Source organism: Pinus tabuliformis, chromosome 2_1, assembly GCF_031772625.1.
Source record: "Pinus tabuliformis cultivar Carrire ecotype Pingquan chromosome 2_1, CPIR1, whole genome shotgun sequence".
In the NCBI taxonomy this organism is placed as follows: Eukaryota; Viridiplantae; Streptophyta; class Pinopsida; order Pinales; family Pinaceae; genus Pinus; species Pinus tabuliformis.
This window is the reverse complement of record NC_142299.1, coordinates 665,612,552-665,684,640: the sequence shown is the minus strand read 5'-3', so window position 1 is coordinate 665,684,640 and position 72,089 is coordinate 665,612,552. Positions and strand designations below refer to the sequence as shown.

At 32.9% G+C, this 72,089-nt stretch overlaps 2 pseudogenes; both read left to right on the top strand.

Moving 5' to 3' along the window:
* Positions 1-51,407: 51,407 nt before the first annotated feature.
* Positions 51,408-51,934, top strand: LOC149202354 (uncharacterized; annotated as a pseudogene).
* Positions 51,935-52,987: 1,053 nt separating this feature from the next.
* On the top strand, positions 52,988-55,543 carry LOC149202353 (uncharacterized; annotated as a pseudogene).
* The last annotated feature ends 16,546 nt before the right edge of the window (positions 55,544-72,089 follow it).

The window sequence follows — 72,089 nt, the reverse complement described above, 5'->3', positions numbered from 1 at the left end:
CATAATTATTTAAATTATATTTTCAAATATATATAATGATGATGATGGAAAAAAACTCTTATTTGAAACTCTTTCAAACTCATTTATTTTATATAGATGTGATACTTGGGGTTGTAGTGCTAGAGAACCATGGAATTGCAATATATCCATATAGAAATGCAATTTACAACTTACAAATTCAATATTAAAGGAAATACTCCCTACACTATGCTCTTGATTGAAGCTAGCATTTCCCCTATTGAAAGCATGACTATGCCCACGTATAAGATGTATAAGAATAAGTTATACAATGTGAAAATCAAGAGGTTTCCTAAAATTTCTTTTAACTCGAGTCTAAATCCCCACCTTCCACTCAAGTGGGCATGGTATAAGGATGCCCTATTTTGACTTAACCATTGAGGGATAAAGGAGAAGATCATTTTGTGGAATAAGGATAATATTAAAAATATTATTAATTTCAAGTTTAAGGAGAAGTTGTGTGATTATAAATAGTTAGAGGGAATAAGGAAACTATGATATTATAAGGAGGTGATCAACCTTGTTGTCGCTGCTATAAGACCTTCCAAAATTTTGCCCTACATCCAAATTTTGTATTCTACTTTGACTTCACATGTTGTCGATGCAAACATTAAGAGTCATCATATATAGTTTCTTTAAGTTTTTTAGTCTTGTTTGTGAGAAAATCAAACTTTCATCTTTTAGCATTTTATGTGTCACACAATGTACAAAAGCTAGTTTTGGTCTGTTTAGGGAGTCACTCACGTTCAAATGAGTTGTTCTTATAATGAAAACATCTATCACAATAATTTCAAATGTTTCAATCATTGTTGTACAAGTTTCATCAGGATCATTGCAAAGTGTATCTTCAGTGTCGCACTTGCTGTTCGTTGTTGCAAAGTTGTCAGATTGAAGAAAGTGTATTATTCATGTGCTCTAAGTGTTCCTTATTGTGTATTCAAGTGATATAAGTATGATATCACACTCAAAGTCTTTTTTTGTTCATATTCATTGCACTTATCCAACATTTAGTCAAAATTCAAAAAAATCTCCAACTGGGCCACTCATCCTCTTTCTGCTAGCCTAAATGGCACACTGCATAGTCTCAAACCTCAAGGAACAACCTCATCTCTTGCCACTACACAATGTATAGTTTCTTTTTTCCATAACTGTGCACTACGCAGTCTTAGTGCTCAAGCCTAGCCCCTGAGCTCCAAAACTACACAATATTTCCCTCCAACCATGCCTGAACGACACATTGCACAGTCTTTGTCCCCAAACCTCAAACTTGAGCTCCTAATCTATTCAATTGTGCAATCACTTGGCCTCCATGTCCTTCTAGAAATGTGTAGTGGAAAAACTGAGTGCTCAAGCCCTCAGCCTGGCTCCTTGAATCCCTCAATTTTGCAATCATGAAGTCCATTCTAGCCTGAACTGCATATTGCACAGTCTCAAGGTTTAGTCCTCACCCTTGACTGCATGAGCTGTGAAATTTCACAGTCCGTGAGCGTATCTATCACCCTGCCACCCAGTTCTAGATCAGTCGATGGATCATTATGTAATCTCTTAGACTAGAGGTTTATCAAACTAATTTCATATTGTCATCAACGAATTTCAAATGTAGGTACTCTATCATGCTATGATAGGATGATAAAGAAGGATGTGGAGGAGGAGACCATGCCATAAGACACCTATGTATCCAAAGATACAAGTTGATCAATCAGGAGAAAGCAAAGGGACATCAGTTTTCGACAACAATTCAAGATCTAATAACATTGAAGAATCCTCATCTTTAAGCCATATGGAGGTGGAAGAAGAAATCATCTTCAAGAAGACACAAAGCAAGCGACAACAAATAAAGGTTTGACATGGCCATGTCATCATGCAATCGAATTCGTGAGTGGCATGTTATGTCATGTCATGAGTCATCATGTGCCACATCATATTATGGATTATTGTAAATTCTTACTCGAAAATGTATTGTGAAGTGAAAGTCCAAAGGAGATGTAGATAATGTAAAGTGTCATGTGAAAGTTGAAAAAGTCATAGGAAGTCAAACAATCATGAGGGTAGTCCAAGGGTCAGAAAGGAGGTGAAGGAACACCTCATTTGTTATATATACACCCTCACTGTACAAGGGAAATACTTTTCACCTTGGCTTCTTCCATAAGGCATCAATGAGATAAGTTAGTACTTTTGGGGAGAAGGTAGTGGCTCCAACGCTCCACTATTGGAGCAAGTCATGTTTGTTGTATTCATGCATCTTAGGACTTTTACTTAATATTTGAAGCCTAGTGGATAACTCAATTTCCATGCATGGATTATGAATATTTGTAAGACTGTTATGTAAATGTTTCTTCTTCATCTTTTCTTTGACTATTACTAAAGTAGTTGAACTATTTTGGTTATTTTAGTTCTTATCATGTTGAGAATATATTGTAATGGTTATAATGATCATCGTGTTCCTGTGGAATATTTCACTGGATGTTAGACAAAACATTCATGTGTATGTGTGTCTCTTCTAGGGTGGTACTATTACCTGTCTCTTGATGCACCTACAAGTAAACATTGACTAGGCACACCTACTTTCTTTTTGAAGGCACATATGTGATTCTCTCTCTTACTGGTAGCTAAGGCCAAGGAAAATGTTTAAGTAGATGGAAACCGAGCTATATTATGGATGGGGCTCCTATAAAAAATAATGTGAGATCTGATTAGGATTGCATATCGGGGAAACCCCTTCGAATGTTGGCAGGTTGAGCACCGTCAACAAACCCCAATATTGAAAACTCAAATTATTTCTTTCTTTACTATCGCCAAGAAGAAAATGAATATTGCTAAGATAATAAATAATTCTCATGAGCTTCATATTGAAATTATGGGTAGGCCTATTTCCAAATTTCCATACACGGAAAGAGTCTTGACCTGTACTATTCTAAGAGGGATGAAGATGAAAATTAGTTTTTCTTAATTAATTAATCTTTTACAATATTATAGTTTCATAAACCATATCTACCTTAGTCAAAGTTAATTTATTATGTTTTCATGTGTGGTTCATGGCCCCATAGAATCCTATCAGCTTAATGATGGAGCCTGACCCCAAGAGTGTTGAGAGATTTGAACTAGTGACCTACCGACAGCAAAGGTGTTTTAACAAAGAGGACTCAACCAATTGAGATAACCTTCTAAGATTAAAATTCTTGGAATTAGCTACAAACCAAAGGAGAAATTCAACCTCCCTTTATGGTAAGAGAGAGGAGAAGTCACTTGTAATAGGCCAACCCTCAGTATACACTCATTTAAGAGTCCAAGAGAGTTACTCTATTCCAGAGCATCAACATGTCATCTTATGAGGCCTCCAAGAATGGCATAAATTTGACGGTCACCCCTTCTCGTAGAGAAATTTTTTTAGGACGGGTTTCCTTTTAAAATTTTCCTTTGCATGACATTTGATTTTTATTTTTACCCATCATTTAAATATCATATATTACGTGTTTTTTTTATTTTTGTTGTGATTATGAGAATACTTTAAACGTAATATAAGTTTTTTGTTTTGTCTTAGTGATTTTTTAACTATGGTTTGGCCATAGAATAAACTTCAACCAAGTAATATCATAGATCTTTATGCTTTATATTATTTCAAAAAAAATTAAACATCTTATTTTTATGGTAGAAAGATATTTTTTATTATATATTTAACTTCTTGAATTGTGAAGAGCTCAATGTGAGAAGTGTCCCAGGTTGGAGCTCTTCAAATAGCCTAATTGTTTTCTGGATGGTCACTCTCAACATGTTTAAGGCTTCATTAGCCTTTGGATTCATCCTCTTGTGAAAAAAGAAAACTAGGGGAAAACTTATCCTAACTTGGATCGTATATGTAAAACCTAATCTATTATTAATATACCTAAAACTATTGGTTAATAAATAATGAAATACAATATATAGGTAAACTAATATAATACATATAATGAGTATAATGTACTAGTTACTATCAGTTAAAGAAATACATTACAAAAATAAAATTATCATTAGTAATAACAATACAATGAATTTTGTACAAGTAATAACAAGCTCATAGTACAACAAATGGAAAGAGTAGAACATAATGTAACTCATTCAAATAATGGACTATAGTTATTTATGTTAGAACATTACAAGATGAAATGCAATTTTAATTTATATATGTAATTATAAATTAAAATTTAAAATAATTCTTAATGTGAATAATAAAGCATAGGTAACTATGAAAATGAAAGTTCCTTATCCTTTCAAACCAACACATAATGATCTTTGTTTGTTTTAAGAATTGTCATCAAGAAGAAATGCACAAAAACCTAACTAATGTATCCTAATTCCTATTTCTTGGTTGAGGCATACATAAAGGATAAATCTTAACAATCTCTTTTAACTTAACAAATTTCAATTATTAGTTTATGAATCAAACTAATAAACTAATAACCAAAATAATGCTACAAATGAGAAATAGTTAAGGAAGAAACATTAATTCAATTTGCATATAAAAAATGACATTTCCCCATAACCTAAAGATTTGGAACAAAATCACAACCATCTAGATTAGATGAACATCCAAATTAAATATCAATCTCACGGTACAAGTCACTTGAGAGTGATATTGATTGAATGTAAACAAATACAAATTGAGCTAATGTAAAGCAAATAAGAAAGACAATAAACATCGTTAGTTGTTGATAGAATCAAATCTCAAAACAAGTAACATTTTCCTTCTAAATATTGAGAAGTCAAATTACACAAAACCCAGAAGACAATAAAAACAAACAACTATGGAAGACTGAAGTAGAATAAGTCACTAGTAGAAAATGATGAAATTAGTAACTAGGTGACTAAAAACGTTAGTCACCGTAGCTTTTCCAAGTGAAATACTACCAAAATTGAGAAATCTCAATTGACCGAACTAAAACAGGCTAACATAAACCACTAATTTTGTCCTGAGTTAAAATACATGACTAGCTAATAAGTAATACATATAAAAATGGCTAACATGAATGAATAATTTAGCCTATGAACAAAAATATGACTACCTAGAAAGTACTACAATAATATAAGTTAGCCATCTATGTTAGTAATTTTATTGTTTAACTTCTTCAATTAAAACCTAAAAGTGATAGGGGATTCAAAGTTTGTCATAGATTTGTTGAAAGGTTGTACTTTCATAAACACTTATTTATTGGATGAGTGGTTTATTACCATTAGGGAGTTAATTAGAATATTCAAGGTTATATATTTTGATAACATTCACATTGAATTAAATTCAGATCGTTTGTCAAGTGTTCGTGCACATAACATACTTTTGAACTCTCAACTTTAACAAAAACCTCACACTTCTACACATTGTCTAGTAATACTGATGAACAGATACAAAAATTCCAACATACAACAAAAATCAAGATAATGAAGAGGAAACACTAGTAAACATGTGCCAAATCCTTGATCCTTAGTTCTAAATATTACACAAGCCATGATGCTCAAATCAACCAAGAAAAATTTAGACTACGAATTATTAATATGGTAATATGAATAAGAAGGGAAAAAACATTAGCAAATCACCAAATCCAACTTCACTCTCACCACACATAAATATCATTTTATAGGACCACTAATTACATACTATTTGGCCCACATTATGGTAAATTCTATGCATTTAAACAAAATCATGGTTTCCCCATGTTATGGTAAATTCTATGCATTTAAACCAAATCATAGTTGCCCCATGTTATGTAAAATTGTCTTCATTTAAACGAAACAAAATTCTTTCGACACAATTTTGGCACAATAATGTTATGGTAAATTCTTCATGTTTAAACCAAAACAAATAATTTCAACAAAATTTTCGTACCACAATTTGTTGGACCTTAATTATTTTTTCATCTCATAATATGGGGTAGCTTGAGGCACCTCCAAAATATTCAAGGCTTTTAGTCCCCAAATTTAATTTATGGATCATCCCATCCCATCCTCCTCATTCTACAATACTCCCATATGATGGTCATTCATCTCTTCAGACATAGAGTCCACCAACAACTTGTAAAGGTATGGAGCTTTATCTCAGTTATTCCTTTGATATTTTTGCACTATAATGGTATAGATGATGGGCCCAAAGCAATTTGATTTGTTCTTTTTGCTATTGAATTAATTGTTTCAAATCATCTACTACTGAAAATATGCATCTGAGATTGAATTATATGGCTTCATCCTATCTCGAGCTCACCTCTTTGTTTTTTCTAGGGCTTCTCGTCTAGGGTTTGTGCTATAATCCTGCTAAGCTATTTTAGCGTGGGCTTTTGTTTTAATATTTTCTCATCTTACTGCTTCATTTGGTGCTACAAATAATTAGTAGATCATCAATATCATTTGACTTAAATTTGATTCTAGTGTTACTACAAACAAGACAGTTAAACTATATATGTTGCTTATCTTTAATATTGTCTTGGTTACACATATTACATATGGATTCTTACTAGTGTTACTAGCATAACCCTTCTTCTATGACTTACAATGGAAATAATATCTGTTGGTTCTTTTTTTTCTTATGTTCATTATCTTCTTCAAAGCTCGACATTTTATCTAGATGTTATGGTAACCATAGATCTGAATTTAACCTTTTTCTACATGATATCTTAATTTTCCTTTTCGTAGTAGATTTCTATCATCTTCTCCAATATATATTTCAATTACACTTGTCACACTAGCGAATTTTCTAGTATTTTGTGTCTTAGATCTCATAAGGATATACATATTTCCTAAAAATTTACATTGTGCCTAAGATCTGTATAACCAACACTGATCTAAAAATTACAAGATCTCAAAAATGAATGGAGTAATCAGATTATAAAGGTTTCTTCACCCCAGCTCTTGCGTAAGGAGATTTGTATCATTATGATTGCATCTTGATCTAATACACTCTTTCTTTCTTATTTGGCCAATCATTTATCTTAAAATGGGGCTCCCTTTCTACAAAGAATGATAATAGAATGAGTCCTATAATCAACAACAACTCATTATGGAACACCTCTAGCAACCTTGCAATTTCATATAAAGTTCTTAACTCTCTCTGGTTTTATTTATTTATTTATTATTTTTGTTAATGAGTTACCATGTGGACTGTCCAAAAAGACAGTTTGGCCATGCTTATTTCATAGGTCTCTGAATAATATTTCTTCTACATCAATGTCTCTATGAGGGTTTTGTTTTTCACACTTGAGTTGAAGTAGATTTGTGTGAGGCTAAAGAGAATTTTGTTAAAATTTTGAATGTATTTCCACTATGCCAACTCTAGCTTTAATCCATCCATGTTTAGGTTTATATATGTATATATGTATATATGTATATATGTATATATATATATATATGTATATATGTATATATATATATATATATATATATATATATATATATATATATATATATATATATGTATATGTATATGTATATGTATATGTATATGTATATATATATATATATATATATATATATATATATATATATATATATGTATATGTATATGTATATGTATATGTATATGTATATGTATATGTATATATATATATATATATATATATATATATATATATATATATATATATATACACCTCCACAAATTGTTTTATCTGTGCTCTTTATAAGAAGTAAAAACATGTGTGAAGTTTAAGGAGAACAATTATTGGATAAATTGAATGGTGCTTGTAAAGTGTAGGTCCCTTCATAACTTAAAGGATTAACATGGAAGCGGAAATGAGACAAAGTTAAGTTACCCACTTGATGATTGATGGTGAATATCTCCTTTTTGTTTTTGACGAGGCTTCTCCGATAGCATAAAGAAAGATGAAAAGGTTGAAGAGAGCATGGAAATCCCTTGTTAGTGATAGAAGGCAAGTTCCTCTCACTTATAAAAAATATAATTGTTCTTGAAAGTGATTTCATGGAATATGTGAATTCTAGAGAGTTCATGAGAAATGGTCATGGTTCAGTACTAGTTTGGAGCAATTACAACAAGAAGAGGAACAATCCATTTCCCAAAACAAGTTTTTCAATCTACTAGGTGAATCATACAAAGCAGATGATAAAAAAGATCATCAAGTTGATAATGTCCATACTGGAACTGACATTCTTGAAACCATAAACACGTCCATGGATAACGCTTCTCCTAAAAGCAACAAAGATTATGAAAACTTGAAATTCCATGCTTGTATAAATGGGGATACCATGGGGATTACCCTATCATCTAAAGTCAAATGATTTCTTTCCAACCAAATTCCCCATGCCACAATTACAAGAAAAATCTTGGAAGCCCTTTTTATTTTTATTCTTGTGCCATTTTTTGAGGCCTTCTTCAATTGAATCTCTTGACCAAAAAAACTCCATCCTATGATTCCATCCATCTGTTTCCACACCTGTTGAGAGAAAGGAAATGACATGATGATATGAAAATTAGATTGACGATTTGCTTTCCAAAGACTACGATACCCAAGACTATGAGCATTTATCTTTTCTAGGATGTTCAATCCTAGTACCTCATTATTTAGGAGTAACCACATGAAAAAATGGGGTTTTGGAGATAGTCGAATCTCCAGACCTTGGAACACCACCACTTTTTGAGGATCCAAGTCTCCCTAAGTAACCAAGGAATTATAGATTTTATTTAATGTGTAATATACAATGGGGATTCAGAGAAAAAACCAAAGTGTCATATTCATCTTTCAATCAAAAAATGCTAGACTTGATCTTTTCTACATATTTGTCTAAGATAACATAATCCTCCACATTTATGTTCCAAGTCTGTATGAGAGTTGCTTCTTATGGAAAATAAAAAATATTGTCATAATTTTATCTACAACCTATGATAAGGTGACTTTTCTATGGTATTTTACTTAATCTTGTGCTCATTTCCACTCCCAACCTATCAATTGTGCCAAAATTCAAGATATTTGAACCATAAACATTTTCAAACATATGGAGGGAAACATAAACAAAGAATAGAATTTGAATGTTAAAATTAAGCTATTTATATGATTCTTTATAATGAATCATTTGTGTACGATTTGTATCTATTAGTAATATCTACTTGAAAATAATGATTTCATATTGGTACACCATTTGTGATTTCATCAAAGTTTCCCATTTCCCGTTGCCTGCATTTGAGGATAGGGGCCATGGGGGAATTTTTTGTTTCCTTTCTACTCTACAGAGTCTGATTAGCCTTGGATTTTAGGAGAGTTTCATTAATTTGTAACCTTTTAAATAGATTGTGAAACAACCACATCTTTACAAGATACCTATTATCTAAAGGATCACATAGCCCCATCAAACTCACATCTAAGCGAACTAGAGAGTTGCAACATGTTGGGATATAGATCATGTAACCTTAAAAAGTATCATTATATCCAAGAAATAAGATATTATCATAGCACCTTGAACTTACCCCTAGCCAAGGGCTTGATCATTTTAGAATTTGAAGGAAAACAACCTTATTTCATTAGAAACCCCTCCTTAAATCTACCATCTCTCAAGTCAATTTTACAAGTCCAATATTTAGAAACCACATAATGAACTATTCAGGACTCTTGCAAATATTTTATACATGAACAAGACAAGTGGGTCAAATATCTAAAAATTATAAAGATCAAAATATCTACAAATCTCACCCATATTGAAATACCAAGTTCATAATGCAAGCAACTTCCAAGATAATAATTTGAAAAAAAATTGTAAATGTGATTATCTTTCGCATGCACCTAGAAACATTCAATGATTAAATCAACATGCTCAAAAAGGTTTGCTACCTCTTTTCAATAAAATATTCTATTAATTGGAGCAAGAATATTACCAAAGTCAATTCCCTCTTTTGAGAGAAACCAACAATGCTTTCTTGTTACATGTCAACACTCACATCAATGTAAAGCTTCGGAATTAATGATTGATATCACAATAGATTTTGAAACTATATTTATGGCATGTCTTCATATATGCTTTACATAATCATCATCAAGGCCAATCTAGTTCTGTTGGGTTGTGTTATATTATTTCCACAACTAGCCCATGTAGTTAACTGGGGAGTTATAATGGGGGTGGAGCCCCCCTTCATTGCGTTGATTGCGTAGCGGGAGGAGTCACAGGGGTTTGAGTAGTGCAGGTAACCCTGCTCTATGGGGTCTGGGGTAGCACCCTAGAAAATTTTGGTTTTGGACCCTATATTAGGTTGGGCGGACCTACCTATAGTTTTGTGCATGTTTTTCGCACATGGTTTTAGATGCGATGGTTTTCGGTCCATGGTTTTGGACGCGATTGTTTTCGGTCCATGGTTTTGGACGCGATTGTTTTCGGTCCATGGTATTGGATGCTTTGGCATATATAAATGTGTATTTTAACATAGAGAGGAACATAATGAAAAATCAAGCTGGTAGTCTCGGTTTTGGGATCCAGGGGAAAATCTCTATGTATATGTGTTTTATGTGTTATGCTCTCAGATTGTTTATTTTCTGTGTTTTAGAATTTGTATGCGTGTAATTTCTGTATGGGGCTAAAACCTACATTTGGTACTAGAGTTGCTTTGGCTTCAAGGGGATGCCTTTGCTACTAAGGGGTTTTTCGCGAGTCTATGGTAGACCCTGTTCAGTGGGAGATCTCCGGGATCGATTCTGGTGGTGAAAGAAGATGGCGAGTAGTGGAAAGATAGAGATCGAGACATTTAATGGTCAGAGTTTTGAGTTATGGAAACTCAAGATGGAGGATCTGTTGGTGGATAAAGATTAGTGGATCACAGTAGATCCAGGTACTAAACCAATGGGAGTGTCTAATGAAGAATGGAAGAAGTTGGATTGGAAGGAAAAGAGCACAATATGATTGTGTGTATCAGATTCAGTATTGATGAATGTATTAAGGGAAGCTACGACGAAGGTTTTGTGGGACAAGTTAGGACTTTGTACCAATCTAAGTCTCTGGTAAATAAACTGTTCCTACAGAAAAATTTGTATAACCTGAGGATAAAAGAAGGAGACTAGGTGAAAGAGAATCTAAATGCATTTAATACTATGGTAAGTCAGTTATCATCTATTGATATCAAAATTTCAGATGAAGATAAGTGCATTAGTTTGTTGTGTTCTCTACCAGATTCATGGGATAGTCTGGTTATTGCAATAGGTAGCAATGCAACTGCCTTGCAGTTTGATGAAATAGTCTCATCCTTGCTAATAGAGGAGATGAGATGGAAAGATATGGAGAGCCAGAATGGTGATGCCTTGTTTGTACGAGGACGATCCCATAATAGAAACAAAAATAAGTCATTGAGTGGGAGGTCTAAATCTAGAGGGATATCTAAATCTCCAGGAAAACCTGTAAAGGTGGTGTGCTGGAAATACGGAAAGGAAGGGCACTACAAAAGGGACTATAAAGCTAAAGCTCCTAATAAAGGAAAGGGATCTGATGATGCTCCTTCTGCAGAGGCGAAAACCACCTCAGATGAAGGCGGGGATGTGTACTTGGCTTCTTCAAGTACACATGTAGATCACGAGGCATGGTTGAATGACTCATGTGCATCCTTTCACTTCAATCCCAATAGAGAGTGGTTCCGTGAGTATGAGAAATATGATGGTGGTGATGTCTTCTTGGGGGATGACAAGAAGGCTAGAATGGTTGGTCATGGGAAGGTAAAGTTGAAGTTGCAAGGTGGAAGGGTTAGAACACTTCCGGGTGTTCTGCATATTCCTACATTAGCAAGAAATCTTATTTCTGTAAGCAAGCTAGATGATGCAAGTGTAAAAACAATGTTAGAGAAGGATACCTGCAAGATGGTTCAGGGGGCACTAGTATTGATGCAGGGAGTTTGAATTGGATCTCTGTACAAGCTTCAAGGTAGCACTATTGTTGATGGGTGCAACTGTTCAGTGGTTCTTGAAAGTGGAGCAGAAAATCTAGTGGTCTCTGGAGAGAAGACCATGTTGTGGCATCAAAGGCTTGGACATATTGGAGAGAAGGGCCTTCAAATACTTCATGGTGAAGGTATGGTAGAAGGTATGAGTAATAGCTCTGTAGATTTTGATTTTTGTGAAAATTGTGTATATGCGAAGCATAATCGGGTGAGTTTCCCCTCTTGTGGTAAGAGGGCGAAACAGATATTAGAGTTTGTGCACAGTGATGTGTTTGGACCTATGAAGGTTCCATCACTGGGTAAGTCTATGTACTATGTATTATTTATAGATGACTTCTCAAGGAATACATGGATATATTTCCTTAACAATAAATTTGAAGTCTTTGACAGGTTTAAAGAATTTAAGGCTCTAGTGGAAAACCAAACAGAGAAGAAGATAAAGGTGTTGAGGACAGATAATGGTGGAGAGTTTTGCAGTAAGGAATTTGAAGAATTCTGTAAGAAGTGTGGTATAGCATGATAGAAGACTACTCCATACACACCTAAGAAAAATGGAGTTGCAGAAAGAATGAACAAGACATTGATGGAAAGGGCAAGAAGCATGCTCAGTGGTGCTGGGTTACGACAGGAATTCTTGGCAGAGGTGGTGGAGATAGCATGTTACCTGGTCAACAGATCACCTTCATCAGTGTTGGAGGATAAAACTCCACAAGAGATATGAGCTAGTAAGAAACCTTCTCTTTCACATCTAAGGGTATTTGGATGTGATGCATATGTACATTTTCCAAAGGAGAAACAAACCAAGCTAGATAGTAAATCTGAAAAGTGCATCTTTATTGGGTATAAGGATGGTTTAAAGGGTTATAAGCTTTGGAACCTAGTAACAAGGAAGGCTGTGTACAGCTGAGATGTGGTGTTCAAAGAGGTAAAAGATGTTATTAAACATGAACTCCAACCAAAGGAACCTGAGAGGATAGAGTTTGAGCTAAAGGAGGAAGAATCAAACTCTACAGCAGAGGAGGAATCAAAAGATGAAGAGCCACAAACTCCGGGTGTGAGGAGATCAGTTCGGGAAAGAAATCAGCCAGAATGGTATAGTCCTTTTGCTTTCTGTTCAAATTTTGCTTTATCTATTACTGATGATGATCCCAAAACTGTGAAGGAGGCAGTGGATTTAGAGGATGAAAAACTCTGGAAAGAGGTCATGGTTGATGAAATGACATCTTTACACAAAAATGAGGCTTGGGATCTGGTGGAGTTGCCAACTAGAAGGAAACCCATTGGCAGCAAATGGGTGTTCTAGAGGAAGACAAATGCAGAAGGAAAGGTGGAGAAATACAAAGCTCAGTTGGTAGCAAAAGGTTATTCACAGGTGTCGGGAATTGATTTTGGTGATATTTTTTCTCCTGTTGCCAAGGTAACTTCTATTAGATTACTTTTATCTGTTGTTGTTGCTTTTGATTTTGAGGTAGAATAGATGGATATGAAGACATCATTTCTTCACGGGGATCTGGAAGAGGAGATCTACATGAAGCAACTGGAAGGCTTTGTGGTGAAGGGTAAGAAAGAACTTGTATGCAAGTTAAAGAAGTCTCTGTATGGGTTAAAACAGTCACCAAGGATGTGGTATCAGAAATTTGATACATTTATATGGGGACTTGGCCTCACCAGAAGTAAAGTAGATCACTGTGTGTATTTTAAATTAATTGGTGACTGTGTTATTTATCTAGTCTTGTATGTGGATGATATGTTGCTAGTTGTAAATGACAAAGAAATTATCCAGGATTTGAAGACCCACTAGTCCTCCAAATTTGACATCAAAAATCTTGGTGCTGCAAACTATATTTTGGGCATGGAATTTAAAAGAGATTGAAAAAAGAGGAAGCTCTGGTTAAACCGAAAGGAAGTATGTCAAGACAATATTGCAGAGGTTTAATATGTAGGAGAGTAAACCGGTGAAGGTTCCTATTCCTGTAGGTGTAAAGTTATCTGCTGAACAGTGTCCCAAGACATAAGAAGAGGAAGAGGACATGTCCCATGTTCCATATGCAAGTGCAGTCGATAGCCTGATGTATTGGATGGTCTATATTAGACCAGACATTACACATGGAGTGGGAGTATTGAGCAGGTTTATGTTAAAAGAAAGGAAGGAGCACTGGACAACAGTGAAGCGATTTTTTAGGTATTTGCATGGCAATAGTGATTATGGTTTGTGCTACCAAGGAAGGCCATGATTGGATAGAGTGTTGGATATTCGTGGCTTTGTTGATGCAGACTGGGCTGGAGATCTGGATTAGAGAAGATCTACAAGTGGGTATGTGTTTAACCTAATTGGAGGTGCAGTCAGTTGGATGAGTAAGAAACAATCTGTAGTGGCACTGTAAACTACAGAGGCAGAATACACGACAGCCACTCATGTAAGCAAGGAAGTAGTTTGGTTGCAGAGATTGTGTTCAAGTATGGGGTTAGTATATGGAGCTATAAGGATAGACTGTGATAGCCAAAGTGCAATATTCTTGGCAAAGACCCCTGCATATCATTCAAATACAAAGAACATTGATGTTCAACATCACTTTGTCAGGGATATGATCGAAGATAAAAAGGTGTTGCTGGTAAAGGTGGACACTTTGAAGAATACTACATATCCATTGATAAAATCTGTGAGCTCTAAGAAGTTCTCTTGGTGTAGAGAAACAATGGGCATTGCAGGGCTGGATAAATGACTAAGCTCTATTGTGGCCCCTTATGGAAAGAAAACAAGAAGTGGGAGAATGTTGGGTTGTGTTATATTCTTTCCACAACTAGCCCATGTAGTTAACCGGGGGCTTAGAAGGGGGCAGAGCCCCCCCTTCATTGTGCCAATTGTGTACTAGGGGGAGTCATAAGGGGTTTGAGGGATGCACGTAACCCCACTCTATGGGGTCTGGGGCAGCGCCCTGGAAAATTATGGTTTTGAACCCTATATTAGGTTGGGCAGACCTACCTATGGTTTTGTGCATGTTTTTCGCACATGGTTTTGGATGTGATGGTTTTCGGTCCATGGTGTTGATGCTTCAGCATGTATAAATATGTCTTGTAACATTGAAAGGAACATAATGAAAAATCAAGCTAGTAGTTCCAGTTTTGGAATCTAGGGGAAATCTCTATGTATATGTGTTTTATGTGTTATGCTCTCTCATTATTTATTTTCTGTGTTTTAGAATTTGTATGCAGGTAATTTCTATATGGGGTTAAAACCTACAAGTTCCTCTTTGTACATAGAAGCAACATAGGATCAACAAGTACCTTGTAAAGGCCACCATCATGCACGCCTCTGGCTAAATTTCTTACAATTTCTAGACTACAATCACTGATAATACATATTTTCCTTAAAATGCAACTCTATACTAAAAATATGTAACAAACCTCCATGGCCTATCCAGAAAATAAGCCCAAATCCCCTATAAAATTTAAAATTTCCTTATACATAGTTAAGATTCCATGTTCCTTTCCCCTACTTGGACTGCTATATCACTTTCAGGAAGGAGCTTTATACGATAGACACATTATCTCATCTTCATCGAATGATTTCTATAACACAACTACAGTTGGAAGGGAAGAAGGAGCTATAACATGCAGCCATCAAACCTCTGGTGACATGCATGGTAACGAAATCCTCATCTATTGGATTATATAGAACTTACCTCCTAACAGTTCTGCATGCATCTATATCTCATGCCTAATTACAATATGCATGCATAAACTATATAAAATCTATTAAATCAGTCAACCACATAAATAGTAATCTTCCATCAGTTCCATAATAAGATAACTTCTAAGCAACAGACAAAATGCAATCTAGACTCATTGAGTATCTGTGCAATAGATAATCCAACCATCATAGACTATTTCGTTACTTACATTATATCATAATGATCTGCAAGCATCTACCACTATTTTCCATGTTAACTAGAGGCTTTATATAACATTAAAGGTTCCTTCACTAATGTAAAGAAGACCGCCATTAGATTCATTTGATATCCTAATCATTCACGGGCATAAGAATAGAATCCATCACATATATATAGATAGCATCATACTAACACATAAACCAAAATGGGGCAACATATCCAATACTGAATGAAATAAAATAATCACATGAAGGGTAAGAGACTGAGATACAGCATTCCACACATGTGAATCCATATAAAACCATCACTTGGAGGGAAGAACACCATCACCCAACCATGAATCACCTCTGATTCCCCCTCAACCGAAGTTCTTACCAAGGATCAACTGTTGTCAATTGATCAATGCATTGGGTATTTAATACCCTCTTTCATGATTTAGTTTCCATTAGCGACATCCTACTTTTATGGTTTTTTTCCATTTTCCTTTGTCTTTTTTGGAAAAGCTCGCCTTTATCTCCCATGAGGATTTTCCTCATAAACGCTTTCCTATATCTCCTGTTAGGTCCCTATACTACTAGTGTAACTCCTTATTGTTATTAGTACAACCCCCTTATTATATTGTTGTCCCCATGTAGTCCCCATATTGTTATTATTGTGCCCCATAGAAGCCCACTATTGTTATTATTGTGCCCTTACATTATTATTGTTATGTCGGCTCTGATTATATTATGACCCCTTAGACTCCTATATATAGAAAGGAGGTCTTGTCATTTGTATCATCTAATAATTGCTCATTTGTTTAATGTAAAGGAGGTTGCCCCCTCGAAGAGGCTTATTTCTAAGGCATTCATCTACCTTTTCTATCTTTTTGTGAGTTGGTTTCATAAAATTTGGCATCAGAGCTTTGGATTCTAGGGTTTTGCTACTCCAAACACACCATCGTGGAATTTTTGCTATAACATTTTTTCTACGGCATTTCAGAAGTGAAAAAAAAACTCATTTGGGATGATATCGTGCTGAACCTTGGGTCTGAATTTCAAAACTTGTCTCGCTATATTTTTGTATATATGACCTGAGACATTTAGTGTTTCGGTAGGCTCCCAAATTAAATCCTAAATAGGTGACCTTGGGAAAATCATCATAACTTTCTCTCTAAACATCAGATTGAAATTTCATAAGAAGTTACAGAAATAAGACGGACTGTAATTTCCTGTGTATATTTTTTAGATCCGAAGGTCAAAACAATGACACGTGACACTTCTACAAGTTCGCTCTTTTGAAAAGGTATATAATCAGGTCATGTTGGGAGATTGTTCGTAGCTCTTTCTTAGAGAATCCAATTTTGATCAGACTGGTAGCATTGGAAAGAGGACACAGAGGGATACTGCAAGTTGTAATTTCAAAACTAGAAGATCTAGAATTATAGAGTTATATTCGTTTCAAGATCGAGCTCCTAAAATCAAGAAAAGGTGATATGAGGAAGTTTGATGGCAAGGATCCAGTAAATTGGATACCACAAATGGAAAAATATTTTGATCTACAGGGGGTACCACTATTATAAAAGGTATGTATTGCATCTAAGTAGAACCAAATCAATTTTTATGGTATAAAGGGCTTTGTTCTTGTAAATCACTTGTCACATGGTCAATTTTCACAGAGGAAATGATAACACATTATGAGGATACCAAGAGAAATGCCTTCTTTAACCAATTGATAAATCTCAAACAAAAGGGTTCAATGGAAAAGCACATTGAGGACTTTCAAAAATTGAATATAAGGTTAAATGATATTATAGAGAAGCAAAAGATAAATAATATTATCTATGCCATGGAAGCTGATATCAATGGTATGAAAGCATATTAGAAGAAAGGCGTGAAAGATTTGAAGAAATACATGGAAGGTTTGAAGGAAGGTGGGACAAAGCTGCTACAAGAAAGGCCTCCTAATGATGAAAAGGATCAAAAAACGTCAAGAGAAGAGGATATACACTGGGAACCAACCTAGAGAAAGAACAAATGAATCTGACCATATCTTGTATTGCAATGGCAGGAATTACCACTCCTTAAGCTCTCAAGATAAAAGGAAATATCAAGAAGAAGAAGGTTACAGCCATGAAATATTAGGAAGAAAAGTATCAAGAAACATCAGAAGAAAAGGACACTCACCAACAGCTAGCCTCGGAGAAAGAAGAAATGAATTCAACCATATCTTGTAATGCATTGGTCGGAATTATCACTCCTCAAACTATAAAGACATAAGGACACATCAAGAAGAAAGAGATAATAATGTTGATTGATTCGGATAGTACAATAATTTTATTAATCGTAAGACAGCCAAGGAATTGAATTACCTCCTATATGTAGCACCAGAGTGTCAAGTGACGGTAGTAAGTGGAGGAACCATAAATTGCTCTGGAAAGTGCCATAATATCAAGTTATCCATGGGAGAATATGTATTGAATAGTCCAGTGCTTTCTGTTCCAATGGGTGGTATTGATGTTGTACTAGGAGTCCAATGGGTACAATCCTTGGGTACAATAGCTTTTAATTTTCAAGAACTTTTCATGAAATTTTCTTCAGAAGGAAAGGAAGTTGAATTAAGGGGTATCACAGGGAAACCAAGAAAGATATTCAGCTTTGACGAAATGAAAAATCTTCTAAAGAAAGAACAATGAGGTGTAATTGCACAATTATGTTTGCTAATGGTTCCCACATTGAAATCATGTATTTTTCCAGATCTCCAAAAAGCCTTGGACAATCATTCCAAGGTATTTGAGACTCCCAAAGGTCTCCCACGTATTTGTGATCATGATCATGCTATTAATTTTATTATAGGAAGTGCTCCTCCAAACTTCAGGCCTTATAGATATCCATATGCCCAAAGGTGTGAAACTGAACATATGGTTGCAGATATGGTAGAGGGTGGTATAATTATCCAACCAAATGTGATAAACAAAGTAAGGGATGAATGGAAGAATGGTGAACTAGGGTGGGAACTCATTCAAAAATTGTCAAAGATCCCAGTTCCAACAATATTGCCAGAACTTGACAAGGAAGGAAAAATCATATTTGAACCTGAAGCATTCATAGAACTGAGAAGTCGACAGCTACAAAATTGATCAATTTCAGAGCATCTCATCAAGTGGAAGAACTTACCCACTAAAGATTCCACATGGAAGGATGAGAATTTTATACAGAAGCATCAAGAACTACTCAAGCATTGAGGACAACATTTTTTGAAGGAGAGGGGCATGTTAGGTCCATATACTATGAGTGTAACCCCTTATTGTTATTAGTACCACCCCATTATTATATCGTTGTGCCCATGTAGTCCTCATATTGTTATTATTGTGCCCCATAGAATCCCACTATTGTTATTATTATGCCCTTACGTTATTATTGTTAGGTCGGCTCTGATTATATTATGACCCCTTATACTCCTATATATAGAAAGAAGGTCTTGTCATTTGTATCATCCAGGAATTGTTCGTTTGTGTAATGTAAAGGATGTTGCCACCTCGAAGAGGCCTATTTCTAAGGCATTTATATATCTTTTCTATCTTTTTGTGAGTTGGTTTCATAACATATCCCTCAAAGCTTTTATGTCCTATGGTTCTTTATCTGACATCCATTCGATGGATCTCCAATCCATCCAAGCTTATCTAGAATCACATCTAGAATCTTTATCATGAAAGAATCTTCTCTATCCCATTACTCAATGGAATTTGGCAATAATATCCTCTCTCTTGGTGCTCCACCCTCCAAGTGATTTATTTTATTAATTTATTTAATAACACATTTTCTTTTCATATTACATATCACCCAGATTTTTCTCAAGTTAGGTTTAGACTAGTTTAACCCACAAAGGAGGGTATGATGCCTAGCTTTCCTCAGCTTAGGTTTACATTCATTTAACACACAAGGGAGAATATCACACATAGATTTAACTCAGCTTAGGTTTACAATAATTTAACACACAAGGGAGGGGTGTTACATACTCCCCCCTTAAATTTTACATCATCCTCAATGTATCACTGCATCATGTCCTCGTTCACAGGTAGCTGGTTTTTGAATCAACAACTCTCATGGCTCTGCCATCTGATGCAATTTTTCTAATGTACATTAGTCACAAGGAGTGCTCCTCTTCCATAGCTACATTGGTCACCAAGAGTGCTCCTCTTCCATAGCTACATTGGTCACAAAGAGTGCTCCTCTTCCATAGCTACATTGGTCTCAAGGAGTGTTCTCCTTTCATAGCTACCTGTAACATTGTTTTCAAACCATTTGTGAGAATTTATAGATGTAGAATTTTAACTATGATACATATCATAATCTGTTACTTAATATTACTAAAGCAACTATTTCTCATTTTTCATTTTATCTAAAGAATGCATGTTCACTTCTGGCATTCTTCCAAGCCTTTGTGTTCTTTGTTGAACACCTGCTTCTTGCAGTTTCTCTGCATACAACACATCTGTTAGCATATTTTCCACATCAATATGTCTGCAATGTCATAACATATTAGTTCACATAACAATATATATATTCATTATATATGTTCATCATATATATTCTTCGTAATCGTATGTATGCCAAACTTAACCATGGTTACTTATCCTTGAACCACTTCTTACTTTCCTTCTTCTATGCAACCACCCAGTCGGTTGTCCTGCTAGACATCTACCCAATGTCTTCATGCATACCTACACACAATGTGTATTATACACATTGATATACATATCATATTTCAAATAGGTAACATATGTAGTCATACGGGTACCGTATGTACTACTGTACACATCACCATCTGTGCTACATCCCATCATACCATTCCCATGGTATCACCTGCATGAAAAAAACTTTGTCCACATATCCGTCTACCATGTTAGTATCATCCCAAACATTCATTTATCATTTTCTAGCAATTTAAAACAATGGTGCCCAGTTCACAAGGAATTTGTATGAGCATGGTTCATTTATGTAATGAGAGAAAGTTTTGTCCAGTGTAAATCATTTTTAGATTTCATGTGGTTGTAACACAATATCAATAATATAGTATGTATTCATGCATATTTCCATATTTTCATCTTAAGTAGACTATTAACTCATATTTTAATAATCGTTAGATCAATACTTCCTTCTTAAATCATTTATCTTGGGTGATTTATTATTTCCCTTTTTATTTTTCAACAAGTTAACCACTCTGCACTATACTTTACCAATTTGATCATTACGTCAATCATGTTCTTTTATTCTACAGATTATTCCCCTTTTGTAGGCATTGGGGTAACTACATCTTTTAAGGTTGTGGTACAATGATTTCTATATAAATTCCCTAACAAACCAAGACCAATACCAGAATTCATCATGAGTTGCAAAATAATTCCAACCATCCATTAAACTCAAGACTCTTTCATGTCATGGATGCTTGACATCTTTCATCAACCAAATGATAACTGCAATATTTTTATAATGCTATAATATTGTACACCCATTTGTTTACATTTAAAATTCGTATGCCTCATTATTATGTGTAGATTTTAGCATGATTCTTTCCACAACAAGTTTATCTTGATGACCCCTTAACAAGGCTTATGATAACAATATACCAAACAATCCATGACAATGCATGAGTATATGTATCATACAAGAATAAAACAATGATGCAAACATGGACTTCCTCTATTAAAACCAACGATAATGTTAATACCATGATGACATATGTCAATTACAAAAATCCTCACAAGCTTCCTCAGTCAACATTCTCCATATAACCATCTCTTAATACATAACACATTCAAAACCATCTACTAGCCATATCCTACCAATAGCCCATATTTGTTACAAAGGTTCATGGTTAGTACCTAACAAGGTAAGCCCTCTTCCATAACCATCTTTACATTAGATGTTATGATAAAAACATAGTAGAAAACTACAATTTGTGCATAACCTTTGACATGATAGTAATTATTAACCATTATACCTTGTTAATTGCACTGTATCCACAATTTCTTATGCTATAAAACATTCGAGAGTGGATGATTACCATACCATCATCACACCTCTCTCACCACAAGTATAATATCCTATGGCATTGATCTTCCCAATCTATCATCTTCCTTTTTCGCCACTTGTTTAGGGAAGATAGTTATGTAGGCCTTAATGATTTAGTTATAAGGATTTTCATATAGTAGTATGAATTAATACCTACTTAGTTAATCCTCCAATCTAACTATAACTCTTTCAAGGTGTGATTAATCCATTGTTTAAAATATGAGAATTTCTCATAGTTTGCATCTCATTGTTTCTTATCATAACCACTTAATAATTCATTTATGCTAAAAATGTTTCATTGCTTAACTATGGTGGCATATTTATTATAACATAAACCAAGCAATATCCACATCTTAAACGTAGGCCACACCTACCAATTATGCCAATGTTAATAAGAAACATCACAATACTCACAAGCTCTCTTGGTGTAATCATATCATATTCATGAGTGGTACACTTTGCTTGCTTATCATTTGCACATGATAATTTACGCTAAATATTAACTCAGCTATAACTCAAGCAACTGAAAATGGATTTAAAAGTCAATTTTTGCATACTTGTATGACATTCCACAACAAAGATAATTTCTTCCACACTTCAAGGTGTACATAAACACCCACCTTTAATTATCTACAAGTACTAACTTGTGAATAATTCTACATCATAATCATTGTTGCTTGTTAATTAGAATCATATCCAAATGAGAAGTTTAATAGTGAGTCCTTCTCGTTAAGTATTAACCCCAACACCTTATCAGTATCTACATAGATAATTTCATATTGTTTAAGAGTGACTTATAAGCTTAACACAATCCATTTTTTTTTATTATCAATCAAGAAGCATTAGAACTTGCTTCTTATTAATTATCATGGTTTACATATTATTGTGTCAAGGATGCTTATAGGTACCAGTATGCCCTTCCAATGCATAGGTCATGGTGTATATATATGTATATATATATATATATATATATATATATATATAGTAAATTGTTATTATTTAATCACTTTTCTGAACAATTCCAACTCCAAAAATGCATTGTATAAAGGACTAAATTAAAATAATTTATATCATTACCTGCTCTTTATTTCTTAACATTGTTCATGAGAACCTTTTTTTATTGCATAACACCCTACTAGGGTTTAACATTTCCATTTTTTATACCATCATCTTTTCATTTAGCCAAGTTAGTACATCGTACTTGTACTAGTGTCAATTTTCTTTATTTGTAATTGAAGTAACGTGATGACTATATCCTTGACTTCATCAATTGCTATTAACCTCTTATAATAATTTATATCATTCCCAGCTTTAGTTTTCCACAAGGACAAGAATATCCCAGGTGACTTCAATAAGATTAAAATTTTTCAATCAACATGATCCTCCCTTACATCTATTCTTATTATAACATGAAATAGAGGTTTCTAGCTTCAAAAGAAAAAATCAAGGCGATTAAATTCACAAATTTTCACTCAATGGACTTGCATGTAGCCCTAACCATTATTGTGAATATCAGTAAACAACAAACATGAGCACAAGCACAACCATATCCTTAATGAAAATTGAACGAGTATAAGCAAGAGCATTTCCTCGATGAAACTTGAATGTAAGGAGGAATTGAAGAGTGCCCCACGTTAAAATTTCTTTGTAGGTCAACTTTAATTTCCATATTATCCGATCTTTAATGGATGATATAATATTATATTAAGATCATTTCTGGAGGCAACTAGTGCACTACAAATGCTTGATATTTTGTTACTTCCAATGCAGTTACTACTATACTCTGCACACCAATGGTCATTGCACGAAATGCATTTGAATGGATGTGAGGTATTATCATATTAGTTTGAATGAGAAATTCTCTACAGGTTATCTTGGGTTAGAGACATATACCTCTACATAGTTTTGAGAAACAGTGAACCAAAGGAAGCTTTAAATTTACATGTTATTTCATGATTACCTAGCATATTTAATTGATTCAAAACTTTACTAAATCTAAGTATCTTATATGATTTGTGAAAATTTAGAAACAATCTCTGAATGCATTGAACAGTCAATTTCATTACAGCATTAAGCGACTATCTAGTCTCTCTCAGATAAAAGTCCACAATTTTAAATGCTTTACAAAATTTTCTCAAGGGAATTTCAAGACTTAGAAATCAATTTTTATGAGCTATTACATTTGACCTCGGCATAATTACAGTGGAATCAAGATAAGTTACTCCCATATATATATATATATATATATGGGATGTGCACTTTTAATATATATATATATATATATATTAAAAGTGCACATCCCATAATTTTTGCATGGGTGAAAGTTATTTGATTTCATGTCGGTGTTGAATATTCTGGCAAAGGAATTGTGTAATTAACTAGAATGAATGACTTACTTGATTTGGAGTGGAAACTTCCAGAGAAATTATTTTCTATATCGGCTTGCCACAATTATCTCAGAGAAAACACTGTGGATGCCAAACAACTCCCATACAGTTTAGCCAACGGCCATCGACGATCTCATTGAGACCCCTCATGGTGTGTGATTTCTTTAGCACAACTCAAAGCAATATGATTTCGATGGCCTACTGGCCTCCTTTTCATGCAACACAATAACTATTCCAATATGCTTTAAAATCTATTCAAAGAGTATTCCATCTATTTTTCATACGTTTTATTTATGCATATATATAATCTATAATTGTACATCAAATTTGTATGCAGTTAGAAAACACAAAAACCACTTCTATGATATTAAAGGATAACGTTCACGAGGATCTCATTTATTATTGTGTTTTATTACATATACATGATCATGTAAGTGATAAGAATTCAATATTGATTTTCATATATAACCTTTTCCCTGATGAATTTATAAGTTACCTTTCATATATTAAGCTCCTCCCGTCGTTGTTGTAGATATTCTAATACTCCACCCTATTGTAGTTTGGGACTTCTAACTTCATTAACCCTCTACAAGGATATGCAATGTTCAACACCTTCTAACGCTTCGCTCTCCACACATTGGAAGTGATGGCACAAGCTTCCTTATCTCACATTCATGGTGGTCGGTAAGCCTTCTTATTCCTGCAACCTCATACTTATGCTCGACTCTCACAGCTTGAGATCGAGATAGCTTGTCCAAGACTGAGCTGGCTTATTTATGCATATAGGAATGTAAAATCCTTGTTGGACATTGAGGATAAGCATTATGCTTTCACGACACAAGGGTCAATGTATTGACAACAATGATAATTATCATTATCTCAACCTTATCACATTCAATCCATTAGTTCGGTACTTCCAAACACCCAAGGAAATAGCTACTTTGGTTGTTTTAGTGATATTTGCTGGAACAATATCATTGGCTTTGTGGCCAACTACCATCCCTCATTTATCCCTCCGAAACGATGGTGAAATAGGCCAAAAATAAATATAAAGCAACAATAGTCTTACCAAGGAAACAACATGAGTAAACTACAGATTATCAAAAGCAACAAAAAGCTCTGATTTTTTCCTCAATCATTTCAAGGAAACATCGCTGCTACTTCTGGAACCTTACCGTCGACCAACTCGCATACTTCTTGTTTAGATAAATCATACATGGAAGGAAGTATTTTAAAAGGGAAACATCGGTCTAGAGATTTTCTAAAGATGTTTCTAAACAAAGACAAATTCATTAAGCATTATTTTATTAACGCAGCATGCTCGAAGATGATGTTTCTATGTTCAAAGTTAGATGGATGGATTTTTGGGATCAAGGCTTCCGAATACCCATATGCTTCCAAGCCATGGATAAGGTTGGGTATATCTCGCCTTGTTCCATCGTCATTTTCACCTTCTAATTTTGTTCATGGGACTAGTGGATAACCCTTATCCATTTATTTCATTTATAGTCAATTCGATCAATAATCAATAGTCCGAAAGGCAGCACTAGAATACACAATCCCTCACTTGCTTCACCATTAGAAAACCCTATACTCCAATATATATTAGAGAACTAACATAGACTCGAGATGGCCCTATCTTGACACACTTGGAATATAGCAGATAATATCACCGTTCATAGAAGAATGTGGAACTGAGTGCTGGAAACGTGTCTTCATCTAGTCGACTTGTGAAGTTTCTAGTCCTGAGTGGAAGCCTATAGGCTCAACTCACCTTTGCCCAAAAGGTTGAATCTTGCACAAAATCCTCCTGTGTAGTTCAGGTTATAATCAGCTGATGATTCTAGCTTTGGCTCAGGGAATTTCCCAACAGTAACCATAACACCACAATACATAGAAATGGATGGGAGCTTTCTTGAACGTCAAAGGAAGAGGGGAAGGCAGAGATTCATTAGCGATTAGTAAAAGCAATGTTATAACAGAGTAGTTCTGATTTCAGAAAGAGTTTCACCCTTCCATAGCTATAGAGAAAAATGTATATGAAGGGAGGGAAAGAACTGTAGTGCGGAGGGAGTGGGTTGGTTACCCTGTAACAACCTCCTTCCCTCTTTGTCATTGAATAAGCATTAATGAATTGTAATCATGTGTTGTTACCACACTTTACAGTGATCAGTCTATGAATTTTGCTTTAATTTAAAAATTCTATGTATACCTGTCTTGATATCTTTTAATATGAAATTGGTCACACACACAGAGATATATATATATATATATATATTATTATGACCACATATCCTTAGGACGTCATATAACCCTATTTTTTTTTTTAATTATTAGCTTCGTATGAGGAACATTTCAAGCAGCTTTATATGGTCATATTATTTTATATGGTGTGGATACGAATGTCTGCGCTTCCTCAAATTATTTCAATCCATCCTTAAATGGACCTCATTTGCATAATTTATTATGCATAATTATTCCATAAATTAAACAATTAAGTTCTTATTTTATAAAGGTCATAACATTATATATTTAAATGAAATTTGATCCCTCAATAACCATGTGAATATTCATTCTCAAGAATCCTAATTTTCCTTTAACACTAAGGACCATATTCTAAGTTTAAACTTCACCTCTATGAAATATCTAGTTTTCATAATTGCAAATATTTTAATGAGAATGCTATGAAGGTGGATTGGTCCATAGGCCTCAGTGTTTGAGCCTATGCTCTGATACCATTTGTAACGAACCTCCATCGCCTATCTAGATAATAAGCCGAAATACCCTAAAATTTTTAAAAGTTCATTAGACATAGTTAAGGTTCCATGTTCCTTTCCCCTAGTCAGATTACTATATCACTTTTAGAAAGGATTTTATTCCACAGACACATTATCTCATCTTCATTGAATGATTTGTATAACACAACTATAGTTGGAAGGGAAGAGGGAGCTATAACATGTAACCATCAAACCTCTCGTGAGATGCATGGTGACGAAATCCTCGTCTATTGGATTATATGGAACAAATCTCCTAATGGTTGTGCATGCATCTATAGCTCATGCCTAATTACAATATTCAAGCATAAACTATATAAAATCTATTAAATCAGTCATCCACTTGCATAGTAATATTGTAGCGGTGAATCGGTTTGTGTTCCAGTGCATAGGCATCTACTCGAGAATCATCAGTTCCAAAAAGATAACTTCTAAGCAACAAACATAATGAAATCTACCCTCATTTAGTATATGTGCAATAGATAATCCAACCATCATAGACTATCATGTTACTTACATTATACTAGAATGATCTGCAAGCATCTACCACTATTTTCCATGTTAACTAGAGGCTTTATATAACATTAAAGGTTCCTTCACTAATGTAATGAAGATCTACATTAGATTCATTTGATATCCTACTCATTCATAGGCATAAGAATGGAATCCATCACATAAATATAGATAGCATCATACTAACACATAAACCAAGACGGGGCACCATATCTAATACTGAATCAAATAAAATAATCACATGAAGGGTAAGAGACCAACATACAATATTCCACGCACGTGAATCCATCTAAAACCGTCACTTGGAGAGAGGAGCACCACCACCCAACCATGAATCACCTTTGATTCCCCCTAATCCGAAGTTCTTTCCAAGGATCAACTATCCTCAACTAATCAATGCACTTGGTATTTAATACCCTATTTCATGATTTAGTTTCCATTAGTGGTGTCCTGCTTTTATGGATTTTTTTCCATTTTCCTAGGTATTTTTTAGAAAAGCTTGTCTTTTTCTCCCATGAGGAATTTCCTCATAAAATCTTGCCTTTATCTCCCGCAAAGCTTTTATGTCAGATGGATATTTGTCTCCCATCCATCTGATGGATCTCTAATCCATCCAAGCTTATCTAGAATCACATTTAGAAGCTTTATCATGAAATATTCATCTCTATCCCATTCCTCAATGGGATTTTGCAACAATCTCCTCTCTCTTGGTGCTCCACCCTCCAAGTGATTTATTTTATTAATTTATTTAATAACACATTTGCTTTTCATATTACATATCACCTAGCTTTTTCTCATCTTAGGTTTAGAATAATTTAACCCACAAAGGAGGGTATCACACCTAGATTTCCTCAACTTAGGTTTACATTCATTTAAAACACAAGGGAGAATATCACACCTAGCTTTAACTCAACATAGGTTTGCAATGAGTTAGCACATAAGAGAGGGGTGTTACATATTTGAAAATTTGAAGGAAAATAACCTTATATCATTGGCAACCCCTCCTTAAATCCACCATCCCTCAAGTCAATTTTTCCAGTCTAATCTTTAGACACCACATAATGAACTATTCAGGACTCTTGCAAAGATTTATACATGACCAAGACAAGTGGGTCAAATCTCTCAAAATGATAAAGATCAAAATATGTACAAATCTCAACGATATTGAAATACCAAGTTCATAATGCAAGCAACTTCCAAGATAATAATTTGAAAGAATTGTAAATATGGGTATCTTTCCCATGCATCTAAAAAAGTTCAATGATTGAATCAACAAGGTCAACAAGGTTAGCTACCTCTTTTCAATAAAATCTTCTATTAATTGGAGCGAGAATATTATCAAAGTCAATTCCCTCTTCTTGAGAGAAACCAACAATGCTTTCTTGTTACACGTCAACACTCACATCAATGGAAAGCTTTGGAATTAATCATTGACATCACAATAGGTTTTTAACCTATATTCATGCAATCTCTTCATACATGCTTTCCATAATCATCTTGAGGGCCAATCTAGTTCCTCTTTGTATATAGAAGCAACATAGGATCAACAAGTACCTTGTAAATGAAACCATCATGCATACCTCTAGCTAGAGTCCTTAGAGTTGCTAGACTACAATCAATGATAGCACATATTTTCTTTAAAATTCAACTCTATACTAAAAATCTATCATAGAAGAAATCGAAAAGAGATTTTTCTTTAAGACAAGATTAAACAAAAGATATTTCAACTCAATCATTGGTCTATAGAAGGAAATGGGACCCACTTCTTTCATAGGATATGTAGTATCATCACCCAAATTCACTCTACTTCTTTTTTCCTAATCCTGAACCATGCTGAAGAGTGAAATTCATGTCTTGATACCCCACTATTCATACACTTAACACTTGACATAGTGTTGGAAGATAAACAAGACACCATAGAGAAATGAGTCTCAAGATGTGACGATAGCTCATCCACTCTTGCTACAATGCTTGGAGTTTCTGCAACCTATTTTTGTTGCATGGCCTTCCCATCTTCTTCTTTGTACATTGGTTGGCATAATGTCCCTTCTAGTCCTTGGATATTCACTCTTTACTATATTTATTTTCTTAGTCTTTAACTCAGTTATTACCACTTGTTTTCCATGTTCTTCCATGGCTTATGGTCGGGTGATATTTATTGTACTTATTTTATATGAAACTTGAGAGTATTTAGGCACAAAGTGATTCAAATCTCTTTAGAATTTTCCACAAGTACTATTTTGGATATTATATGTCTTCCAATGTATCTCAACCTCTAGACAGTCTTTAGAATACCAACATCACATTACTAATATTTTATTGTGTTTTCCATCATTTTTATCAAAACCTTATGGAATTTCTCATAATGTGTGTGGATGGTGTGTCCACCTACAATTTTTTATCCTATAATTTCATTTTACATTTTGCTACATGTAGATAAGGAACGTCTCCAGTTTGAAACATATTATATCCAAGAAACGTATACCACCAAACCTTAACAAAAACTGTTAATTACATATTTCCAGTTTGAAACTCATGCATATAGCCTATCATACATAAAACTTATAACCTCACAATATCAAAGTAAATTCAACCCTCCATATTCCATTCCTAATGATCCAAAAAATGCTCTTGTTACCACATCATGACATAATTGTTCATATTCTCTATAACTAATTCTCTAAATTCATTTCCTAAAAATGTTGAAGTACCTTCACAAGCGCTAAAATATATCCTTTGAGTGTTCTTTAGTAACCTGGTGGCTTTAAGTCAACATTTGATGACCACTTTGTGGTTCCCATTGACACTGGTGGGTACTTTTCTATGTTTCTAGTAGTAACTTTGTTGACAGTTAATAGGTTGATAGTCCTCAACAAATAACTAATGGGAAACCTTGAATTTTTAGTATGGTCTCGAGTCTTACCTATACTTTTTACATCATCTATCTTCCATACATATTACCCAACTATAACTGATGAGGAAAAGTTCTTATATCTCTATCTATTTATGCCATTCCTCCTCTACCTTCTCCTCAAATAGTGTAATAGAAAAGTATTCCTCCAAGTCTTCAGTGGCTTTTTCCGATAACAAAAAAATATTCCATCAAGTTTTCAGTCTCTTCTTTCCATAACAGGGTTTTAGGCATTATGTTATATGATATTATTGACACTTATATGGGTCTCATATGCTTCTTGCAATCGATTAGTGAAAATGTGGTAGTGTCTACCTTTACATATCCCTTGTCATAATTTCCCGCTGTGCACTAACCTCCATGCTGGTATACAAGTCAACATTTGATAAGAACCTAGTGGTTCTTGTTAGTGTTTGGTGGATGCTTATTCAGTTTCTTGTGGGTACTTGGTTAACAGTGGACACTTGGCAGGTTCTCATTTTTCCATAGATTTGTGATGGAAACTCCTTGAATTCTTAATGTTCTTTTGAGTCTTATCTATACATTTTACATCCCTTTTTTCTTTTTATTCTATGCAACCTTACCCACCATAACTAGGAATTCTTGAAATTTAGAGTGCAATCGATCACCATTTTTCCTCTTCTTTTTAGGACATTTTCTATACTTGATCTGAGACGACACAATTTTATCAATTGATGTAGTTTCATCAAAAGCTGCAAGCTCAAGACCTGTGTCCTAGAAATCAATGTAAATATCCCCAAGTCCTATTGGATCATCCCCTAACACTTCCAAAGTGTCAAAATTCATAAGCACCTTCTTTGTAGCTTGCATAGAAAGAAATCCTACCTTAACAACAGAAACTAAGTTCTTGCGATGGATATCAACCTTCATAGAAGCACACTTCAAATATATAGGGGACCAATCCTTTGCTACTATCTGGGCAATAACAAGTTTCAAATCCATCAATAAGGCACAACCACTATCATAACTATGTCCCGACATTTCCTTTATAGCCAAATCTATATCATATATACTTTCTTGATGACATTCTCGTGGAGTAAAAGGAGTAATTGCAACAAGTTCAACCATTCCTCCATACATCTTTGTTAGGAAATTTTCACAAGATCTTTTACAAATTTGTAGAAGTTTTACATGGAATTCATCTTCTAATTCCTCTACATCAAAAAAAAATTCATCCTTGATAGTGATGTAAAACAACCCATTGAATAAATTTTCATTATTCTTCATCAAGTTCACTCCACTTTGGAAACGCTCGAAGGTAGCTTATGTCTCCTTATCAAGGTAAAAATCATGATTAAGGAAAAAAATACCACAAATCGTAATTAATCTTTAAATAACTATGACATTTAAAGGAAATAGGGACAAATGATAATATAAATAGATGAGTGTTTCCTAATGTCCCTATCATCCCATACACATATTAACCTCAAATGTATCAAACATCGAGAGGGATCAAATCCATTTAGGTGCAAGACTTTTTAACAATTCAAAAACTTGATGACCCCCCACAAAACATTTTCTCTTTGCACCTTGAAGGCTTTGATCTCTTTCACTGCTTGATAGATCAAGTGTTTTAAGATGGATATAGACGGTTAGCATTAAATTGTATAATTTTTTTTTTATGCAAAAATATGACGTGTTGTTAGTGTCACACACACTCTTAGTCATGAGTCAATACACATCTCCCCTATGAGTTGTAGAATGAAACTTTAGTGAAAATCATCCATTCTGAGAAAATCATTACTATTTAGGTAAATACTACTACAACTACGTTGCTAAAGGAAGATATATTTCACTGAAAATATTCAAGTTTTTCTCATGTTATTTCTTTTAAAAACTCAAAGACCTACTCTCCCCTTAAGTAGGCATTATCCACTTTTCATTGCCTAGGATACTAACATATTGTAGTTCTATATATTTTAAATCAAACAAACTCATATGAAGGGTCCATATCCAAGTAATTTCTCTTAGATGATGCTTCTAATTGATAGTTACAAATATTTGTGATATCTTGTGATGTTTTAAATATTTCTAAGTTTTTCAACTCCCTAATATTGTTAACAAAAAATTCACTATATTTTGAGGGGTATAAAAATATCTCCACTTATTGTCAAAATATTGTGGGGTGATTGAAAATTTTGGTTGGATCGGGATATTTTCTCAAAATTTTGGTTTTTTGGCTCATTTTGTAAAAGAAAATAAGTGGTTGGAGAATAAATGGGTTGCTAACCATTACCTTTTCTTGTAAAAGAGATGGAGGGAGAGGGTTTCTCTCCTCTTTTTTAAATGAAATGAATTGAATATTTTAGTAAATTTTAACCCTGATATTTTTAATAAGTTTATTTTTTGGATACTTGGTGATATATATTCCAACATGATATTAAAGAGACTTTGTTTAGTAGCAGAGCCCTTATAGTCCATTTTTAAATGTACAATGATGTCCCTAATAGTATTATGTGATTCATTGCATCTAAGGCTAAAACTTGATAGACTATGCTACTGAAGGAAGATTTATTTCACTGCAATATTCTAGCTATTCTAATGGTATCTCTTTTAACCACTCAAAGATATTTCTTGTTATGTGAAATTTTCTTATTATTTTCATTGATTGGGACAGAAGTTCTATATTCTCAGAGATGAAATAATCTCTTATCAAGGGCTTCTTCTCCTATGTAATTCCTATAATGAAAAGTTGGAATATCAAACATCATGAGTTAGGAGTTCCGAAAGGAATTGTGGTACTTGCTAAAATCTTGTTGGAGGTTGATGTAATGTTGACAATGACCATGCTATGAATTTTCATCATATTATCCTTTATACAAATGAAGGCTTTATTTTTTTAAATAGTTTCTCTCTCTTATGTCATGTCATGGGGCTCTCTAGCAGCTAGCTTGCAAGTCCATGCCCTTGAGACTAAACAAACCAGCATGAAGGGACCTAGTAATTATTATGATAATTGCTTAGCATACCAAAAAAAAACTCTGTTGGGAGTAACATAATGAGTGGGAAAACGTACAATAGGAGTACTAATCGGAGTAGGAAACAACTTCCTAGAGTTGGGGGGTGCATATGCCTTGCCATTCTCCTTAATTGTCTAAAATAATTGGATAATATTCATTAGAATCATCTGAATGAACAAAGATATTGGGTTATCTAGCCTTTATTTATATATTTGGCTCTTAATAAAGATGTTGAGTTCTTTAGTTTGGTTGATAATAAAGTAGGGTTGAAATATGGAAAAAAAATTGTTCATCCATGATAGTCTGTGATTGAGATAGAATAATAGGGAATTTTTCCCCTATTTTGTTTCTTTATATCTCTTACCTTAAACTATAAATATTCTCCAAGGGTGTTATTCTTATTGTATCATATTCTTGCTTCGAATTATGAACTTATGAAACAACATATGTATCAAGATTCAAGGTATTAGTTGCATTCATTTCTTATTAGATTAGACATGGTTGGTGTTGAGACAAAAATCATTTTTTCAAAAAAATATAAAACACATAACAGTGTTTTTTCTTCAACATAAAAAATTATAACCAATGTTGGAAATATCTCTCATTTCTGTTGAATTTTTTAGGTTGCTGATCTGGTCATTATTGTGAGAATTCTTCATGTCAATGGTTATTCTTTATTGATACTTTATGATAATTTATAATATTCTCCCTGATATATTTAATAACTTTATTTCCAAACTGTCAATGATATATTCCCCAAAACAATTTTTGTAAAAAAATTCATAACTCATATGACTTGTTGTATAAGAGTCCAAGAACATGTTTAAGTTATAGATTCATTGAGAAATTGAACTAGTGAAGATAATTCAAAAACCTCAATATCATCACCTACAGTTGATGAAATATTTGATGTTTTAGGGCTTGTTTCTAGGAATGGAAAATATCATGTTGTCTAGGATGATATGCTTATGCCATTAGGAGTTGGAATTTGTGAAAAAATTTCCTCTTATTCACTTGGAGCTTTTGTTGGCACGACAAACCCCTCTGATCCGTCCATAGATAGGAGACTCGAGTGAGGGAATTTTTTTTAAAGGAAGTTTGAACATCTCTTAGATGTTGTAATAGCTAACATACATGCACCACTAAATCAGACCACAAATGACAATATGACAATTGAGCATAGAATCCGATAATTAAGCAGTGCACGTTCTCTATATAGTGTCTCAGCTAAGCTTGATTCTTGTTCAACTAGACCATTGATTGGTTGCAACCAAAAAAAATGTGAGTTTGTAGGCCATTCAAAGACTAGAGATGATGTAGAAATAAAAAAAATTCAAAACTCCTTTACAAATGAATACCAGTGAGAAAGAGTTGTAAAAACCTCACTACATGATTATTCTTTAAAGATTCAACCTAGTTTCTAGGGCGAAGATTTTTATAGTGCAATGTGTGAAAATATGGGCCTTGCTCAAACAAAGAAGTTAGATGAGCTAGTCAAAGTGAATAGCAGAAGGGCTACACCTAAAGAGAGTACCAGACAAAGGCCTAAGGATAGACAAAATATTCGAGATCATGTTAGAGAGATGAGAGAAATTTTACCAAATGATACCAAGGGATGGATTATGATTCTAATTTAGTTTTATTTACTTTATGTTTTGCTAAGTTCACAAGAGATTGCAATGTGGTTTTTAGAAATATTTGAAGCAAGACCTTGATTTTCATGATTAAGTGTCTTACTAAATCATATTATTCAATAATACAGTGAATTATCGATGCTTTATTGTACTACACCATCAAGCATATGATATTCTTGCAGGTTGTCAACAAGCATGCAGATAAAACATAGTGGCGAGTCAAACGTGAACCATTGCTTGCATTTTAATCCAAGTTGTTAAATGTGATCATGATTGTTTTATACTTGTCATAAATATGATATAAGCATTTCCTGCTTTACTTATAGTTATTTTTTTTCTCTTGTCTTTCTAATGTGGTTTCTCAAAAATGATATAAAACTACACCCATCATTTATATTTTTGACGCATAATTTTTTCTAATTCACTACTATAATTTTTGGAGTTATAGGTGTATAAGAGGGAAATGATCAAAATAGAAAGTATTTATAGAAACTGAGACTTTTAATTGATCAATGTAGCTTTTCTGAATTTCCAGAAATGATCTAGCGTATGCATTTATTTCATAGTTTCCTTTCTTACCTTAAGATCATAAATTGTCATGAGTTTTTACATGATCTAGGCACCATGCCTAACATGGTTAAGCTATGGCAATAAGGAAAAGCTAAATTATTTTTCCTTCTAGATAAAGTTAGATCCATGATATAGAGAGTCAATCTCTCAAGATAATAATGGACAAGAATAATTGGTTGTACTAGAGTTTGGTAGTTGTATTTGAGTTTTCCCATGGGGATACAAATGAAACAATCAACTTATTTAAATGGGTGGAGATAATGATATCCATTGTTTCTTTTACAAGAAATAAAGAAAAAAAAAAATACAATGATATGGGTAATTTGGGATTTTGGTCCATTATTTTACACGAATTAAATGTTTTCACGTTAAAGTGATCTTGATGTAGTGCTAATGTGGCATATAACATCTTTACTAACATTCAAATAATATACACACCTTATTTCCGCATTTTGAAAGCATAGCTTTCATTGACTAGGAACCAACAATATTGCTGGTCTAGCTTTCTTTTTGGACAAGTACATGACAATGGTTCAAGACTCCACTTATACTAGAATCACTGTAGGAAGGTTGAAAATATTAAGGAGGTACTCCTCTTCAACATAATACTCGGTGAATAAATATATTAACCAATCTATTTTACTATGAGATAATGTTAATTCTTTTCTTGTGAGCAATGATGTCAGTTTGGCCAAAACATTTACTCCCTGTTTTGCATTGAAAATTCCATATTTTTTTCAGCATTTACATGTTTTTTATGATGGAATCAAATTCAACTTCGTTAGTAACTACATTTGGTTATGGTATTTTTTATTGTTAAAAGAGAGGATTGTATTTCCTAGGGCACTCTTAGTTTATAATGAAGTATTTTATGTTGGTTTTATTGTGGCCACCTTGCAGTCCAAAGGGGCATTTTATGTTGTAGATAGTTCAAGTGTGCTCATATAACCAAGCATCATTATTGCAAATATCCTTGAAATTCATTAGTAACTACATCTTGTTTTGGATATATATATATATATATATATATATATATATATATATATATATATATATATATATATATATATATATATATATATATATATATATATATATATATATATTGAAAGTGTGGATTGCATTACCTAGGGCACTCTTAATTTATAATAAAGTGCTTTGTGTTGGTTGTACTATGGCCACCACACAATTTAAAAGGGCATTTTATGTTGTACATAGCTAAAGTGTGCTCATCTATGTGAGCATCATTGTTGCAAAGATCCTTGAAAACCTAAATGAAGTGTTTCATGTTGGTTTTATTGTGGCCACCTTATAGCTCGAAAGGGAATTTTACGTTATATATATTTTAAGTGTGCTCAAATGAGTAAGCATCCCCTAGTACAAAATAGCTAAGTAGTTACTAAAAAAATGTTTGACATTTGCATATAATGGTCAATTTTCAATTGGTGACCAATAGTAGCTAATTTACAATATCTTATAACGGGACCGACTTTTAGTGATTTTTAGCTTAGTCACTAATTAGTTGTCTCCATTTTATCATCTAGTAGTATATTTAGCCATAAATTTGGTCATTAATTTAGTTATTGATTTAGTCGTTAATTACTGCAATTAATGGCCAACTATACAACAAAATATATTACTCTATGATGACTCAATAGAACCAATTAATGACCAAAGAAATATGAAAAAAATGTTGGCCGTGTTATAAGATGCTATAAATTAGCTACTAATAGTCATATATATGCAAATTTTAGTCATCATTTGAAACCAATTAATGACCAAAGAAATATGACTAAATTTTGGTCGTGTTATAAGATATTGTAGATTAGCTATTAATGGTCATATATATGAAAAATTTAGTCGTCATTTGTAATCACAAATTAACATTTGTAGAAGTCATTTATCTTTTTTTGGTAGTTTCATATTCATTATAGAAACGATTGATTTAGTAATTTATATTCATTTCATTGACTTTCAGTAACAATCATTATAAACAACTAATTTAGTCGTGTATAATTTTATTTGTGTTCATCATTAATCCATATAAAATACTAATTCAATAGTTTTAGATTGATTTGTTATGTTCATTATTAATGAACATAAATTAATTAGTATGATTTTGTGACTAAATAAAAAAAATGTCATACAATGTGCATATTCATCTAGTATGAAAACACAAAGTTAAATATGCTAATTATGATACTAAATAATATAAAGTTCAACTCTAAATAATTTCAGCCACATAAATTATATTATAGAAAATGTTAAGTATTACAATATGAGTTTCCAACTTAATATTCATTGGACCACAATTTACACATGAAATATTGTTTCATCACTTCAAAACATTATCATTATGTTGCCAAGGAATTGCAAGTGAATTCACCAACTCTGAAGACTTGACCATCAATCTCTGTGTGTGGCTTGTGTGGGATATTGGCTCTAAGGTTATTGCTAGATTGGTTTTTTCTCTCTATCTTTTTTCATTTTTCACTCCAGTGTTATAGTTCTCCTCTTTCTTCAATTCCTACTTCTTATTGTCAATACTGAGTTTCTCTCTTGAAAACAAAATAAGATACAATACAAAGTATAAGACATGAAAAGCAATGAATACTGGAATATAAACTAAATTAGACTATAAAATATGTATACGACATATACCTCAACATCAACAATGTCAATGTCATTTTTCCACATAAAAGAAAGAAAATCGAACAAGTTTCCTTCAGTTGCGCAATAATGCCACTATGTGGCTAGATGATCTGTATAAACAAAGCAAATAAAATGTTACCATAGAAAATAACACCTTAGTAACTGAGTATTCAATCTTCAATAAAAGCTTAGGCATAATCATGTCAACTAAGTTACATGCTAAAAAGTTCAGGTTGTAGATAACTTGTGAAAAAAAAAAATTTGAGGTTTGATGTCTAATCCTTGTTGTTTTATTCACAAAAACACTTCATTCTCTAACGCATGAACTTGGTCATGTATACAGACAACCTATTGCTCAAATAGCAACATGAAAATAAAATTTTCTAATAGTCATTAATTTTTTTTAATACAAAACAACTAAAATGATTTCGATTAACGTCGTGTAATACTAATTTCATCTTGAAGCTTTGGATGTTGTTTAAATAGACATGATAACAAGTATTTTCAATTTCATAGGTAAAATAAAAAACAAAATTAAGGGAAGCATTCAAAATACAATCAAACAATAAAGAGAGGATATTATGGAATGGACATTGAAATTATAAAAAATCTATTTACTTGTCCACCGGTGTCTTGTCTAGCATTCCTAAAACATTCTCTTGCCCAAAATAATCATGAGGTGAAATAATCACAACATTAAAAACCATAGGAATCCCTGCCAAAAACATCTCCAAAGTTGATCTCAAGTGCCTAGAGGATCTCCAAAAACAAATGAATCATATGCAAGACATGATTCGCATTGTCTCCCCATCCTTTTTCTAATCCCATTTCCCACACCCTGCCCACACCAGAGTCAAGTAACAATCAAATTATGGCGTTGGCATTTTTTTTTATCTTTTATATCTATAAAATTTGAATCTGATTTGTTTCAGGAACATATTAATTCATATTATTTCTTTCATGAGAAGGTATCAATCAAGTAGGATATCAGACAAATCGACCTTAATGAGGTCCTCAAACAATTTTTACAATATCAATATTTTTCTTTTTGTGATATTTTGGGTAGTAAAAAGACCATATCTGTAAAAGAAAATGCCATATATTACTTGTGTTCAAATTTTGTATATGGTGTATTCTTATGCACCATATGGTATAAAAAAACAAATAAAATGTCACCATATAAAAGAACGTCTTAGGAACTTAGTATTCAATATTCAGGAAAATCATAGGCACAACCATGCCAACTAAGTTGCATGCTAAAAGGTTCATGTTGTAAATAACTCGTGAAAAAATAAAACAAACAAAAAAACAAAATACAATAAAAAATGCATGATAGTTGGCTGTAAAATTGCATCATAGAAGAAAAAAATTCTGCTATGATTACCCTTACATGTGAGTGGTTAACATGCCTCAATACGCCATGGTCCTTAAGGTCCATAGGAAGTAAACCTGACACAGGTCAACAAAAATCCTTGTATATTATAAGCATACAATAGGATCAAGCCTAGTGGGATAATAAGTCAAATCCAATTAAACAAGTCTAAGAATAACACTTTTCCAAGGTCTGTGAAAGACTTCTACTTCATACCATTCAACCCAAGTTTCCGCCCATAACCTAGAGGCCTCATACCAGCCCATAGGTGAATACACTCATTGAACAACATTCTTAAGTAGGCATGCATGATCCTTGATCCTTACTTTCCTTCCTTTCCCTTTTCTTGCTTTTCCTTCCTTGATCCAAAGCTAAAGTGATCCAGGAAAACTCTAAGTGACCAGGAGTGAGAGAGACAGAGAATAAAGAGAGGGCACCAAAGCTAAACTGACAAAAGGTTAGCAAAATCTTGCCCACTAATCCTCAGAAGCCTTTTTATTAGTGAGGCCTCTATTTTCTTCACTTTCCATTATTATCCTTTAATTTCCTCCTCACATGCAACAAGTGACCTTTTGCCTTCCTTTTCTCTTATTTTTCTTCATTTTCATAAATAAATGTGCCAAAATTGCCCTTTTACCTTTTAATGCCTTTTCCTTTGCCAATTTTCCTTATAGCCAAAACACACATCCAATGATGCCAACTAGGATATATTTGCCCAAAATTCAGTTTGGAATAAGTGTCCCTTAACCATGGTCTTATTTTTCCTTTATTAAATTTTATTACATGAAGTTTTCACTAGGGCTCTTACAGAGTTGCATCCCCTTGCTAAAATATGGTCCAAATGGCATATCAATAAATGGCATTAGAAGGAGGGCCACTTTAAATGAATAAGGGTGGTCATAAGGCAAAAAACCCTCCACTCCCCTATTATCATCGGAAGTCACTTAATCCTTAGTACTATTGAAATAGCCTATTATTTTCATTGTAATTCATTTCCATCACCACTTTCTCAATCTGAACAAGCTGCCAATGAACCCACAACTCCTAACTATTCTTGAATTTGACCTTAAATTCTTGAATGCTTCAAAATATATTAGGAATTGTTATCGATAAATGAAGTAATATTGGAGAGGGCTATATCCATTGAATGAAAATTTCATCAAAATATTGTTAGACCCATCAACTTATATTTGGAAGTTCCTACCGTGTTGGATCCATAGGCAACAAATTATCATGTTACCGATACCTTTAATGATAGATTGTGTGATATTCTGACTCTTGGATTTGACCTTAATCAATCACTATCTCAACCACTTGTTGGTGAATATACATATCCTACATTCATTGGAGGACCTAGTCCACCTCCTTTCTCAGCCAACCCATCCTCATCTTATTTTCTTAAGGATTCCTCTAGTGAAGAAATTTATTCATCAACTCAATTGCATAATTCTAAGGGTTCACCTAATATGGATAATAAATAGGGAAATAATAAAGCTAATTAGGAAACTAAAAATGTTACACCATGGCTTGTACATGATGTTTTTATTTTTCCAAGTGCAACACCCTTTTCCTAGAAATCCTCAAACATTTCTTCCTAAATTTGACCCCCATTCTAAACAACCAATAGATGACCACATTCAATCTTTCATTTTAGCACTTGAGAAAAGGAATGTGTGTCATGAATATTTCCTATGTAGGTTATTCCTGTATACTTTTGAGGGAGGAGCTACAACCTGGTATTTTGCATAACCACCTTAGAGTATCACACCATGGGGTCAATTTGAAATTCCCTCCTTGAAATAGTTTGGGGATGAAAAAACTCAAGAGGTGTTAGTCATGGAAATGTCTAATATGGATATGGAAAGTAACAAATGAATTAAGGATTTCAAACTGATATTTATTTTGTTGAAAAATAAAATTCTTAATGATTTCATGCCCACTAAGAACCTTGTAATTTCATATTATGTTAAGGCTTAGCCCACTGATATTTCGTTTGGAGTCAAAAGAGACCAAAATACCACTATTCAAGCAACATACATTGAAGTTATGGATGTCAAAAAGGACATACTTAGCCTTAACACTAACCATGGCACCTAGAGTGATTAGGCTTCATCCTCCCATAAGAAACTTGAAGCAATATCTAAACCACCTAAAAAAAGAGAGATCAATCAACCATTTATCTTGAAAGTATTCAAAAGTTCACTAATAAGCTATCTAATAAAATCATTGAACTCAAGAACAATTTAGTGGTATGACCATCTAACAACACAAACTTTAGAGCACCTTTTAGGAAGTAATAACAAAAAAAATCTACACACCCTAATGAAAATCTTAGTTCTGAAGGGTTGGGAAACATTTTAGAAGCGTTACCTCAGGAAAAAAATCAACTTTTGATGAAAATGGGTTAGAAGAGATTGAAGATAAAAATGAAACAAAAGATGAAAATCAACCACCTCCTACTATTGGTCATTTTTCAGACTTCACACATAATCTATAAAACACGTAGAAAAAGACTAGTTGATAATCAAGACCCTCTACTTTAGATAAGTGAAAAGGTTCTAAAGAACAACTAGAAAATGTCTACAAATTTTCTGCTTTATATATATAATATGATATGATTAAAGACCTTATAAAATTAAAGGCCAACATTTCTCTTTTGAGCTATTTGAATTTCCCATAATTTAGCATGACATTCAATATTATATCATTTAAGGTTCAAATGAAAATAAGTTTACCCCTAGTGTAAAGATGACAAGTTTTAATAAACCTTCATTTGATCATGTTCAGATCATGAAGTGCACTTTAGATAGTTCCCCTCCACAAAATAAAATTCCTCCTCCTTTCTTGCTCACATTTTTAAGTTTTTAATTGAAATGTGCATAATTGTATGAATGAATGTAGAGCCTCCTGTAATGTCATGCCTCTTTCCATTTGCAATAAAATTAATGCTCATACGAAACAATCTGATGTAAAACTTTTTAGCTTGACAGAACCAATGTAATGGTTGTAGGAGAAATAACTTGTGTTTTGATTAGATTATCTTTTGATCACAAATTTCACCAGATAATTGATCTAGTGATTACAAATATATGAACAACTTATGGCTTATTCTTAAGCTGAGATTTGATGCAACACTTAAAATTATACTTGGACATAGACTTCACTCATATATAGTTACCTTGGAAAGGTGAACCTAATAATATTAAATTTAATAAATAAATTTGTATGAAACATGTCGTTGTTGATTGTAATGGTCCCAATGAACCAATAATGTTTAAATATTCCTTAGCTATCGACTCATTTTTTAGAAATTTTGTTGTCGAATTTACTCCTTTCACAAATTTACAACAACAATTGGAGGTTATTTTTTCAGAAAGAAAATCATTATATTATATTGAGGGTATATATACAAAATATTCAGATAGATTTGCATATAGAAATACTCCTGGAGATGGCCGATAGAGTATAAAGCATATCATGAAACAGCTAGCCAAAGGATTTATAAGAGATCGCCATCGGACCGTCAAGTATCAAAATGAACAAAATGGAAACATAGAAAGACAAACATACAGCACCATTCAGCATATTGGTAGATAGAGTGCAGAAAAAAAAGAGAGAACATATTTGGAGGAGATAGTAGAATCCTCGAAAATTTTGAGGTTCCTCCACTTCCAAAGGCACCATATAGTGATAGGAAGGATCGGATGTAGAACAACCTCTTGTCGTCCCCACCAGGCAAAAGCTGCATCAACAGAGATTAAGTTAAGATGCGGAAAGGAAAGAAATAGAGCAAGTTCATACCAGATTTGTTGAGAGACCGAGCATTTGAAGAATAAGTGGAAGTTTGATTCCTCCTCCATTTTGCAGAGGACACATCTGCTTGGCCCATGCCAAGATCGCTTCCTTAAAGAATCCCAAGACAAATTTTTGTTGAAGAATACCAGCCAAGAGAATAAGGTCACTTTGAGGGGGCAACCAAGCTTCCACTAGTAGACTGGAAAACGCTAACCATTCATTTTGTTTGATTTTGATATGAGATCCAAATATATATCCTTAACAATTGCATGAGAGGAAGAGAGGGATAAAGACCAGACCAGATGATCTTCATTTGAAGAGCGCATTAACCCACCCAGATGGAGAGAGGATATGAGATTGTTCCATAGAGGGAGCAGGTCCTGTGGGAGGCCGATGTCGCGAGCATCTCTTAGCGTGGGAGAGAGTCCATGCCATTCCTTGATGATGCGATCCCATGTGAAAAAGCCAGATCTGCAGAGAAAAAAAAGGAGCGGAGGAGGAACCTGTAGATTGCCCTTGAGGCCAGCGAGAGAGTCTAGACCAATGAGAATCTTTCTGCCTGTGTAAATTTTCCATTTGAGATTGTTGAGAAAAAATCGTTGGATCCTTCTGAAACTGAGCCATATGGCGGAACCCTGATGAATGCCAATGGAATCAAACCTGGACCAGTATTCAATGCCTCTACCTTTTTTATATTTCTGGCCGATAATTTCACTCCAGGGATTTGTGCCAAAAATGCCCCTCCATAGGGACTTACAAACAAGAGCATTCCCAAAGAGCTTTATGTCCAGAAGGCCCCATCCACCAAAATTTTTTGGCAAGGTGAGGAGGTCCAGTTTGGCAAGATGGATTTTCCCCCGATCAGCCTTTGCTCCCCAAATAAATTGGAGGTTATGTAAAGCAAAAAATTGGTGAAAACTAATCATAAGTTACTTGATGTGTTCGAATTTAGTCAAAAAATCAACTCTAGTCATCGTTTTTTTAAGGATCCAAGTCAAAAGAAGGTGTCGGTGCTGGTTGTTTGCTCTTCACCCAAAGCTAATAAATTTTTCATTGCATGTAAATTGTAATTGGAATGCACTACTATTGTAGAATATGAGGCTCTCATACACAAACTTTATAAATCTATTGACCTTGGAATTGAATGCTTGAGGATCTATGGTGATTCTAAAATTATTGCTAATAAGGTGTCTAATGCTATACATTGTGTTTTAGCTCGCTTAAGGAATTATTAAGGTGATTTATGGGATCTACTTTCTAAATTTCCAGCTTTTAATATTACTTCTATTTCTATATCTCTCAATGAAGAAGCAATTTATTATTTAATGTAGCATCTAGACTAATTCACGCTAAAGGTTCTGATGCAGACTCTTTTTCTCAAAAATCAATTTTTAGACCGCCCAACCGGATAACATTATTAATTGGCGTGTCTTTAATGAAGATCAACAGATAATTGATTTCCTTCATTCTTAAGAAATTTTCGAAGATGTTGTGAACAATGAAATTACTTATGAAGAGAATCTTCACAATCTCTAGCAAGTGCATAAACAACACTCAATGGATGAACTATTTGATCACATAAATTCTACCCCAAAAACTGTTATAAGGTTAATTTTTTTTTTGTGAATTACATGGTAAATTTAAAAGAGTTGTTAACTATAGAACCAATAGCCCTTCTATCAAATTTGGGAAATGAAACTATTCCACATAACATAGACTTTCGATTAAATCGAATGGGAGACGACTTTGAAATACTTTTCTATTAAAAAAATGCATTTAACCTAAATAAACAATGACAAAATTAAATGGGATACAGAGCCATAAAGGATATGGATATATGTTAAAACTTTCCCTATTTAGTAATATGGGTTAATTACTATTAATTGTTTTACCACTTCCTAAGTTTTTTTTTCGCAATTTATTACAAAATTGTTTAATGGAAGGTAGACAACTACGAGGAGGATAAAAGAAAGTTTCTAAATAAGACACCCACACTCTTACCTACATATTCACCACTTTTACCTCAGCAAGGTAGTATTACAAAGTAATTGTCATCGTTAGGTAGAAAGACTAAACATATATTATATAATAACGGAATTGGATAAAAAGACAGTAATATTAATATATTGAAATAAAATAATAATGTAGAGTTTGTATTGGTTTTCCTTTCGTTCATGTTTTTTTTTCAATTTTATGTTAATTTGCTATGGATATATTTTGTTGGATAATTGGGAAAATACTCAATAATAACCAAATTGAATACTAAGTTAGTAATCTTAATATATTAAAATAAAATAATAATATATGTGTTGTATTTATTTATGTCCCTTTTAATTTTATGTTAAATTGTTATGGATGTATTTTGATTACAAATAGATAGGTATGATAAATTATGATAAGTAATTAAAGAGAGATTTTTTTCTATTAAATATTATTTGGAAAGAAATTGAATATTTTATTTTATTTTATAAATATTTATTATATTATAAATATTTAAAAAAAAAATGAAATTTTAATTATGTGAAGAATAAAAATATTAATACCATAAACTTAAATTAGAAAATTATAATATAATAAAATTAATAATCTTGATAAATTTTCAATTTATATAAATTACTCTTTTCAAACTTTTTCTAAGTAATCTATCAAATTACTTTAATAAATACATATTTTAAAAATAAATCACCTAAAATAGAATAATTAACAAGTTTTAGAAATATTAATCATTCTATTTAACAATTTTTAGAAATAGATTCATTATTATTTATGACGGAACATATTAATATTAATATACTACTGTATTAATTGCACATAAATATCATTACAGTAAAGATAAAATAATATTTAAAAATATTTATCGTACTGTTAAAGAATAAATATTTAAAATCCTGTAGGTTATAATTAATCGAAGCACGGTAATCCATAAGATAAAATAATAATATTTTTAAATAAATTATTTACAGTGAATTTTATTCGGTCGAGGGAAAAAGGTATAACCTAGGAAGAAAAACGCTAAAAAGGTATAATCTATCATGAAAAAATCTTAAATTTCGAATTAAAAAAAAAAACCGTTAACCTAACCCACTGCACCAAAATATTCGTTTGGAGAAATCCTCTCACCAACCTATCTCCTTGAAAGAGCCATGAGTATTTATTCACCGCAACACATTGGTAAAGCCTTTGAGTCAATAATATCTCAACGCGGTTAACTGGCCCTAGTTTTGGTTTATGTTTTTCATTTTTATTCTTATTTTTAATTTAAATTAAGTTTACATTTGAGTTAATTATAAATTTGGTGAAATAGAAAATGTTAGAAATAAATTGCGCTTATTGAGGTTCTCCAATGGAGTATAGAAGAGATGTATAAAATAAGATAATCGTAAGTTAAAATAAAATTAATGTATGTATTTATGATATTCATTTATGTTATTAATTTATAATATTCACTTGAAAACATAATATTTAAATGGGAAAAAATTAGGTTAGATCTATCTTAATTCCAAATCTACCAAAGACCAGAGAGAAAAAAGATTTGATTTCTTTTAAAACTCGGTAAATCTAAAATAAAAATGAATAGAGACTAAAAAATTTAAAATAAGGTTTGTATATCATAATAATAATAATAATAAAAAAAAAAAAAAAAAAAAAATCTTTTTAAAATTAAAAATAAAAAATTAATATATAAATTAATGACATCTCTAATAATTTTATATACTATCAATGAAATTTTATATCTAGTTTTTATATAAACACATTTATTTTATCAAATTATAAATTTTATCATTTTTAACTCAAATACATTTATTTTATAAAATTATAAAAAAATATCTAAAATCATTTTTAAGAAATAAAAATTAATAAATTTTCATTTTTCACTGGTAAGATTCAACGCTCAAAACATTTGAAGTTGAACTTCATCATGTGAATACATCACAATGAGAATTTTTTGGGGGCGTTTCCAAATTTTCAATAATAATGAAAAATTAAATGCAGATATAATTAAAAAAAAATGCAAAAAGTAGTGTAACTATCTAAATATCTCGAAGATACCAGGTTTAGACGGAAGATTGAAGCTCAACTCCAAGAACCGCAGAATCCGCCGCCGAAAGATGTTGTCGAGGGGTAGGCAAACACAGTGCGACAACTGGGCCGCAGAGCTTTGAGGTCCAGCCAGAACATACGAGAAGCTGCTTTAAAATTTCGATGTACAGCGGTCGGCCCACAGAGATTCGAGGTCCAACCTGAACATACGAGAGACTGCTTTAAATTTTCGATGTTCGAAGGGTCAATTGAGATCGGCTGAAGCACTAATTTCTGCGATCAGAAATCATCCTGGTGGGGACGTCGCACGGATGGAAAGCACCGCCATTACGGCCTTCAGCGTTCAAGTTACAGGGACCATCATTTCGCCCATTCTTGCTGAGTCATCGTAATAATTTCTCGGCATGGCTGGTAGGTCGTCGTAGTAACCGCGTGGAAATGAACCAGCGGCCCCGGGTCTTCCTACCAAATTCATCTCAGCGTCTCATCACACATATTCAACACGTTCATCACAAATTTCTGATATTAAATTTTGTTATTAAATTTTTTTGTCATATGAGGAAAATCTATTAAATTTGGCGGACAAATGAGCAGTGTCACCGTTATTGATGGTTGATATTGACGAGTGCAGGCTAATTTATCATTGGAAGAAAACTAGACCACTTGAGATTATCAACTAATAGTTATAAGAGAGCAAGTTATCAGTCTGGTTAAATGTTTCTAAATTTTGAGTGGTTAAACTATTTCTTCATATCCCAAAAAGACAAAGCCTTAACTAAACAAAGCACTTTTAAAAAAGACACTCAATTATATTTATCTAGATAATTTAGAACTTTGAAATTATAAAATTTAATTATTATAATTTATAATAAAATTTATCATAAAAGTTGAAAAAGGAAAAATAAAATATTAAAAAAAAACACTTATAGAACACACCCTCAATTATATTTATCTATATAACTTAAAATTTCGAAATTATATAATTTATAATAAAATGTATTATAAAACTAAAAAAAATATTAAAAATATAAATATTTTGTTTTTTTCTCTTTTGTATTCAAGTTTCTCACCATCCATAATGAATTAAGTAAAGTTTTTTGGTAGAAATCACATAAAAGAAATTTTTGGCTGATGCCTTTGGAACCAACAAGTGTGGTTCACACTTATTGGTTCGAAAATCCTCGACCAAAAATTTCTCTTATGTAATTTTTACCGAAAGACTTTGCTTAAATTATTTTTATATTATATCTTTTTAATGTCCTTTCCAACTTTAATTTACCATTATTACACTTTAAAAATATATTTTCGTTTTTAAATTAACTTTATTTCTTATGATAGTAAGAATATGAAAACAAAAATAGCTATCATTATTTTTGAGATTTTATTAATGAAATATTTTTAAAATTTATAATTATAATATTTTAAATTTTATTCTATATTGGCATTTTTAATATATGCTTAACATATAAATATTTAAAAAATAAATTAATTTGTTAAAATTAAAGAAACTTATTTTCAATCTAGATTATTTATTATTAGTCCTTCATCGGGGGTTGGATAAAGAGCTAGTGGTTCGCTAGTGGTTCAAGGGCTAGTGGAGGAACACCACCCCATCACTTATCCTTGTATGAAAGAAGGGAAGTGGTGTAGCCATCTTGCCTCATACAAGAACATATGCCAATAGCCTAACTAGTATATACCACTACAATGGTGGACTTAACCTTCATTGGGAGCTCATTTTCCTTTGTAACAGGCTCATTTTTTTTTGCACTATAAGTAGAGGATCTTTATCGTAGTGTCTACATATGTATTTTATATGTATTTTATATGTGTACAGAGTCAGGGTCAGGCCCAATGCACTTGAAGCAATATTTGTTACAAGATTATCAAGTCGACTTCTATCTATAAACCATAAATTTGGCTCATTAATCATCATTCATGATGGTAAGGCTTTCCATGGGATATATATATATATATATATATATATCATCGTTGTGAATTACTGTATAACCCAAGGTTATGGAACCTACCTATGAATGGGTTAGTAGCTAATACAATACTACCAAGTAACGCAAGAAGGTTGACTAGAATGACCATGTGGGAGCCATGTGGTGAGGCAATGATGTGGTGTCATTAGATTTGTTAGAAATTTGAAGGGTCATAACTCTCGATATAGAGGCCGAATCGGGGTAAAAATTTATATCACTGAAGATGTTTTAGTAAGATGAATATAATGATGGTATACATTTCGAGTTTTATAGATAAAAATATAAAGGAAGACAAATTCTATTGTCACATCTCTCTAAATGAACAAGGGAGATAGGACTAGATAGTGAACACTTTTCACTGGGGTTAAGGTGAAGAGTTGTTACACATAGTAATGGACTTTAATTTGAAATAATTATATCTAGAAAATGTCTCTATTAATTCCATGAAAAAAATTGTGATAAAAAACATCCCTTGTTCTCATCATGCTTGGATCCCCTACTCCATTACTCCATAGTGTACTTTCCTTTTCACTGAATACACATTCTACTTTTGTAATGCAAAAAAGAAAATTCCTACAACTCAGCTTGAGTCAGAGAGACGAAATTTTTCTACTCAAATTCAATCTTGATGTATCTAGAATTCCAAATGGGAATTCTACCAATATCTTTTCTAAAGGAGTTTTGCGTCCCCTATAGTCTCTCGCACAAATGGATTGTTTTCAAAAACTAGATTACATTCAAATATCCTATTATTCGCTCAACTAGCTATTTTTCAGCATATCTCAAAATATTTAACATAACTCATAGTAATACATAAAGTCATATACAGAGTCCTTGATGAACCTGCATTTCCATTAAACAAAGGAAAAGTGTACATGCACAAACTCATAATCATACAGTTCTCTCTTAGCCTAGTTCCACATTCATTTTGTCAGTATCCTTTCATGTAGGCTTACAATGATTAAATACAAAGTTACATGAAAATTATATTTTTCTAGATCAATAAATCACTCTTTGATTTATTCTCTAAATCCGTCATGATTTATTCGCTAAAGCTCTCATTCTTTTCAAGGCAAATTAGCTTTTTCCTTATAGACAAAATCTTGTCTACCATAGCTTTTCTAAATTTGTGACTCATAATTTCTATAATGATAAAAGAAACTAAAAATATTTACAAATAAAGAATTTATGATAAACTCTTTTGGAGATTGTTTTTGAAAAAAAACTAGATGAATTTGGAAACTTAGATACTCTTACATCATTTTTACATAATAGAAAAGTTATGATCTTAATTTTTTTTAAAGGAAAACTAATATTTTAATAACAATTACACATCCCTTTTTTATATATATATATATATATATATATATATATATATATATTATCAAGTATGCATAGTGGTTAAGAAAACCCAAAAACTAATTTAAAAAAAGACGTGAATTCTCTAATAAGAGAATATATTCTATTGGCACCCTTTCGCCTAACTTAAACATTTTTTTTTGTAATTAAGAAAACTTCAAAAAATAAACTTAAAAGTAACATGACAAGTCATTTAGTAGATCACATAGTGGTTAAGGAAACCAAAAAACTAATTTAAAAATAAAACATAAATTCTCTAATAAAATAATATATTCCATTGGCACCTTTTGGTGCATTAGCTATTTCAGAAACTTAAGTCATTTTTTATAATTAAGAAAATTTCAAAATCTTCTTATAATTACATCGTAAGACGTTTCTCTTTGAAAATAACTCTCCTCTCAAATTATGTATACATTTGTGTGTCTTTGATTTAGGTGTTAGACAATTAAAATAGTTTGAGCCATCTGATTCATTCGACCGGTATTAAATTAGTTACAAATTTAGTTATAAGACTAAAGTCACAAGAAGAAGGCAGGAGGTTTGTGTCCAATCATCTTCATCCCAGGTTCTGCCAACAAGAAAACAACAATGGTGTCAAAGGTGCTAATGTTTGTCATATTCATTTTCGATCTCATTGCTTTCGGCTTCATAGTGGTTGTAGAGTGCAGGAGGAGCACTAGAGTTGTGACTCCCAATGAGTATGACAAGGAAACTTTCTGCGTGTACAACTTAGACATCTCTACTTGGTATGGAGTCACGGAGTTTCTATTTCTTCTATTGAGCCAGGCTCTTTTCCTAGCCTTCATTAGGCCCCTGTGTTGCGGAAGCGTTCTCAAACCTAGGAGATCTAGTGCATGGGCGATAATATTATTTTTCATTTGCTAGATTCTGTTATTCATTGTAGAGGTGTGCTTCGTAGCAGGGGTGGAAAGGAATGCTACCATACAAAATACAGGGGTAGATTTGGTATGGGTGACCTGTCTTGTGAGACGCTGCAAAAGGGGGTATTTGCTGTCGGAGCCGCTTTCACTATATTTACTTTGATTCTGACCCTGTTTTACTACACATGCTATACCAAGGCAAAACAAGATCATGGAAACCCTTTACCGAAGTAAACCCTCACCGAGTATTTGTACAGTGGAGATTTCTTTCATTTGTATTACGTCTTTAGGTAGAATTTTGCAGCCATTGAAATGATTGTTGTATTCTTCACCTTTTTCTTCAGTTTCTGCCAAGATCTATTGATTGTCAAAATGGATTGATGTCTTTCTAAAGGGAAATTCTCATGAGGCTGTTGTGGGTACTTATTATTGCTAGACATACATACATACACACACACACACACACACACACACACACATATATATATATATATATATATATAGAAAATGGATTACAAAAAAAGAAAAACCAGTGAAGCAACATGGTTAGTTGGGGAGATGGACTTCACTTCTTCTTTCTCGGAATCAATACTAAGTTACAATGAAGTCATAGTATCGTCTTCACCTAAATATTCAAGTGAGCACAAAACATGCACATCTTCACATTGTGAGGACGAGTGACAAGATAATGAGCAAATCAAGTAGACACAAAACATACACACAGGAAGGAGCACATCCAGACAATGATGAATTGCTTCCATGTAAGGTTATTATGGTGTTGTGAAGCTTTATTCATTAAAATTGATTATGTTTGGTATCAGTGACCTATCTTGTGAGACACTACAAAAGGGGGTATCTACTATTGGAGCTGCTTTCAATGTATTTACTTTGATTCTGACCCTGTTTTACTACACATGCTATACTAAGGCAAAACAAGATTGTGGAAACCATTTACCGAAGTAAACCCTCACGAAATATTTTTACAATGGAGATTTATTTTGTTTATATTACGTCTTTAGGTAGAATTTTGCAGCCATTTAAATGAATGTTGTATTCTTCACCTTTTTCTTTTGCTTCTGCAAATCTATTGATTGTCAAAATGGATTGATGTCTTTCTATAGGGAAATTCTGATGATTCATGTGAAGGGGACAAAACCTTACCTCGATGCACATATGTTGTCGAAGTGTTTCATGGAAGCCTTTGAAGAGATCAAAGAAGGCTCCATTATTCGAAATTATGAAAGGAAAAATATGGAGATATAAGAAAGAAATTTTCATTGGTAACTTTTTGGGGTCAGGCTCATTTCTACAGACGTTGGCATAGCATGCATGAGAAAGAGCCCTAGCATGGGAAATCTAAGCCATTACCATTCACTTTTCAATTTCAATCACTATTTTGGGATAAGCGAATGTAGATCTACAGCTCATGATGGGTATTTGTCTGATGGATTTGTTCATTCTTCTAGCAATGAATGTGAGAGGAACAAAGGTGTGTCTCAGGTCAAATCACATCCTTGGAAGTCAAAATTATTCCTTCAATTCTCAATCTTACTAGTAGTATTTGTTGGCCTTTAGCAGTTTTGGATTTGTTGTGATTGATTGATGGCTTGGTTTCATCAGTCGGGTTTTTGGATGTGTTATTGTTTGATTACAACTAGCACATTGCAAATATATATTTCCTCTGGTTCGATATGGTCCTTAAGGTTGCATATCTCAGATTCCATATTCATATTTGTTTGAGCTCTGCTTAGAAAACTAGATGCATACTCCTGGTTTAAATGATCTGTAATGTCTCTATTCAATGTGCCCAAAGGTTTTTTGTTTTAAATGCCCAATATTGTTGTCCATATTCAATGTGCCCTATATATCCTTTGTAATGAAGTCCATATTCAAATTTCCCAATGCCTCCCATGTATTAATGTCCATGTGTAGTATCCTCATGGATCCTATTTTTTGTTATTATTTACAGTAATGGTATATTGTTTTTGCGAGAGTTTGGGACTAATTTCCCTTCAGTCCTTCTATCCAAGTACCAAAATAAAGGATTCCCAAGTTATAGGTTAAATGAAATGTCCCAAGGTACCATTCGTTTGGGAACAAACTCTGGGTCAGTGATGGAACTCCTAAACCACAACCTAGCTAACACTCAATTCCTCCTCTTAATCCATTTTTATGGAGTTACCAACTCCCACATGGAATCTAAAGCTTTGGCTTCTCTGCTACAATAACAAGGCTACAAAGCACCTCTCTTCTCTTCTTTCAATAGCCTTGATAGTTACAAAGGACCTTCCTTCTCTATGTGCAATAGTCCCCACTCTTGGTGTAAATCATTCTATTAAACACCTTGCTGGGCTATGAAAGTATTACCCTTGCATGTGATAATTGTGCGACACATGGTTTGTAGAGCATTATTTGTATAAAAAATTTTGTCAGTCCAAAATTTGGCTTTAGTTGCAAGTCCCAGATTAATGTGATAACACCCTCATTCACTCCAGTCTTTAATATCAGTGACAATTTTGTGCCATACCTTGTGGACCATCTTTGACTCTGTTATTCCCTATGAGGTTGTGTCACATGCGGTTTTTTCTTATGTGACATTATAAACTATCTAGACTATCTCATAGATCTATATTGGATTAAGTTCAACATCAATACACCTCTCTTTCATTTTTGCTTAGCCACTAGTATAAAACACCTCGCTTATTTTTATGAAATAAATCCTACACTATCAAGTTTTTTAAATATCTAAATCATGATTCCATGCTTTTCTGAGTTCTACCAATGGGGAACTCTGCCCTTCCCTTTTTGAATAGACCCAAAACCTTAAAAAAGATGAATGGATCTAGAAAATTGTCTTTAATATTTTGTCAAATTCTAGCATAGTTTGCTAGAAATTAGGCATGTAATCCCTGAATTATCTATAAAGCATTTCTAACAGTACAGTAATGATATGATAAAGCTTCAGTTTAGGTTTTTTCATTTGGTTTCTTTACATTTTTGTTAACTAAATATGGGTGTAAATGTGCAGGCATCCAATGGTCGGAGGAAGAGCATAAGATGTCCTTGTATGGACTAGAGAAGCTTGGGAAGGGTGACCAAAGAGGGATATCCAGGAATTTTTTGATGACCAAAACATCTACACAAGTAGCCAGCCATGCCCAGAAGTATTTTCTAAGGCAGAGCAATCTTAATAAAATAAAACGTTGATACAGTCTCTTTGATATGTGTCCTCATGATTCCCATGTCAATATCTGATCATTCATTCATTCATCTTGGTCCTCAGATCTGGAACTAACCATTTTGTTTTATTATGGAAAGGAATTTTCTATTTTAACTAATTTTCTTCTGTTGCAGGTCACAAGCTCGCTTCGTAGAGAAGACTCATTGGGAAACCTTTATGAATTTTCACCAAATAATTCGGCTTTGGGGGTATCACCTAATTTAGAACTATATTCATTTGGTGTTTCTCCAACTTTATCTCTAGGAAGATCCCTACAACCAATGGAACCAATTCTTGAAGAGAAAGAAACCCATTATCATCGTGTGAACTCAGAAGAAGATACATCCAATATGTTGAGTACTACTGATGCGCCTGCTAAGTAAGAAACCACATGGTCAATTAGTAGACCACAGAAGTTTCAGTTGTCACTATGGCTAGAATTGGAGTTGATGACATCTAATAATGCTAGTTCAGGTAAAGAAAATGGAATCAAGAAAATGGTTGCTAGTATGCCTGTACACTGTGGGGAAAATACATATTTCAATCTTAGCATTGCACATCCTTCAAGAAATACAAGTCTAAATTCCAATGGAAGCCTCAACAGCACGATTAGAGTAGTCTGATATTACTGCATCTTAATAATTGACCTCTCAAATCATTGCACAACACATAATTATGTCAACTAATTCATAATCAGAGTGGTTGACCTCTTTCATTTAGATATATATATGTACATATATATGGATGCACCATTATGAACAATAAACTTGTATATGTTTACTTCACTCTTGAGCATTATTGAATATATTGATGAACAAAAGTTATTCTAAAGTCTTACAAGATTGCAATGTAGCTTGGTGGATCCATTTCAAATTCTTGGAAATAAATAGATATGTGTAGCTTCATTCCTTTTTTCTAACTTATGGTTTCGTATATTTTCATATCAATAAAAATTGAAGGGCTTAAGCATATTGATGAGAATTGAAGAACTTAGTAATCTTTGTAATGAACTTTGTCAAGATATTATGCACTACTCTGAAAGAGTTGAATTTCATGGTAATCATTTAAACATTCCGAATTTTCTTCCCATAAGATATGATTCACTAGTCTGAGAGAGTTAAATTTTATGGTAATCATTTAAACATTCCAAGGTTTCTTCCCATAATCTTGGAAAAGAGTTGAGTTTCATAGTGAACATTAAAACATTCCCAAGTTTCTTCACATCATTTTGGAAGGTTCTTAACTACTAGTAGATATTTTCACAGAGACATCCATATAGAAAAAACATAGGATCTGGATAGCTGAGAAATGTCAAAGATATGGTAACAAGACTCCTATTGAAATGTCCCTTCTTGAGGATGTTCTGGTGAAGTTTTCCTATAGTATCATACCTGTGTATGAATTCTCTTTGAAGGAGATAATGTTTTCCTCGAATCAATGCTATAAAATGTGTTAGTAGAGGAAGATAACGACTGTTCATATTGATTGGAGGATGTTTTGGTGAAGTTTTCCCACATTATAAGACCTATGTGAGGATTCTCTATGAAATGAATTGTGTTAGTAGGGTAATGGAGGAAGTTAACAACTGTTCATATTGATTGGATTGGGGTTGGGGAAGGTGCATAATTGATGGATGGGTTATAGTGATATATTAATAGGGTAATGAAAGAGATTAATGGTTGTTCATGTTGATTGGATTAGGGTAGCTGTAGAAGGGATGGAGAATATTGCAAGATATTTAGATGGATTGATTAGATTATGGTAACTATAGAAAGGGATGGATGGAATACAATGATTTGTTAATAGGGTATTGGAAGAGATTAGCGGTTATATATTGATTGAATTAGGGTAGCTCTCATAAGGAGGGATGGATATAATGAGATATGAGTATTGTAAAATATTTGAATAGATTGATTAGATTAGGTTAGGTGTGGAAGAGATGGATGGAATGCAATGAAATATGAATATTGTAAAATATTTTGATGGATGGTATATACTGGCATGAGTAATGAGATATTATTATTGTAAAATATTCGGATGATGGAGATTTTAGTTTTAATATTTTTGAAATATGTTAATATGGAATAATTATTTATATTTTTTTTGAATTAGAAGCCGGAGAACCCACAGTATTAACCATTTCTTTTATCAATGTTTTGAATCCCAATCGGGATCCATCATCAGGACAAACTTGAATGAAGAAAGAAGAAGAGGGTGTTCCTCTTAGACCTATAGTCAATACCATTGGCTCCCCTACCTATGAGCTCACTAAGTACATCGCTAGAATCCTTAGACCCCTTGTTGGGAATACTGATTCTTTCATTAAGTGCTCTCAGGACTTTGTGAACCTTATTAAAAATGAGAGGTTGGACCCTGTCGACATTCTTGTTAGCTTTGATGTAGTATCCCTATTAACCAAGATCCCTCTTGATGAAGCCATTCAGGTTATTAAAGATGTTACTGATCCAGGAACAACAAAACTGGCAGAAATTTGTTTACGATCGACTGTTTTCGCCTTCCAAGGAGAATATTATGAGCAGACATCTGGAGTGGCAATGGGATCACCCCTTTCACCAATTATAGCCAACTTATACATGGAATACTTTGAAAATAAATCCCTTGAATCATACCCTTTGAAGCCAGCTTGGTGGAAGCGATTCGTCGATGATACTAATATAAAGTGGACTCATGGTAAAACAGAGCTTGACAAGTTTTTTATTCATCTTAATTCTATCTCTCCAGAGATAAAATTAACTATGGAGCTTGAAGAAAACATGAGCATCCAATTTTTAGATGTGCTCATCATCAGAAAGAATGATGGCTCTTTGGGTCATAAGGTTTTCAGGAAGTCAACCCACACTAAAACTACCTCCACGCTGATTCCCACCATCACTCAGCCCAGACGTTTGGTGTTCTAAACACTCTCTCCATCAGAGCCCTTTGAATTTCTTACTCTGAGCATTTGGATGAAGAAAAGAAGCATTTAGTCTCAGCTTTTAAGGGTATAGGCTACAATGAAAAAGAAATTAAAGCAGCTATAAATAAAGCTGAAGGAAAGGTGTTATCTCATAAGCCTAAGGATAAAGACCAACCTCAGTATGGGAGGGTTTTTCTTCATTATATTCAAGGAGTGACTGATAAAATTCCAAAAATCCTTAAAAAGAAAAACATAATCACACAATTCTCAGCACCGAGAACTATTAGGCAAAAGATGAGATCTGTCAAGGATAATATTAATAGACAATAGCTTAAGGGAGTCTATAAAATAGATTGCTCATGTGGAAAAAGTTACATTGGTGAAACAGGTCGATCCTTGTAGACTAGACTCAAGGAACATGAAGCTGAGATTAGGAATGAAAGGTCTCGCACCTAATCTCTTGCAAAGCATTCCTCAATAACCAAGCACCATGTCTACTTGGAAAGCGCTTCAATTATCGCTCGAGAAGATAAACATCACAGGCGGAAGATCAGAGAAGCTCTTGAAATTATCAAACATCCACGTAATCTCAATAGGGACAATGGTATTGAGATTAGTGGTAGTTGGCTTCCCTTAATCAGAAAGATTGAGAACGACAGTACATCTCAGGTAGAGCTTAACAGGTAAATTTCTCTTTCCCCTTCTAGCAATCAGTGGTTAGTTGCTTCTCTATTAGGTTTTAACTAGAACATTAATATTATTGATAATTATTAGCTATTAAGTATTAATTATTATTAATACATTAATTTAATATTGTAAGATTACTACTTATTATTAACACTTTAACATTAATTATTAATACTTATTGGATAATAATTAATAATTAATAATTATCTATTAATTAATAATTATTAGTTATTAATTATTAATTCATTGGCATTACTTTTATTATTATTAACTATTAGTTATTAATTATTAATCATCAATTATTATTATTAATGCATTAACATTACTATTATTATTATTCATTATTAGTTATTTATTATTACTTATTAATTATTAGTTATTAATTATCATTTATTATTAACACATTAATATTATCATTATTGATACATTAATATTATTATTAAGGTTAATATTTAATATTTAATATTTAAATATGTAATATATTAATACACTAAATGCTATTTTTAATATTAAAATAAAAATAAAAATTACTCACTTATTATTATTATTATATATATATATATATATATATATATATATATATATATATATATATAGATATAGATATATATATATATTAACTCAAGCAATAAACATGTTAATATAATTTTGAATAAATAATTAATAAATATTATTAAAAAAAAGAATTAATCAAACAAACAGCCGACAAATACTAGCAGATATATCTCTATTAAAACTATTTAAACCCTCATTAGAGCTCTTCTTCTTTCTTCATTCAACTTTGTCCTAATGATGGATCCTGATTGAGATTCGAAATGTTGATAAAAGAAATGGTTAATACTATGGATATAAACCACTGAGGTCTTAAATCCAAAATTATTTATATTAATTAGATTATGATAATTGAAAAGGGTATAAATAAAATATAATTAATAAATTAGGAAAGATGAAGGGTAGTTGTAGAAGCGATGGATGATATAAGGGTAATTGTACAAGGAACGAATGATATATAATTATTAAATTATTATTAAATCATGACATAACATTACTAAATTATCATGTATGGAAAATAAAGAATATTGGGATAGATCCAAAGTTTTGGGTGAATATTTATTATTTTAAGTATCGTTAAATATGGTTTTAGAAATATAAATATTATTTTGATTATATATATATATATAAATAAATGTATTTTTATTATTTTTTTTATAATTTTTATTTTTAATTTTTAAATATTAATTTAAGATTTATATATTTATAAAAAATATATATTAATTTTTTTTTCTTTATGATATATAAAATAGATATTTCTAAAAGCCATAAGGGTTAGCTCAACTGGTTGAGTCCCCATTGTTAAGTATCTTGCTGATCGGAAGGTCACAGGGTCAATTCTCATTAATGCCCTTAGGGTTCTGGACGGGCTTTAAGAGATTCCCTTCAGGGTTGATTTGCCCAAATTACTCTAGTTACAATCATTATTTGCTTGAGAGGAATAGTATAAAGGTGCTAATTCTTAGATAAATCATTCGAAAATCAACTGAAAATACAATTGAAATACCATAATATTTAAATTAAAGTACTGAGTGATTCCCTTCAGGGTTGATTTGCCCAAATTACTCTAGTTACAATCATTATTTGCTTGAGAGGAATAGTCTAAAGGTGCTAATTCTTAGATAAATCATTCGAAAATCAACTGAAAATACAATTGAAATACCATAATATTTAAATTAAAGTACTGAGTTTCGTTCATGTAATGAAGAAGTAGAGGGTAAAATTAAGGTACTATAAATCGGTTGTCTAACCCAATCTAAAACATAAAAACCATCTTTATATTAGAACTAGTTTAAAGAAAATCAACAGTATTAAAATAATATTAAACTCTCACAATCTCCATTGTGAAACATGGCACTGGACAAATTGCAAAACACAATGGGATGCACGAGTCTCTCATCTTCATGATATTAAATAGGTAGAGGATGGAAAATTCATTTTTTTAAAGAATATTTTACATATACCCATATTAGACCTCAAGTTTAAAGTATTTGTAATGATAACTATAATGATTTGTTAAGTCAACAAAATTATAAACATTTAGTAATGGTTATTTTCAAGTACTCATCATTCTCAAAATTCTCACATCACCACAGAAATCTTCAAACGTTCACTATGATTTATTTTTCACTCAAATTCGGTTATAGTGAGATCACATAATCTATCACATCTTTTTTCATTTCTGCTCTTCTTCTATATACTACCGGCTTACGACATTTCCATTGTAACATAATGTAAATACTAATCAAACCAACTTTCAGAAACTAAATTTAAATATAAATTAATAATACTTATGAAATGTAATTTATTTTTTCTATATTTTTTTAGATAAATAATTTTATTTGTTATTTATATAATATATATATAAAATGTTATATAAAGTTATTTAATTAAATAAATTTATTTATAAGTTAATTATAATTAAATAACATAAACAAATTACAATCTTCCAAAAAAACGTTTTGTTTATATATATATAGGTTAATTAGGTGGGGGCAAAGGGTAGGGTAATGTGGTATATCTTGTACAATGATAGTAAAAGAAAAGAAAATAATAATTAAAGTACACAAGTTTGCACGATAAGTGGGCAATCTTAATATATTAAAATAAAATAAAAATATAAGTTTGTAAATGTTTATGTATTTTTCAATTTTATGTTAAATTGTTTAATATATCAATATAATTATATTTTAGTACAAATAGATAATTATTTGTCCTAATTATTAGAAAATAATATTTTTAAGTATAAATAGATAATTATGACAAATAATTATTAAAAAATAATTATATTAAATATAGTTAAAATTTTATTGAATATTTTATTTTATAAATATATTTAATATTATAAATATTTTAAAATATAAAAATAAAAATCACTATTTGAAACTTTAATAAAATTAACAATAAAATTGTTAATATGATAAACTCAATAAGATATAAAACTATAATAGAATTCCATTCATATAAATTAATCTTTTCAAATATTGTTAATATGATAAACTCAATCAGATATAAAACTATAATAGAATTCAATTCATATAAATTAATCTTTTCAAATATTTTCTATACAATATGTAAAGTTACATTGATAAATATATATTAATAAATTTATTAACAATCTCCAAATAAATATTTAAAACTAAACATATTAATATTAATATATTACCGTATAAGTTATAAAACTATAATGGAATTCAATTCATATAAATTTATCTTTTCAAATGTTTTCTATACAATATGTAAAATTACATTGATAAATACATATTAATAAATTTATTAACAATTTCCAAATAAATTTTTATAACTAAACATATTAATATTAATATATTACCTATTAACCCTACATAAATATCACTGAATTTACTTTTTAAACTAATAATATATTGAAAATAATAATAATATTCAAAATATTTCCTGTTATAATTTATTGATCATGCTCATCAATAAGCTAAAATCATAATATTTGCTTAATTTTATTTGAACAAACTGAAAGATATAATTCAGGATTTCAGGATGAAAAGATTCAATTTCAAAAGGGAAAAAAAATAGAGTTATTTAGTATCTAGTACCTACCGCCTATCTTAAATATAATTTAATTAAACAAAAAATAACAGAGACAAAGATTTCATCACAAAACTAAAACAACTCATAAAATATTATATTATTAAATATCATCACCAAAAATTAAGAAATATGACTAACTAATATTGTTTATATGAACATACATATATCTTTTTTTTTTAGCTCAAGTAAGATTAGGTCCTTCTATTCAACTATATGAAAAAAGTTACATAATATACATAAAAAGGAGCTATTGCCCACATGAAAGTCGAGCCCCACATAGCCTTTATACCTAGGTCATCGCTCCACAAACCGAGCCAAGGGCCCACAAAACCTTTCAAAGATACCTCTGTGGAACTAGAATACTCCATGACTGTCCGATCATTCTACACAGATCAAGTGGTTAAGAGGCTATATCAGTTGTCCATCATGTGCACCCTTTAGCCAAATACACGAACCCGAAAAAATAATGTACTGACTCTAAAAACCATTTCGGGTCCAACTTGGGAGATAACCTCTAGGCTATTTATCCACTTGAAATCCACTAGATTCATGTGATCTCGAAAGGACTATTCAACTTGTACGGAACTTAACTGCACCTTCGGACCCAAAACATAATAAAGACACTGCCTAATTACATTTTGGCTCTGATTGGATGGTTAACGGTCTTGTTGAAAGTCACATGAAAATCATTAGATTACTACGATTTCGTCACCCTGCCCATTCTTTAAATAAGCACTCATCACAAAACATTGAAGGGCCATATTTAATGTATATCTAAATCATTCGAAGATTAGTCCTGCAAGTAGTTTCTTGTCTGGAAACCAAATGATTTTAGTGTTCTGGGTGCATTTTCTTGCCCAAAGACCAGAGTAAAACTTCATCTTGCTCGTACTTCTTCCCCGTGTAGACCAAAACTCCTCTATTTTCATCTAGCTTCACCCTGCTTATTTCCCCTGCTCTGATAGTATTCCCTGTCTAAGGTCACCTGTCTGTGACATTCTTCCCGCAGTCATCCTTGGGGAGTCTCTATCCAGTCATATCTTTTATTGCTATTGGAACAGAGTATGCCTTCATTTGCCAAAATATCCACTAATTTGTTGGTTGTTCATCGCACATGAATGAAACTAAGGGTTCTCATTGTGCGCAGGTGGGATTGAATGAGTTGATAGACTTGCAGTAACCTCTAGTGTTTTGATACTTTGTCTGGTGTTGAGCCATTGCATATTTTCTTGAATGAATTGATTATCAGTTCAAAATCAGCTTCAATTATGGTATTATGTAAATTTGAGTCCCTTAAGATTTCTAGGCATTGCTCAAGGGCCATGAGCTCTACCATATTATTAGTGGCTTTACCCAAATGACTGTGAAAAATGGCTTTTATTAAACCCTTTTCATCTCTTATTACTCCTCCATAACCAGTAATGCTTGGGTTTCCTTTTGAGGCCCCATGTATATTGAATTTCATAAAACCATGGGGGGAGGTTCCCAGAAGTCCTTATCAGCTACTATATGACATATAGTCTTGATTATTCCCTGGGGGAAGAGCCCTTGAAGGCCCAAATGCAGAAGTATCTACATGTCCTGATCTTGAGGTTGGTTCTCAAGGGGGTTTTTTATAAGGATCCCTATAGTCTCTTTGAGCTATCTTATAATCTGAGCCATAATGCTTTGGGCTGAACCGATATTGTTCTTGAAGATTCTATTGTTGCATTATTTCCAGACATCCTAGATTAGAAATCTTGGAACCAACTCGCAAGCTTTGTTGACTATTTCATTTGCAGAGAAATTTCTCCAATTTCTCAAAGTGTTGTTGATGTTGCCAATGTCCCTTTCAGAATGTCTGAAAATTGAAGACAGCTAATTCCACAAGGTGGAGGTGAATGGGAAAAGGCTGAGAAGGTGTTCTGTAGTTTCTTCTTGTAATTTTCAAAGCTGGCATCTTGATGGACCAATTACACCTCTCTTTCGAGGGTTTTCCCAAGTTAGAATTTTTTTATGTTGCACCAACCACATGAATAGTTTGATTTTCATCTAATTTTGGTTCTACGATAGGTCCTTCCATACTGTGTCCAGGTTTGGAAGGTCAAGCCCAAGAGCTATTCGCTTGGCTTGTTTAACATTAAAGTTCCCTTTAGTTTCTTTGCCCCATCTCAGTTGGTCTAAAGATGTTGATTTCAGAATCTTTCTCTATACCAAGACAACTGCAAGAGCTTCAGACTGAGCCTTCAATGGAGAGTCCGCACTGTAAATTAGGTTCTTCCATACTCTCCATTTTCCCTCGCTTCTATCCATATCCCAGAAGTCATTTACCCTGTGTAACCCTTTGTCATCACTATCCTTCTTAAGATTGTCAAAATATTCTCTCAACAGTTTTGGTTCCTATTTCCATTTGTCTTCCCAAAACAAAGCAAGGTTTCCATCTCAGATTTCCTGGAAACTGTGTTTTTGAAAAATAGCTCTATTCTCCCAATATTTGTTCCAAATGTGGGAGCGTTTGATGATCCCAAACATTTTGATGTGCTCTCTTTCTTGCCAATTGTTTTCATATTTCTGTTTCCATAACTTGGCCCAAGGGGCAGCCGATTCCTTTAGCCATATCCACCATAGTTTTGCCCCCAAAACTTTGTTTATGGTTTTAGGGTCATCAAGTCCCAAACCTCCATGTGTCTTAGGTTTACAGATCTTTTCCCAGGCTACCAAAGCCCATTTCTTTTTCTCTTCCCCTTTGCCCCAAAGAAAATCTCTTTGGATATTTCTAATGTGTTGCATAACTCCTTTAGGAGCTGGAAGTGCTGAAAACATGAAGATGGGTATAGTTTGTAGGATGTCTTTTGTAAGCACTAGTCTTCTTGCCAAAGTTAAAGACTTGTTTGTCCATTTCTAGATTCTGTCCTGGAGTCTGTTAATAATAGCCTCCCAAACTATCTACTTAGAGGTTTATCTATTAGAGGAATTCCCAAATATTTGGAGGGTAGCAGAACTCTTTGAAAACCTAGAATTTTGGTGAGGTTTCTCTGAATAGCAATATCAGTATTAAGAAAAAAATCTTTGATTTGGTAAGGCTTACCTCAGTACCCACAGCCATAGCAAAGTCTTTTAGGATTTGTTTGAAGGCATGAGGCTCTTTGACCATAGGTGTAACCTGCAGCATGGTGTCATCCACAAATTGTTGATGAGTCAAAGCATCCCCATTTAGGGTTAGTTTGAGACCCTGAATTTGGCCTTCTACTTTGGCAGCTTTGATCGCATTGCCTAGCCCTTCCATGATGAGAATAAAGAGGAAGGGTTAGAGTAGATCTCCTTGTCTGAGTCCTCTTGAAGGCTAAAAGGTTTTGGATGGTGATTCATTCAACAGTATTGTAGATCTTGAGGTGGTAACAAGGGCCATTACCCATCTTATCCAGTTATGGTCAAAGACATATGCTCTTAGTACTTCCCTGATGTATGCCCAACTTAGCTTATCATAAGCCTTTTCTAGATCAAGTTGTATGATCATACTTGCATGCTTATTGCTCTTAAGTGAGTGGACCATTTCGTGAGCTTAAATGATATTGTTTAGGATTTTCCTACCTTCTACATATCCAGTTTGCTCCTCAGACACTAGAGTTGGAAGAAGGGGTTGGAGCCTGTTTGCAATTATTTTGGAAATAATTTTGTACACGACATTACATAATGCTATGGGTCTAAATCTATCTGGTGTCATAGCATTTTCCTGCTTTGGAATGAAGGATATGAAAGAGGTGTAAAGCGCCTTCAGAACAATTTTTTTTTACCTTGAGTCCTGCACGACCTCCAGGATATCTTACTTGACTATGTTCCGGCATGCTTTGAAGAAGTCATCATTGAAACCATCCAGGCCTGGCGCTTTCCCATTTTTCATCTCTTTGATGACTTTGCTGACTTCCTCTTCATTAACTGGCCTGTTAAGGTTATAATTGTCTTCTCTTGTCACAAGCTTAGGAATGTGCTTAGTGAAGTCATTGATGAATTGTGATCTATCTATGAGAGGCTCCTTTGCTATCCCTTGTGGGTGTTGAGCTATTTTCCTTGCGTATATTTCAGTTTTAAAATCCTATTATGAGACCTATGATCCATGGTAGACTTATGAAAAAACCTTGTATACCTTTCTCCTTCCTTTAACCCTTATACCCTTGATTTATGTTTCTAGAAGATTTCCTCTTGCTTAAATAAGCCTTCCCAATCTTGTTGAAGTGAGTCAGCTTGTTTCTTACCTTCCTCGGTGAATCCCTTTGAGATTAGCTCCTGGTTAATTTCCTGTAGCTTCCCCTCAACTACTTTTTTGGCTTCGAATATATTGCCAAACTCATCCTTATTCCAATATTTAAGGTTGAGTTTGATGTGTTTCAGTCTTTGTTGCAGAAGGAACATTTTATTACCCTGAGAATTCAAATATTTTGTCCACCTTTTCTCAATATTGTTGTTGAAGTCAGGATGGGTAAGCCAAATGTTTTCAAACCTAAAAGGTCTGTTTCTTTGAGTTCCTATAAAGGACGCTTCTAATTCAATAGGCGAGTGATCCGAGCCTCCAAAACGGAGGATCATAGCTAACAAGTCACAGCCTGAGAGGATAAGGTCGTCAAAGATAATGAGTCTATCTAGCTTAGAGGTCACTTGGGAAGCCCCTCCCATTTTATTATTCCAGGTGAAGTTTCCATTATTGGTTTCTATATCTACTAGCTTCATGTTGGTTATGAAGTTTTGAAATTCTATGGAATCTCTACCTAGAGATCTGGTCCCACCTTTTGTTTCTGAAAGATATCTAATCATATTAAAGTCCCCTCCCAGAATCCAGGGGATGCCTAGATGTCTCTCTCTTAGCTCCTCCAGAGAGGTTAGAAGCATGAATTTTATCTTCAAGCTTTTGTGGACCATATACATTTGTGATCAGATAAACTTCCTTGTCCCCGAAAGGTTGGATGACCAATGATAGGTAGTTCCTAGATGCTTCAGCATCTAGGATTCCAAGTTTATGAGGGTTCCAAGGTGTGAGAATTCCTGCTGTTGCGTTGTCTACTTTAACTTCTCTATATTCATACTTAATAAGGCATTTGCTATGTATCTCTCTTATTTTGTCTACAATTATTTTTTCCCTGGATAAATACCAAATTTGGTTTTTCTTCTTTCATTTTATTGCTGAGATTTCGATGTTTTCTTTTACTTCCTAGACCCCTAATATTCCACATTGTAAGCTTCATTAAGAAAGATTTATAAATGAGTAACTAGTTAGGTCTTTCATCTTACTTGAGTTGATCATGAGTTTTCCACATTCAATTAGCAACTCATTCTATTTTTTCTTCCTTTTTTCCTTCCTGGATTCTTGGGAGATTGTCCCCTTATTTCCTCCATAGTTTTAACCCCTCCATTATCTTGACTATCATGGTTTCTTTTGACCCTAGAACCCTTTTCTTGTGTTCTCCAGAGGAAGAGCTGTTGTACTTTGTTAAATTCATCTTCAGGTAGCGAATCCACTCCTTTGATGGTTCCTTCCTCGAGGAACTTTTCTAGATCGAGATGCTCCCTTTCCAGTATGTCTTGCAGTTCATGATCCTCCATTCCCACTTCACTTGGGGTCATCTCTTGGTCCCTATCAAGTTCCATAGTGTTGGGCTGATCCTCCTTTTGTTGGCTTTTATCAGGTCTATCCTCCATGTTGTCATCCTTTTCCTTCTCTACAAGATTGTCCTTCATTACTTGATTCGCTCTTTCATCCCCCTCTTCTTCTTCTAATATCTTGAACCTATTATGACTAGGCTTCTTTTCCTCATAGATTTTTTTGGTTCTTTCTCCCTCCTTTTCCTCTGCCTCCCACTTTGGTAAAGTTTTCAGTCTCTTTACCTAAGCTTACTTTGATACTGCTCTCCATTTATTTAAAGGGAAATCTCTGAAGAGGGCAAGTGTTCATGGCATTTGCGACATCTGAAGGGTACATGGTCATAGTCCACCGCCTGTACCCATTATTCATCATATACTTCTAGAATTCTTTCATCCAGCAAAGCCCCAGAAAGGTCCATTTCCATGCATATTCTAGCAAAGGGGGTATATTTTCTGCGCAGTATGGTCTCTAATATTTTTTAAAAATGCCCTAGTTTATTACCTGTGGCTTTTAATGAATCTGGCAGCCAATAATCTAGAGGTAGGGAATATAGTCTTATCCATACCGGCATCGATGCAAATTTTTCTTGCTTCGAAACAAATTTCATCGCCCATGGCCTCATATACAAGCCTGCAGCCGCATAGAAGTAAGGTCCTCCCTCAAACACCCTGGGTTTATCCATTAGGTTTGTAAACACAACTGTGAAGAAACCCTTGGATCCAAGGTGCAGATCTATTTCTCCCTTAGGTTTCCAATGGTTCTTTATCCATGCGTGTAGAGCCTTCTCCGTTGGCCAAAACCCCATGAATTTGCATATCACTGCATAAGTCGCCATGTGCTCCCTAGCGCTGGATCACTTAACACCACTTGGGGTGTGATGGATGCCCTAGGTTTACATGGTCCTGTCTGAATACTAGGGTCAGCTTTCTGACTGTCTACTCCTGTACGCTTCTCTCTTCTGACTTCCTCTTGTGTTTCTACCTGCCTCTGTGCTCTGAAGTTTTCCTATTTTCCTCTTTTTGTACCCCTGGTTTCTGCCTCCAAGGGCTTCTTGAAGCAGTTTGAGACAACATGACTGTAGGAGGGAGTGGACCTCCCCCCTTCTCACCCCTCCATCATGCCCAACATTGAAATCCTGGTACAAACCCTAGTTCCCCACGCTTTTCTCCTCCCACACCTCCCTCAGAGCCTTAGAAGCCCCTATTAACATACATATATCTATATGTGTGCTTTATTTTTATTAATATATATATATATATATATATATATATATATATATATATATATATAGATATATATAAACATTTATAATCAAATTTTTTAAAATATATGTTCAATATAATAATAATTAATCTTAAATTGAAAATAGTGTGAAAAAATTATAATTCATGAAAATAAAAATAATAAAAAAATAAAAGAAAAAAATTAAATAAATTAAATAAAACAGAAATTAAAAAAAAAAAAACAAAAAATTAGTAACTAATAGAAGTAGAAGTTACTAAAAAAACCCATAAAAATAGAAGTTACTAAAAAAACCCATAATAAAAACTCAAGTTACAAACAAATAAATATAAATAAAAATTAATAAAAATTAAATTCTTAATATTAAATTATAAATAAAAATTATAAATTTTTGGTAAAAAAACCTAATACTTAATCAAAACTAATACCTAATTAAAAAGACTAATAAATCTAACCCACTTCAACTAAATATTTCCAACACAACTAAAAATTAATTTGGAAATCCTCTCACCAAAATATTCGTTTGGAGAAATCCTCTCATCAGCCTATCTATTCGAAAGGGCAATAAGTATTTACTCATTGGTAAAGCCATTGAGTCAATAATAGTTTAAGTTGTTTTTTCTTGTTTTTTAATAATTTTATATTTATATTTAGTTTATTTAGAATTTTTTTTTAAATTGGAATGTTTAATGAAAATTGTAAATATTATTGTGTCACTCTAATAGAAAAGATGTTATTATAATCTTATAAATAAGATGTTGTAATGTTAATTACATGTTATGCTTTGTTTTCTGTAATGTAAACAAAAATGGTAAAAATAAAAATAAAAATAATCATATATTAAAATTAAAATAAAATATTAACTAGCCTATTCACTTCCACATATTCACTTATGTGGAATATCACATATTTAATGTGAAAACACAAGAGAAAAGACAGAGAACCAGTATAACTTCATATATACCAAATGTCTAGAAGAAAAATAAAATTAATCTCTATTAAAATTAAAATTGATCTCTATTAAAATTTGGTAAATGAATTGAGATTAATAATTTTATTTTTGAAAAATAAAAATTTATTTAAAATATAAAAACGTTGATAAGTATTATCACTATGTAAACTTAAACATAATTCATAATAATTTTATAAAAAATTATTTTTATATATTCTTATAAAAAATTAATTTATATATTCTTTGTAAAACCTTATATTATATATATATATATTTTTTTAAATCATCATATATATATATATATATATATATATATCACATTCGACTGTCAAAACATTTGAATTCGAACTTCATCTTTTGAATACATCACAATGAGATTTTTTTGCAAACCTTTCGAAATTATAAATAATTAAAAATAATAAATTCCAGTAATTGAAAAAATGCAAAATGTAGTGTAACTATATTCCGATGGAAATCATTTCCACGTGTCCTTCGTTTAATCTCAAAGATACTACGTTTAAACGGAAGATGTGAGCTGAACTCCAGGAGCCGTAGAATCCCGCGAGAGAGGTCGCGAGAGAGGTTGTGGAGGGGTTGGCAATCACAGTGGAACAAATGGGTCACAGAGGTGCGACGTCCAGCCAGAACATACGAGAGGCTCCTTTAAATTTTCGATGTTCAAAGGGTCGAGCCACAGAGATTCGAGGGCCAGCCAGAACATGGGATAAGGTGCTTTAAATTTTTGATGTTCAAAGGGTCAAATTGAAATACGCCGGAGCACCAAGCTCTGCGATCAGGACTCGTTCTGGTGGGGACGTCGCAGGACAGGAAAGCTCCGCCACTATGGACTTTAGCGTTCATATTACACGGACCATCACCCCATCTCTGCTGAGTCGTCGTAACGATTTCTCGGCACGGATGGTCGGTCGTTCTGGTATGCGCGTGGAAATGAACAGCGGCGTCGCGTTTTCGTACGAAACTCATCACGGGAATTCTTCTCAGCATTTCAGCACACATATTCAACACGTTTATCACAAATTTCTGATATATTTCACTATCAGCGGACCCAACTGCGGCAAAATACAGGGTTCGACGCGTATTCTGACCGACCAAACGTGAGAATCCTTGTCAACATTTAGTGATTTGATTGCAAATTTCAGAAATATGTCACTTTCTCCAACTACTACAAACTCTGGAGTTCAAAATCCAGGGTTCGACGCGTATTCTGACCGACCAAACGTGAGAATCCTTCTCAACATTTAGTGATTTGATTGCAAATTTCAGAAATATGTCACTTTCTCCAACCACCACAAACTCTGGAGTTCAACTCTGCGAAGGCGAATTCCCACCCTAGTTTATTCTGCCAGTTTTCAGCTTATATGGGATCTCAGCCCCAACCATGATCTTATCAACAACAGATGGCTTCTATCAAGCCCATACAAAACCAGGCATCACTAAAAGGAGACCTAGCCTAACTTCTTCAAGGTACACAGGCTGGCTATAATTTAATAATGATGAGCAGCATCAAACAACAAGACATGTCTATTCATAAAGACTGAGCGAAAGCAATTAAATGAAGTTGGAAACAACTAGGGTTGAAAATTCTTGAGTACATCGGATTAATTATTTGGTGGGATCCAGTGGAATCATTAGCGTTCAGCTAATGTATTATAAAATGTATCTCAATATTGGTGTAGCTAATGCAATTTGTAGTATAGGTTATTCATTAGAATTAATTATGTGGAGTTATAGCTTCACACCTCAATATTGGTGTAGCTAATGCAATTTGTAGCATAGGTTATTCATTAGAATTAATTACGCAGAGTTATAGTTTCACGCAGTTATAGTTTCACAAATATTGGTGGTCTATTTAAATGTGTTCATTCTCTGTAACCGTATGAGCTTAAATGTTTTAGGCTTTTCATTTTTCGTAATGGTTAGATATTTTCTAATATATATGATTTTAAAAATATTAAAATTATATAATTTAATTATTAGAATTTATTATCAAATTTACAAAATAATTTTAATGTTTTTTAAATATTATTTCATATGATTTAAATCACAATTTGAAACTATCATGAAGAAGAATAAAAAAAAATCTTATAAAACATTCTATCTTTTTAACTTTATATGGACGCG